Raw genomic sequence first — 72,089 nt, 5'->3', positions numbered from 1 at the left:
TCAAACTGCTGTCACACGCTCAGTTTTCGAGCTAGAGACACCAGAACTCAAACGGGTAGACCCGAGGGTCCAAGGTCCCACCACGTAAAATTATAGGCCGATAGCCCACCCGCTTCATGACCTTTGACCCCGTTTTCCATTCACGGCCTACACAGCTCCATAGAGTCCAATGTAAACTGCTGTGGGACAGTGCTCTCTTAACATCCCACTACCAACAGCTTAGCAGTAAACTCCTTCACCATAAGCGTCGCCTAGTGACCCACGCGGGTTTACCGTATCGAGGACCTCGCTTTAAGCGGTAAAGACGCGGATCGGGGGGCGGGGGTTTAGGCGGCGCAACATCTCGCGTTTCCTCCTGGAAATGCAGACCTCTAGTGTTACGTTTGCTGCCCTTCATTCTGAGGATCGTTCATTCTTGTCCGGTTAACTCCGCCCACAGTTTTCGAGATATCGACTCCGTTCAAAGTTTCATTCGTAGAGCTTCCCTGTGGGATGCGGGCTTGTATACAGCTTTTGGATAAGTTGCATACTTTTCGCACAGTAACCATTTGAAGTTTCATCTTTTGTCCCATAGGAATGAATGGAAAAATGTCCATAAACTTTTGTCAAACTTTCAAACTGCTGTCACACGGTCAGTTTTCGAGCTAGAGACACCAGAACTCAAACGGGCAGACCCGAGGGTCCACGGTCCCACCACGTAAAATTATGGGCCGATAGCCCACCCGCTTCATGACCTTTGACCCCGTTTTCCATTCACGGCCTACACAGCTCCATAGAGTCCAATGTAAACTGCTGTGGGAGAGTGCTCTCTTAACATCCCACTACCGACAGCTTAGCAGTAAACTCCTTCACCATAGCGTCGCCTAGTGACCCACGCGGGTTTACCGTATCGAGAACCTCGCTTTAAGCGGGAAAGACGCGGATCGGGGGACGGGGGTTTAGGCGGCGCAACATCTCGCGTTTCCTCCTGGAAATGCAGACCTCTAGTGTTACGTTTGCTGCCCTTCATTCTGAGGATCGTTCATTCTTGTCCGGTTAACTCCGCCCACAGTTTTCGAGATATCGACTCCATTCAAAGTTTCATTCGTAGAGCTTCCCTGTGGGATGCGGGCTTGTATACAGCTTTTGGAAAACTTGCATAGTTTTTGCACAGGAAGCCTTTGAACTTTCATCTTTACTCCCATAGGAATGAATGGAAAAATGTCCATAAACTTTTGTCAAACTTTCAAACTGCTCTCACACGGTCAGTTTTCGAGCTAGAGACACCAGAACTCAAACGGGCAGACCCGAGGGTCCAAGGTCCCACCACGTGTAATTATAGGCCGATAGCCCACCCGCTTCATGACCTTTGACCCCGTTTTCCATTCACGGCCTACACAGCTCCATAGAGTCCAATGTAAACTGCTGTGGGAGAGTGCTCTCTTAACATCCCACTACCAACAGCTTAGCAGTAAACTCCTTCACCATAAGCGTCGCCTAGTGACCCACGCGGGTTTACCGTATCGAGGACCTCGCTTTAAGCGGTAAAGACGCGGATCGGGGGGCGGGGGTTTAGGCGGCGCAACATCTCGCGTTTCCTCCTGGAAATGCAGACCTCTAGTGTTACGTTTGCTGCCCTTCATTCTGAGGATCGTTCATTCTTGTCCGGTTAACTCCGCCCACAGTTTTCGAGATATCGACTCCGTTCAAAGTTTCATTCGTAGAGCTTCCCTGTGGGATGCGGGCTTGTATACAGCTTTTGGATAAGTTGCATACTTTTCGCACAGTAACCATTTGAAGTTTCATCTTTTGTCCCATAGGAATGAATGGAAAAATGTCCATAAACTTTTGTCAAACTTTCAAACTGCTGTCACACGGTCAGTTTTCGAGCTAGAGACACCAGAACTCAAACGGGCAGACCCGAGGGTCCACGGTCCCACCACGTAAAATTATGGGCCGATAGCCCACCCGCTTCATGACCTTTGACCCCGTTTTCCATTCACGGCCTACACAGCTCCATAGAGTCCAATGTAAACTGCTGTGGGAGAGTGCTCTCTTAACATCCCACTACCGACAGCTTAGCAGTAAACTCCTTCACCATAGCGTCGCCTAGTGACCCACGCGGGTTTACCGTATCGAGAACCTCGCTTTAAGCGGGAAAGACGCGGATCGGGGGACGGGGGTTTAGGCGGCGCAACATCTCGCGTTTCCTCCTGGAAATGCAGACCTCTAGTTATGTTGCGCCTGCTGCTTTAAGCAGCGGCGCAATATATTGTTATCCGTAAGTCATATTATTATTATTATTTTTATTATTATTTTTATTATTCCGCGTTTCCTTGTCCGCTTAACTAGTCCCGCAGCTTTCGAGCTATCGATTCCGTTCCACCTGGAAATCGTGCGTCCTATAGCGACGATGTGGGCTTGTATACAGCTTTCCGATACCCGCACTCGTTCGTCCGCTACACTCGTTTATCGCTCCGTTTTTCCCCAGTCATTTCTATGGAATTAATTTTCAAAGTGCTCTAACTCGGTCATTTTTCAAGCTACGGACACGGGATTTCAGACGGTCGGACCCGGGCGTACCGGCTCCCATCACTTCCGTTTTCAGATTTTTTGCACTCATCCTTCCCTTTCTATTCCTCCTTCAAAATCCCTCCATTCATTTCAATGGGAGGCTCTTACAGTGGGTGACGTCATACACTGTAGATTCCTTCTCAGAAAACGGGTTTTTCACTTTTCAGCCAAACAAATCACCATAACTTCCTCATACTTTCACCTAGAAACTTCATTTAAATTTTAAATGGTAGAGAAACTTGTCCTTTCTAAGACCTCTAAATTTGAACATTATTGAAAATACGGTTTTTGAGTTATGAATTTTTGTTCGGCACTAGGGAGGGTTTCGGCTCCCATAGGGTTCAATGTATTTTTGGAGCAGCTCAGAGTGCGGTTTCTAAAATTTTCTCCTGTTTTTAACTCGTCATAACATGCTCAATTCTCACTTAATCTGCAAATTTTTTATACCATATCGATCCCCAGACTCTCCTTGTCGCAACGGTATATACGGTTAAGTGATGTGGGGAAAACTTTCCGAGCTATAAGCATTTGTTCGGAGGGTGGGTACGCTCCCATAGGAACCCATTGAAATTTTTTTTTTTCTTTTTCAATTTTCTGCCGAACATTTCACCATAACTTCCTTATACTTTCACCTACAGACTTCATTTAAACTTTAAATGGTAGAGAAATTTCCCCTTTCTCACACTTGTAAGTTTCAGACCGTTTGAGAATACCGTTCTTGAGTTATGAATTTTTGTTTGACACATGGGAGGGTTTTCCTCCCATAGAGCTCAATGTATTTTAAGAGCGGGTCTGCACGCAAATTTTCAAAACTTTGCCTGTTTTTAACTCGTAATTACACCATCAAATCTCGCTCAAAGTGCAAAAATTTTTACACCATCTCGAGCACCAGACTCTCCTTGTCGCTACGGTATGCTTCGTTCAATTTTGGTTGGGAAAAGTTTTCGAGCTACGGGTGATTTTTTGGAGGGTGCTCCCCGGTCGAAATTCATTGAATCGTGAGTTTGTCAGTTGTATTCTGTGAGCGTGCGTGTGAGAGAGACACAGAGGGGGGAGGGGGAGGGGCAGAGGCAGACACTGACGGGGAGAGCTGTGAGGGCCACAGAAATACACAGGCAGTCTGTAACACTTTAAAGGTCATTTTTAAGGGGGACGTCTTAATTATCCAGGGTTTCTTAAGGTGGAATTTTTAAAAAAGACCTCATTCACAATATACTGGCTGTCTTTTCAACATTTTAAGACGCGGATCGGGGGACGGGGGTTTCGGCGGCGCAACATCTCGCGTTTCCTCCTGGAAATGCAGACCTCTAGTGTTACGTTTGCTGCCCTTCATTCTGAGGATCGTTCATTTTGTCCGGTTAACTCCGCCCACAGTTTTCGAGATATCGACTCCGTTCAAAGTTTGTTTCGTAGAGCTTCCCTGTGGGATGCGGGCTTGTATACAGCTTTTGGAAAAGTTGCATAGTTTTTGCACAGGAAGCCTTTGAACTTTCATCTTTACTCCCATAGGAATGAATGGAAAAATGTCCATAAACTTTTGTCAAACTTTCAAACTGCTGTCACACGCTCAGTTTTCGAGCTAGAGACACCAGACCTCAAACGGGCAGACCCGAGGGTCCAAGGTCCCACCACGTAAAATTATAGGCCGATAGCCCACCCGCTTCATGACCTTTGACCCCGTTTTCCATTCACGGCCTACACAGCTCCATAGAGTCCAATGTAAACTGCTGTGGGAGAGTGCTCTCTTAACATCCCACTACCAACAGCTTAGCAGTAAACTCCTTCACCATAAGCGTTGCCTAGTGACCCACGCGGGTTTACCGTATCGAGGACCTCGCTTTAAGCGGGAAAGACGCGGATCGGGGGGCGGGGGTTTAGGCGGTGCAACATCTCGCGTTTCCTCCTGGAAATGCAGACCTCTAGTGTTACGTTTGCTGCCCTTCATTCTGAGGATCGTTCGTTCTTGTCCGGTTAACTCCGCCCACAGTTTTCGAGATATCGACTCCGTTCAAAGTTTCATTCGTAGAGCTTCCCTGTGGGATGCGGGCTTGTATACAGCTTTTGGAAAAGTTGCATAGTTTTAGCACAGTAAGCATTTGAAGTTTCATCTTTTGTCCCATAGGAATGAATGGAAATATGTCCATAAACTTTTGTCAAACTTTCAAACTGCTGTCACACGCTCAGTTTTCGAGCTAGAGACACCAGAATTCAAACGGGCAGACCCGAGAGTCCAAGGTCCCACCACGTGAAATTATAGGCCGATACCCCGCCCGCTTCATGACCTTTGACCCCGTTTTCCATTCACGGCCTACAGAGCTCCATAGAGTCCAATGTAAACTGCTGTGGGAGAGTGCTCTCTTAACATCCCACTACCGACAGCTTAGCAGTAAATTCCTTCACCATAAGCGTCGCCTAGTGACCCACGCGGGTTTACCGTATCGAGGACCTCGCTTTAAGCGGGAAAGACGCGGATCGGGGGGCAGGGGTTTAGGCTGCGCAACATCTCGCGTTTCCTCCTGGAAATGCAGACCTCTAGTGTTACGTTTGCTGCCCTTCATTCTGAGGATCGTTCGTTCTTGTCCGGTTAACTCCGCCCACAGTTTTCGAGATATCGACTCCGTTCAAAGTTTCATTCGTAGAGCTTCCCTGTGAGATGCGGGCTTGTATACAGCTTTTGGAAAAGTTGCATAGTTTTAGCACAGTAAGCATTTGAAGTTTCATCTTTTGTCCCATAGGAATGAATGGAAATATGTCCATAAACTTTTGTCAAACTTTCAAACTGCTGTCACACGCTCAGTTTTCGAGCTAGAGACACCAGAATTCAAACGGGCAGACCCGAGAGTCCAAGGTCCCACCACGTGAAATTATAGGCCGATACCCCGCCCGCTTCATGACCTTTGACCCCGTTTTCCATTCACGGCCTACAGAGCTCCATAGAGTCCAATGTAAACTGCTGTGGGAGAGTGCTCTCTTAACATCCCACTACCGACAGCTTAGCAGTAAACTCCTTCACCATAAGCGTCGCCTAGTGACCCACGCGGGTTTACCGTATCGAGGACCTCGCTTTAAGCGGGAAAGACGCGGATCGGGGGGCAGGGGTTTAGGCGGCGCAACATCTCGCGTTTCCTCCTGGAAATGCAGACCTCTAGTGTTACGTTTGCTGCCCTTAATTCTGAGGATCGTTCGTTCTTGTCCGGTTAACTCCGCCCACAGTTTTCGAGATATCGACTCCGTTCAAAGTTTGTTTCGTAGAGCTTCCCTGTGGGATGCGGGCTTGTATACAGCTTTTGGAAAAGTTACATAGTTTTTGCACAGTAAGCATTTGAAGTTTCATCTTTACTCTCATAAGAATGAATGGAAAAATGTCCATAAACTTTTGTCAAACTTTCAAACTGCTGTCACACGCTCAGTTTTCGAGCTACAGACACCAGAATTCAAACGGGCAGACCCGAGAGTCCACGGTCCCGCCACGTGAAATTATAGGCCGATACCCCGCCCGCTTCATGACCTTTGACCCCGTTTTCCATTCACAGCCTACTGAGCTCCATAGAGTCCAATGTAAACTGCTGTGGGAGACTGCTCTCTTAACATCCCACTACCAACAGCTTAGCAGTCAACTCCTTCACCATAGCGTGGCCTAGTGACCCACGAGGGTTTCCGTACCGAGGACCTCGCTTTAAGCGGAAAAGACGCGGATCGGGGGACGGGGGTTTAGGCGGCGCAACATCTCGCGTTTCCTCCTGGAAATGCAGACCTCTAGTGTTACGTTTGCTGCCCTTCATTCTGAGGATCGTTCATTCTTGTCCGGTTAACTCCGCCCACAGTTTTCGAGATATCGACTCCGTTCAAAGTTTGTTTCGTAGAGCTTCCCTGTGGGATGCGGGCTTGTATACAGCTTTTGGAAAAGTTACATAGTTTTCGCACAGTAACCATTTGAAGTTTCATCTTTTGTCCCATAGGAATGAATGGAAAAATGTCCATAAACTTTTGTCAAACTTTCAAACTGCTGTCACACGGTCAGTTTTCGAGCTAGAGACACCAGAACTCAAACGGGCAGACCCAAGGGTCCACGGTCCCACCACGTGAAACTATAGGCTGATAGCCCACCCGCTTCATGACCTTTGACCCCGTTTTCCTTTCATGGCCTACAGAGCTCCATAGAGTCCAATGTAAACTGCTGTGGGAGAGTGCTCTCTTAACATCCCACTACCGACAGCTTAGCAGTAAACTCCTTCACCATAAGCGTCGCCTAGTGACCCACGCGGGTTTACCGTATCGAGGACCTCGCTTTAAGCGGGAAAGACGCGGATCGGGGGGCAGGGGTTTAGGCGGCGCAACATCTCGCGTTTCCTCCTGGAAATGCAGACCTCTAGTGTTACGTTTGCTGCCCTTCATTCTGAGGATCGTTCATTCTTGTCCGGTTAACTCCGCCCACAGTTTTCGAGATATAGACTCCAATCAAAGTTTGTCTCGTAGAGCTGCCCTGTGGGATGCGGGCTTGTATACAGCTTTTGGAAAAGTTACATAGTTTTCGCACAGTAAGCATTTGAAGTTTCATCTTTTCTCCCATAGGAATGAATGGAAAAATGTCCATAAACTTTTGTCAAACTTTAAAACTGCTGTCACACGGTCAGTTTTCGAGCTAGAGACACCAGAATTCAAACGGGCAGACCCGAGAGTCCACGGTCCCACCACGTGAAATTATGGGCCGATAGCCCACCCGCTTCATGACCTTTGACCCCGTTCTCCATTCACGGCCTACACAGCTCCATAGAGTCCAATGTAAACTGCTGTGGGAGAGTGCTCTCTTAACATCCCACTACCGACAGCTTAGCAGTAAACTCCGTCACCATAAGCGTCGCCTAGTGACCCACGCGGGTTTACCGTATCGAGCACCTCGCTTTAAGCGGGAAAGACGCGGATCGGGGGGCGGGGGTTTAGGCGGCGCAACATCTCGCGTTTCCTCCTGGAAATGCAGACCTCTAGTGTTACGTTTGCTGCCCTTCATTCTGAGGATCGTTCATTCTTGTCCGGTTAACTCCGCCCACAGTTTTCGAGATATCGACTCCGTTCAAAGTTTCATTCGTAGGGCTTCCCTGTGGGATGCGGGCTTGTATACAGGTTTTGGAAAAGTTACATAGTTTTTGCACAGTAAGCATTTGAAGTTTCGTGTTTTCTCCCATAGGAATGAATGGAAAAATGTCCATAAACTTTTGTCAAACATTCAAACTGCTGTCAAACGCTCAGTTTTCGAGCTAGAGACACCAGAACTCAAACGGGCAGACCCGAGGGTCCACGGTCCCAGCACGTGAAACTATGGGCCGATAGCCCACCCGCTTCATGACCTTTGACCCCGTTTTCCATTCACGGCCTACACAGCTCCATAGAGTCCAATGTAAACTGCTGTGGGAGAGTGCTCTCTTAACATCCCACTACCGACAGCTTAGCAGTAAACTCCTTCACCATAAGCGTCGCCTAGTGACCCACGCGGGTTTACCGTACCGAGGACCTCGCTTTAAGCGGGAAAGACGCGGATCGGGGGGCAGGGGTTTAGGCGGCGCAACATCTCACGTTTCCTCCTGGAAATGCAGACCTCTAGTGTTACGTTTGCTGCCCTTCATTCTGAGGATCGTTCATTCCTTGTCCGGTTAACTCCGCCCACAGTTTTCGAGATATCGACTCCGTTCAAAGTTTGTTTCGTAGAGCTGCCCTGTGGGATGCGGGCTTGTATACAGCTTTTGGAAAAGTTGCATAGTTTTTGCACAGTAAGCCTTTGAAGTTTCATCTTTTCTCCTATAGGAATGAATGGAAAAATGTCCATAAACTTTTGTCAAACTTTCAAACTGCTTTCACACGCTCAGCTTTCGAGCTACAGACACCAGAATTCAAACGGGCAGACCCGAGAGTCCACGGTCCCGCCACGTGAAATTATGGGCCGATAGCCCACCCGCTTCATGACCTTTGACCCCGTTTTCCATTCACGGCCTACAGAGCGCCATAGAGTCCAATGTAAACTGCTGTGGGAGAGTGCTCTCTTAACATCCCACTACCGACAGCTTAGCAGTAAACTCCTTCACCATAGGCGTCGCCTAGTGACCCACGCGGGTTTACCGTATCGAGGACCTCGCTTTAAGCGAGAAAGACGCGGATCGGGGGGCGGGGTTTAGGCGGCGCAACATCTCGCGTTTCCTCCTGGAAATGCAGACCTCTAGTGTTACGTTTGCTGCCCTTCATTCTGAGGATCGTTCATTCTTGTCCGGTTAACTCCGCCCACAGTTTTCGAGATATCGACTCCGTTCAAAGTTTGTTTCGTAGAGCTTCCCTGTGGGATGCGGCTTGTATACAGCTTTTGGAAAAGTTACATAGTTTTCGCACAGTAAGCATTTGAAGTTTCATCTTAACTCCCATAGGAATGAATGGAAAAATGTCCATAAACTTTTGTCAAACTTTCAAACTGCTGTCACACGGTCAGTTTTCGAGCTAGAGACACCAGAACTCAAACGGGCAGACCCGAGAGTCCACGGTCCCACCACGTGAAATTATAGGCCGATACCCCGCCCGCTTCATGACCTTTGACCCCGTTTTCCATTCACGGCCTACAGAGCTCCATAGAGTCCAATGTAAACTGCTGTGGGAGAGTGCTCTCTTAACATCCCACTACCGACAGCTTAGCAGTAAACTCCTTCACCATAAGCGTCGCCTAGTGACCCACGCGGGTTTACCGTATCGAGGACCTCGCTTTAAGCGGGAAAGACGCGGATCGGGGGACGGGGGTTTCGGCGGCGCAACATCTCGCGTTTCCTCCTGGAAATGCAGACCTCTAGTGTTACGTTTGCTGCCCTTCATTCTGAGGATCGTTCATTCTTGTCCGGTTAACTCCGCCCACAGTTTTCGAGATATCGACTCCGTTCAAAGTTTGTTTCGTAGAGCTTCCCTGTGGGATGCGGGCTTGTATACAGCTTTTAGAAAAGTTACATAGTTTTCGCACAGGAAGCATTTGAAGTTTCATCTTTTCTCACATAGGAATGAATGGAAAAATGTCCATAAACTTTTGTCAAACATTCAAACTGCTGTCACACGGTCAGTTTTCGAGCTAGAGACACCAGAACTCAAACGGGCAGACCCGAGGGTCCACGGTCCCACCACGTAAAATTATGGGCCGATAACCCACCCGCTTCATGACCTTTGACCCCGTTTTCCTTTCACGGCCTACAGAGCTCCATAGAGTCCAATGTAAACTGCTGTGGGAGAGTGCTCTCTTAACATCCCACTACCGACAGCTTAGCAGTAAACTCCTTCACCATAAGCGTCGCCTAGTGACCCACGCGGGTTTACCGTATCGAGGACCTCGCTTTAAGCGGGAAAGACGCGGATCGGGGGACGGGGGTTTAGGCGGCGCAACATCTAGTGTGTTACGTTTGCTGCCCTTCATTCTGAGGATCGTTCATTCTTGTCCGGTTAACTCCGCCCACAGTTTTCGAGATATCGACTCCGTTCAAAGTTTGTTTCGTACAGCTTCCCTGTGGGATGCGGGCTTGTATACAGCTTTTGGAAAAGTTACATAGTTTTCGCACAGTAAGCATTTGAAGTTTCGTGTTTTCTCCCATAGGAATGAATGGAAAAATGTCCATAAACTTTTGTCAAACTTTCAAACTGCTGTCACACGCTCAGTTTTCGAGCTAGAGACACCAGAACTGAAACCGTCAGACCCGAGAGTCCACGGTCCCACCACGTGAAATTATAGGCCGATACCCCGCCCGCTTCATGACCTTTGACCCCATTTTCCATTCACGGCCTACACAGCTCCATAGAGTCCAATGTAAACTGCTGTGGGAGAGTGCTCTCTTAACATCCCACTACCAACAGCTTAGCAGTAAACTCCTTCACCATAAGCGTCGCCTAGTGACCCACGCGGGTTTACCGTACCGAGGACCTCGCTTTAAGCGGTAAAGACGCGGATCGGGGGAAGGGGGTTTAGGCGGCGCAACATCTCGCGTTTCCTCCTGGAAATGCAGACCTCTAGTTATGTTGCGCCTGCTGCTTTAAGCAGCGGCGCAATATATTGTTCTTCTTAAGTCATATTATTATTATTTTTATTCTTATTATTCCGCGTTTCCTTGTCCGCCTAACTAGTCCCGCAGCTTTCGAGCTATCGACTCCGTTCCACCTGGAAATCGTGCGTCCTTTAGCGACGATGTGGGCTTGTATACAGCTTTCCGATACCCGCACTCGTTCGTCCGCTACACTCGTTTATCGCTCCGTTTTTCCCCAGTCATTTCTATGGAATTAATTTTCAAAGTGCTCTAACTCGGTCATTTTTCAAGCTACGGACACGGGATTTCAGACGGTCGGACCCGGGCGTACCGGCTCCCATCACTTCCGTTTTCGGAATTTTTGCACTCATCCTTCCCTTTCTATCACTCCTTCAAAATCCCTCCATTCATTTCAATGGGAGGCTCTTAGAGTGGGTGACATCATACACTGTAGATTCCTTCTCAGAAAACGGGTTTTTCACTTTTCAGCCGAACAAATTGCCATAACTTCCTCATACTTTCACCTAGAAACTTCATTTAAATTTTAAATGGTAGTGAAACTTGTCCTTTCTAAGACCTCTAAATTTGAACATTATTGAAAATACGGTTTTTGAGTTATGAATTTTTGTTCGGCACTAGGGAGGGTTTCGGCTCCCATAGGGTTCAATGTATTTTTGGAGCAGCTCAGAGTGCGGTTTCTAAAATTTTCTCCTGTTTTTAACTCGTCATAACATGCTCAATTCTCACTTAATCTGCAAATTTTTTATACCATATCGATCCCCAGACTCTCCTTGTCGCAACGGTATATACGGTTAAGTGATGTGAGGAAAACTTTCCGAGCTATAAGCATTTGTTCGGAGGGTGGGTACGCTCCCATAGGAACCCATTGAAATTATTTTTTTTCTTTTTCAATTTTCTGCCGAACATTTCACCATAACTTCCTTATACTTTCACCTACAGACTTCATTTAAACTTTAAATGGTAGAGAAATTTCCCCTTTCTCACACTTGTAAGTTTCAGACCGTTTGAGAATACCGTTCTTGAGTTATGAATTTTTGTTCCACACTTGGGAGGGTTTTCCTCCCATAGAGCTCAATGTATTTTAAGAGCGGCTCGGCACGCAGATTTTCAAAACTTTGCCTGTTTTTAACTCGTAATTACACCATCAAATCTCGCTCAAAGTGCAAAAATTTTTACACCATCTCGAGCACCAGACTCTCCTTGTCGCTACGGTATGCTTCGTTCATTTTTGGACCTTGAAAAGTTTTTGAGATATTTGAGGTTTTTTGGAAGGTGCGCCACCGGTCGAAATTCATTGAATCATGAGTCTGTCAGTTGTATTCTGTGAGCGTGCGTGTGAGAGAGACAGAGGGGGGAGGGGGAGGGGCAGAGGCAGAGACTGATGGGAAGAGCTGTGAGGGCCACAGAAATACACAGGCAGTCTGTAACACTTTAAAGGTCATTTTTAAGGGGGACATCTTAATTATCCAGGGTTTCTTAAGGTGGAATTTTTTAAGAATACCTCATTCACAATATACTGCCTGTCTTTTCGACATTTTAAGCTTTATTTAAAGTGGTCATTTTTAAAGGTGGACGTGTCAATACAACTGTGGGTTTCTTAAGGTGGAATTTTTATTAAGGTGGTATTTAAAATGTATTGGCCATCTTTTTTTGCTTTTAAGACTCTTTTGGCCTGTGATGTGGACATTTCAATACAATTCTGGGTTTCTTAAGGTGGAATTGTTTTTAAAGGTGGAATTCAAAATGTATCCTTTTCCATTCACGGCCTACACAGCTCCATAGAGTCCAATGTAAACTGCTGTGGGAGAGTGCTCTCTTAACATCCCACTACCGACAGCTTAGCAGTAAACTCCTTCACCATAAGCGTCGCCTAGTGACCCACGCGGGTTTACCGTATCGAGGACCTCGCTTTAAGCGGGAAAGACGCGGATCGGGGGACGGGGGTTTAGGCGGCGCAACATCTCGCGTTTCCTCCTGGAAATGCAGACCTCTAGTGTTACGTTTGCTGCCCTTCATTCTGAGGATCGTTCATTCTTGTCCGGTTAACTCCGCCCACAGTTTTCGAGATATCGACTCCGTTCAAAGTTTGTTTCGTAGAGCTTCCCTGTGGGATGCGGGCTTGTATACAGCTTTTAGAAAAGTTACATAGTTTTCATACAGGAAGCATTTGAAGTTTCATCTTTTCTCACATAGGAATGAATGGAAAAATGTCCATAAACTTTTGTCAAACATTCAAACTGCTGTCACACGGTCAGTTTTCGAGCTAGAGACACCAGAACTCAAACGGGCAGACCCGAGGGTCCACGGTCCCACCACGTAAAATTATGGGCCGATAACCCACCCGCTTCATGACCTTTGACCCCGTTTTCCTTTCACGGCCTACAGAGCTCCATAGAGTCCAATGTAAACTGCTGTGGGAGAGTGCTCTCTTAACATCCCACTACCGACAGCTTAGCAGTAAACTCCTTCACCATAAGCGTCGCCTAGTGACCCACGCGGGTTTACCGTATCGAGGACCTCGCTTTAAGCGGGAAAGACGCGGATCGGGGGACGGGGGTTTAGGCGGCGCAACATCTCGTGTTTCCTCCTGGAAATGCAGATCTCTAGTGTTACGTTTGCTGCCCTTCATTCTGAGGATCGTTCATTTTTGTCCGGTTAACTCCGCCCACAGTTTTCGAGATATCGACTCCGTTCAAAGTTTGTTTCGTAGAGCTGCCCTGTGGGATGCGGGCTTGTATACAGCTTTTGGAAAAGTTGCATAGTTTTTGCACAGGAAGCCTTTGAACTTTCATCTTTACTCCCATAGGAATGAATGGAAAAATGTCCATAAACTTTTGTCAAACTTTCAAACTGCTGTCACACGCTCAGTTTTCGAGCTAGAGACACCAGAACTAAAACGGGCAGACCCGAGGGTCCAAGGTCCCACCACGTAAAATTATAGGCCGATAGCCCACCCGCTTCATGACCTTTGACCCCGTTTTCCATTCACGGCCTACACAGCTCCATAGAGTCCAATGTAAACTGCTGTGGGACAGTGCTCTCTTAACATCCCACTACCGACAGCTTAGCAGTAAACTCCTTCACCATAAGCGTCGCCTAGTGACCCACGCGGGTTTACCGTATCGAGGACCTCGCTTTAAGCGGGAAAGACGCGGATCGGGGGGCAGGGGTTTAGGCGGCGCAACATCTCGCGTTTCCTCCTGGAAATGCAGACCTCTAGTGTTACGTTTGCTGCCCTTCATTCTGAGGATCGTTCATTCTTGTCCGGTTAACTCCGCCCACAGTTTTCGAGATATCGACTCCGTTCAAAGTTTCATTCGTAGGGCTTCCCTGTGGGATGCGGGCTTGTATACAGCTTTTGGAGAAGTTACATAGTTTTTGCACAGTAAGCATTTGAAGTTTCGTGTTTTCTCCCATAGGAATGAATGAAGAAATGTCCATAAACTTTTGTCAAACTTTCAAACTGCTGTCACACGGTCAGTTTTCGAGCTAGAGACACCAGAACTCAAACGGGCAGACCCAAGGGTCCACGGTCCCGCCACGTGAAATTATAGGCCGATAGCCCACCCGCTTCATGACCTTTGACCCCGTTTTCCTTTCACGGCCTACAGAGCTCCATAGAGTCCAATGTAAACTGCTGTGGGAGAGTGCTCTCTTAACATCCCACTACCAACAGCTTAGCAGTAAACTCCTTCACCATAGGCGTCGCCTAGTGACCCACGTGGGTTTACCGTATCGAGGACCTCGCTTTAAGCAGGAAAGACGCGGATCGGGGGGCAGGGGTTTAGGCGGCGCAACATCTCGCGTTTCCTCCTGGAAATGCAGACCTCTAGTGTTACGTTTGCTGCCCTTCATTCTGAGGATCGTTCAGTCTTTTCCGGTTAACTCCGCCCACAGTTTTCGAGATATCGACTCCGTTCAAAGTTTCATTCGTAGAGCTTCCCTGTGGGATGCGGGCTTGTATACAGCTTTTGGAAAAGTTACATAGTTTTAGCACAGTAAGCATTTGAAGTTTCATCTTTTGTCCCATAGGAATGAATGGAAATATGTCCATAAACTTTTGTCAAACTTTCAAACTGCTGTCACACGCTCAGTTTTCGAGCTAGAGACACCAGAATTCAAACGGGCAGACCCGAGAGTCCAAGGTCCCACCACGTGAAATTATAGGCCGATACCCCGCCCGCTTCATGACCTTTGACCCCGTTTTCCATTCACGGCCTACAGAGCTCCATAGAGTCCAATGTAAACTGCTGTGGGAGAGTGCTCTCTTAACATCCCACTACCGACAGCTTAGCAGTAAACTCCTTCACCATAAGCGTCGCCTAGTGACCCACGCGGGTTTACCGTACCGAGGACCTCGCTTTAAGCGGTAAAGACGCGGATCGGGGGACAGGGGTTTAGGCGGCGCAACATCTCGCGTTTCCTCCTGGAAATGCAGACCTCTAGTGTTACGTTTGCTGCCCTTCATTCTGAGGATCGTTCATTCTTGTCCGGTTAACTCCGCCCACAGTTTTCGAGATATCGACTCCGTTCAAAGTTTGTTTCGTAGAGCCGCCCTGTGGGATGCGGGCTTGTATACAGCTTTTGGAAAAGTTGCATAGTTTTCGCACAGTAAGCATTTGAAGTTTCATCTTTACTCCCATAGGAATGAATGGAAAAATGTCCATAAACTTTTGTCAAACTTTAAAACTGCTGTCACACGGTCAGTTTTCGAGCTAGAGACACCAGAACTCAAACGGGCAGACCCGAGGGTCCACGGTCCCAGCACGTGAAACTATGGGCCGATAGCCCACCCGCTTCATGACCTTTGACCCCGTTTTCCTTTCACGGCCTACAGAGCTCCATAGAGTCCAATGTAAACTGCTGTGGGAGAGTGCTCTCTTAACATCCCACTACCGACAGCTTAGCAGTAAACTCCTTCACCATAAGCGTCGCCTAGTGACCCACGCGGGTTTACCGTATCGAGGACCTCGCTTTAAGCGGGAAAGACGCGGATCGGGGGGCAGGGATTTAGGCGGCGCAACATCTCGCGTTTCCTCCTGGAAATGCAGACCTCTAGTGTTACGTTTGCTGCCCTTCATTCTGAGGATCGTTCATTCTTGTCCGGTTAACTCCGCCCACAGTTTTCGAGATATCGACTCCATTCAAAGTTTCATTCGTAGAGCTTCCCTGTGGGATGCGGGCTTGTATACAGCTTTTGGAAAACTTGCATAGTTTTTGCACAGGAAGCCTTTGAACTTTCATCTTTACTCCCATAGGAATGAATGGAAAAATGTCCATAAACTTTTGTCAAACTTTCAAACTGCTCTCACACGGTCAGTTTTCGAGCTAGAGACACCAGAACTCAAACGGGCAGACCCGAGGGTCCAAGGTCCCACCACGTGTAATTATAGGCCGATAGCCCACCCGCTTCATGACCTTTGACCCCGTTTTCCATTCACGGCCTACACAGCTCCATAGAGTCCAATGTAAACTGCTGTGGGAGAGTGCTCTCTTAACATCCCACTACCAACAGCTTAGCAGTAAACTCCTTCACCATAAGCGTCGCCTAGTGACCCACGCGGGTTTACCGTATCGAGGACCTCGCTTTAAGCGGGAAAGACGCGGATCGGGGGGCAGGGGTTTAGGCGGCGCAACATCTCGCGTTTCCTGCTGGAAATGCAGACCTCTAGTGTTACGTTTGCTGCCCTTCATTCTGAGGATCGTTCGTTCTTGTCCGGTTAACTCCGCCCACAGTTTTCGAGATATCGACTCCGTTCAAAGTTTCATTCGTAGAGCTTCCCTGTGGGATGCGGGCTTGTATACAGCTTTTGGAAAAGTTGCATAGTTTTAGCACAGTAAGCATTTGAAGTTTCATCTTTTCTCCCATAGGAATGAATGGAAATATGTCCATAAACTTTTGTCAAACTTTCAAACTGCTGTCACACGCTCAGTTTTCGAGCTAGAGACACCAGAACTCAAACGGGCAGACCCGAGAGTCCACGGTCCCCCCACGTGAAATTATGGGCCGATAGCCCACCCGCTTCATGACCTTTGACCCCGTTTTCCATTCACGGCCTACAGAGCTCCATAGAGTCCAATGTAAACTGCTGTGGGAGAGTGCTCTCTTAACATCCCACTACCGACAGCTTAGCAGTAAACTCCTTCACCATAAGCGTCGCCTAGTGACCCACGCGGGTTTACCGTATCGAGGACCTCGCTTTAAGCGGGAAAGACGCGGATCGGGGGACGGGGGTTTCGGCGGCGCAACATCTCGCGTTTCCTCCTGGAAATGCAGACCTCTAGTGTTACGTTTGCTGCCCTTCATTCTGAGGATCGTTCATTCTTGTCCGGTTAACTCCGCCCACAGTTTTCGAGATATCGACTCCGTTCAAAGTTTGTCTCGTAGAGCTGCCCTGTGGGATGCGGGCTTGTATACAGCTTTTGGAAAAGTTACATAGGTTTCGCACAGTAAGCCTTTGAAGTTTCATATTTACTCCCATAGGAATGAATGGAAAAATGTCCATAAACTTTTGTCAAACTTTCAAACTGCTGTCACACGCTCAGTTTTCGAGCTAGAGACACCAGAACTCAAACGGGTAGACCCGAGGGTCCAAGGTCCCACCACGTAAAATTATAGGCCGATAGCCCACCCGCTTCATGACCTTTGACCCCGTTTTCCATTCACGGCCTACACAGCTCCATAGAGTCCAATGTAAACTGCTGTGGGACAGTGCTCTCTTAACATCCCACTACCAACAGCTTAGCAGTAAACTCCTTCACCATAAGCGTCGCCTAGTGACCCACGCGGGTTTACCGTATCGAGGACCTCGCTTTAAGCGGTAAAGACGCGGATCGGGGGGCGGGGGTTTAGGCGGCGCAACATCTCGCGTTTCCTCCTGGAAATGCAGACCTCTAGTGTTACGTTTGCTGCCCTTCATTCTGAGGATCGTTCGTTCTTGTCCGGTTAACTCCGCCCACAGTTTTCGAGATATCGACTCCGTTCAAAGTTTGTTTCGTAGAGCTGCCCTGTGGGATGTGGGCTTGTATACAGCTTTTGGAAAAGTTACATAGTTTTTGCACAGGAAGCCTTTGAACTTTCATCTTTACTCCCATAGGAATGAATGGAAAAATGTCCATAAACTTTTGTCAAACTTTCAAACTGCTGTCACACGGTCAGTTTTCGAGCTAGAGACACCAGAACTCAAACGGGCAGACCCGAGGGTCCACGGTCCCACCACGTGAAACTATAGGCCGATAGCCCACCCGCTTCATGACCTTTGACCCCGTTTTCCATTCACGGCCTACTGAGCTCCATAGAGTCCAATGTAAACTGCTGTGGGAGAGAGCTCTCTTAACATCCCACTACCGACAGCTTAGCAGTAAACTCCTTCACCATAAGCGTCGCCTAGTGACCCACGCGGGTTTACCGTATCGAGGACCTCGCTTTAAGCGGAAAAGACGCGGATCGGGGGACGGGGGTTTAGGCGGCGCAACATCTCGCGTTTCCTCCTGGAAATGCAGACCTCTAGTGTTACGTTTGCTGCCCTTCATTCTGAGGATCGTTCGTTCTTGTCCGGTTAACTCCGCCCACAGTTTTCGAGATATCGACTCCGTTCAAAGTTTGTTTCGTAGAGCTGCCCTGTGGGATGCGGGCTTGTATACAGCTTTTGGAAAAGTTACATAGTTTTTGCACAGGAAGCCTTTGAACTTTCATCTTTACTCCCATAGGAATGAATGGAAAAATGTCCATAAACTTTTGTCAAACTTTCAAACTGCTGTCACACGGTCAGTTTTCGAGCTAGAGACACCAGAACTCAAACGGGCAGACCCGAGGGTCCACGGTCCCACCACGTGAAACTATAGGCCGATAGCCCACCCGCTTCATGACCTTTGACCCCGTTTTCCATTCACGGCCTACTGAGCTCCATAGAGTCCAATGTAAACTGCTGTGGGAGAGTGCTCTCTTAACATCCCACTACCGACAGCTTAGCAGTAAACTCCTTCACCATAAGCGTCGCCTAGTGACCCACGCGGGTTCACCGTATCGAGGACCTCGCTTTAAGCGGGAAAGATGCGGATCGGGGGACGGGGGTTTAGGCGGCGCAACATCTCGCGTTTCCTCCTGGAAATGCAGACCTCTAGTGTTACGTTTGCTGCCCTTCATTCTGAGGATCGTTCATTCTTGTCCGGTTAACTCCGCCCACAGTTTTCGAGATATCGACTCCGTTCAAAGTTTGTTTCGTAGAGCTTCCCTGTGGGATGCGGGCTTGTATACAGCTTTTAGAAAAGTTACATAGTTTTCGCACAGGAAGCATTTGAAGTTTCATCTTTTCTCACATAGGAATGAATGGAAAAATGTCCATAAACTTTTGCCAAACATTCAAACTGCTGTCACACGGTCAGTTTTCGAGCTAGAGACACCAGAACTCAAACGGGCAGACCCGAGGGTCCACGGTCCCACCACGTAAAATTATGGGCCGATAACCCACCCGCTTCATGACCTTTGACCCCGTTTTCCTTTCACGGCCTACAGAGCTCCATAGAGTCCAATGTAAACTGCTGTGGGAGAGTGCTCTCTTAACATCCCACTACCGACAGCTTAGCAGTAAACTCCTTCACCATAAGCGTCGCCTAGTGACCCACGCGGGTTTACCGTATCGAGGACCTCGCTTTAAGCGGGAAAGACGTGGATCGGGGGACGGGGGTTTAGGCGGCGCAACATCTAGTGTGTTACGTTTGCTGCCCTTCATTCTGAGGATCGTTCATTCTTGTCCGGTTAACTCCGCCCACAGTTTTCGAGATATCGACTCCGTTCAAAGTTTGTTTCGTACAGCTTCCCTGTGGGATGCGGGCTTGTATACAGCTTTTGGAAAAGTTACATAGTTTTCGCACAGTAAGCATTTGAAGTTTCGTGTTTTCTCCCATAGGAATGAATGGAAAAATGTCCATAAACTTTTGTCAAACTTTCAAACTGCTGTCACACGCTCAGTTTTCGAGCTAGAGACACCAGAACTGAAACCGTCAGACCCGAGAGTCCACGGTCCCACCACGTGAAATTATAGGCCGATACCCCGCCCGCTTCATGACCTTTGACCCCATTTTCCATTCACGGCCTACTGAGCTCCATAGAGTCCAATGTAAACTGCTGTGGGAGAGAGCTCTCTTAACATCCCACTACCGACAGCTTAGCAGTAAACTCCTTCACCATAAGCGTCGCCTAGTGACCCACGCGGGTTTACCGTATCGAGGACCTCGCTTTAAGCGGAAAAGACGCGGATCGGGGGACGGGGGTTTAGGCGGCGCAACATCTCGCGTTTCCTCCTGGAAATGCAGACCTCTAGTGTTACGTTTGCTGCCCTTCATTCTGAGGATCGTTCGTTCTTGTCCGGTTAACTCCGCCCACAGTTTTCGAGATATCGACTCCGTTCAAAGTTTGTTTCGTAGAGCTGCCCTGTGGGATGCGGGCTTGTATACAGCTTTTGGAAAAGTTACATAGTTTTTGCACAGGAAGCCTTTGAACTTTCATCTTTACTCCCATAGGAATGAATGGAAAAATGTCCATAAACTTTTGTCAAACTTTCAAACTGCTGTCACACGGTCAGTTTTCGAGCTAGAGACACCAGAACTCAAACGGGCAGACCCGAGGGTCCACGGTCCCACCACGTGAAACTATAGGCCGATAGCCCACCCGCTTCATGACCTTTGACCCCGTTTTCCATTCACGGCCTACTGAGCTCCATAGAGTCCAATGTAAACTGCTGTGGGAGAGTGCTCTCTTAACATCCCACTACCGACAGCTTAGCAGTAAACTCCTTCACCATAAGCGTCGCCTAGTGACCCACGCGGGTTCACCGTATCGAGGACCTCGCTTTAAGCGGGAAAGATGCGGATCGGGGGACGGGGGTTTAGGCGGCGCAACATCTCGCGTTTCCTCCTGGAAATGCAGACCTCTAGTGTTACGTTTGCTGCCCTTCATTCTGAGGATCGTTCATTCTTGTCCGGTTAACTCCGCCCACAGTTTTCGAGATATCGACTCCGTTCAAAGTTTGTTTCGTAGAGCTTCCCTGTGGGATGCGGGCTTGTATACAGCTTTTAGAAAAGTTACATAGTTTTCGCACAGGAAGCATTTGAAGTTTCATCTTTTCTCACATAGGAATGAATGGAAAAATGTCCATAAACTTTTGCCAAACATTCAAACTGCTGTCACACGGTCAGTTTTCGAGCTAGAGACACCAGAACTCAAACGGGCAGACCCGAGGGTCCACGGTCCCACCACGTAAAATTATGGGCCGATAACCCACCCGCTTCATGACCTTTGACCCCGTTTTCCTTTCACGGCCTACAGAGCTCCATAGAGTCCAATGTAAACTGCTGTGGGAGAGTGCTCTCTTAACATCCCACTACCGACAGCTTAGCAGTAAACTCCTTCACCATAAGCGTCGCCTAGTGACCCACGCGGGTTTACCGTATCGAGGACCTCGCTTTAAGCGGGAAAGACGTGGATCGGGGGACGGGGGTTTAGGCGGCGCAACATCTAGTGTGTTACGTTTGCTGCCCTTCATTCTGAGGATCGTTCATTCTTGTCCGGTTAACTCCGCCCACAGTTTTCGAGATATCGACTCCGTTCAAAGTTTGTTTCGTACAGCTTCCCTGTGGGATGCGGGCTTGTATACAGCTTTTGGAAAAGTTACATAGTTTTCGCACAGTAAGCATTTGAAGTTTCGTGTTTTCTCCCATAGGAATGAATGGAAAAATGTCCATAAACTTTTGTCAAACTTTCAAACTGCTGTCACACGCTCAGTTTTCGAGCTAGAGACACCAGAACTGAAACCGTCAGACCCGAGAGTCCACGGTCCCACCACGTGAAATTATAGGCCGATACCCCGCCCGCTTCATGACCTTTGACCCCATTTTCCATTCACGGCCTACACAGCTCCATAGAGTCCAATGTAAACTGCTGTGGGAGAGTGCTCTCTTAACATCCCACTACCAACAGCTTAGCAGTAAACTCCTTCACCATAAGCGTCGCCTAGTGACCCACGCGGGTTTACCGTACCGAGGACCTCGCTTTAAGCGGTAAAGACGCGGATCGGGGGAAGGGGGTTTAGGCGGCGCAACATCTCGCGTTTCCTCCTGGAAATGCAGACCTCTAGTGTTACGTTTGCTGCCCTTCATTCTGAGGATCTTCATTCCTTGTCCGGTTAACTCCGCCCACAGTTTTCGAGATATCGACCCCGTTCAAAGGTTGTTTCGTAGAGCTTCCTTGTGGGATGCGGGCTTGTATACAGCTTTTGGAAAAGTTACATAGTTTTCGCACAGTAAGCATTTGAAGTTTCAACTTTTCTCCCATAGGAATGAATGGAAAAATGTCCATAAACTTTTGTCAAACTTTCAAAGTGCTGTCACACGGTCAGTTTTCGAGCTAGAGACACCAGAACTCAAACGGGCAGACCCGAGGGTCCACGGTCCCACCACGTAAAACTATGGGCCGATAGCCCACCCGCTTCATGACCTTTGACCCCTTTTCCATTCACGGCCTACAGAGCTCCTTAGAGTCCAATGTAAACTGCTGTGGGACAGTGCTCTATTAACATCCCACTACCAACAGCTTAGCAGTAAACTCCTTCACCATAAGCGTCGCCTAGTGACCCACACGGGTTTACCGTATCGAGGACCTCGCTTTAAGCGGGAAAGACGCGGATCGGGGGGCGGGGGTTTAGCGGCGCAACATCTCGCGTTTCCTCCTGGAAATGCAGACCTCTAGTTATGTTGCGCCTGCTGCTTTAAGCAGCAGCGCGCAATATATTGTTCTTCTTAAGTCATATTATTATTATTATTATTATTATTATTATTATTATTCCGCGTTTCCTTGTCCGCCTAACTAGTCCCGCAGCTTTCGAGCTATCGACTCCGTTCCACCTGGAAATCGTGCATCCTATAGCGACGATGTGGGCTTGTATACAGCTTTCCGATACCCGCACTCGTTCGTCCGCTACACTCGTTTTTCGCTCCGTTTTTCCCCAGTCATTTCTATGGAATTAATTTTCAAAGTGCTCTAACTCGGTCATTTTTCAAGCTACGGACACGGGATTTCAGACGGTCGGACCCGGGCGTACCGGCTCCCATCACTTCCGTTTTCGGAATTTTTGCACTCATCCTTCCCTTTCTTTTCCTCCTTCAAAATCCCTCCATTCATTTCAATGGGAGGCTCTTAGAGTGGGGGTGATGTCATCCACTGTAGTTTCAGTGGCAAAAAGCCGTTTTTTCACTTTTCAGCCGAACAAATCCCCATAACTTCCTTATAGTTTCACCTAGAAACTTCATTTAAATTTTAAATGGTAGAGAAACTTGTCCTTTCTAACACCTCTAAATTTGAACATTATTGAAAATACGGTTTTTGAGTTATGAATTTTTGTTCGGCACTAGGGACGGTTTCGGCTCCCATAGGGTTCAATGTATTTTTGGAGCAGCTCAGAGTGCGGTTTCTAAAAATTTCTCCTGTTTTTAACTCGTCATAACATGCTCAATTCTCACTTAATCTGCATATTTTTTATACCATATCGATCCCCAGACTCTCCTTGTCGCAACGGTATATACGGTTAAGTGATGTGGGGAAAACTTTCCGAGCTATAAGCATTTGTTCGGAGGGTGGGTACGCTCCCATAGGAACCCATTGAAATTATTTTTTTTCTTTTTCAATTTTCTGCCGAACATTTCACCATAACTTCCTTATACTTTCACCTACAGAATTCATTTAAATTTTAAATGGTAGAGAAATGTCCCCTTTCTCAAACTTGTAAGTTTCAGACCGTTTGATAATACCGTTCTTGAGTTATGAATTTTTGTTTGACACTTGGGAGGGTTTTCCTCTCATAGAGCTCAATGTATTTTAAGAGCGGGTCGGCACGCAGATTTTCAAAACTTTGCCTGTTTTTAACTCGTAATTACATCATCAAATCTCGCTCAAAGTGCAAAAATTTTTACACCATCTCGAGCACCAGACTCTCCTTGTCGCTACGGTATGCTTCGTTCATTTTTGGACCTTGAAAAGTTTTGGAGATATTTGAGGTTTTTTGGAGGGTGCCCCACCGGTCGAAATTCATTGAATCATGAGTCTGTCAGTTGTATTCTGTGAGCGTGCGTGTGAGAGAGAGAGAGGGGGGAGGGGGAGGGGCAGAGGCAGAGACTGACGGGGAGAGCTGTGAGGGCCACAGAAATACACAGGCAGTCTGTAACACTTTAAAGGTCATTTTTAAGGGGGACATCTTAATTATCCAGGGTTTCTTAAGGTGGAATTTTTTAAGAATACCTCATTCACAATATACTGCCTGTCTTTTCAACATTTTAAGACGCGGATCGGGGGACGGGGGTTTCGGCGGCGCAACATCTCGCGTTTCCTCCTGGAAATGCAGACCTCTAGTTATGTTGCGCCTGCTGCTTTAAGCAGCGGCGCAATATATTGTTCTTCTTAAGTCATATTATTATTATTTTTATTCTTATTATTCCGCGTTTCCTTGTCCGCCTAACTAGTCCCGCAGCTTTCGAGCTATCGACTCCGTTCCACCTGGAAATCGTGCGTCCTATAGCGACGATGTGGGCTTGTATACAGCTTTCCGATACCCGCACTCGTTCGTCCGCTACACTCGTTTATCGCTCCGTTTTTCCCCAGTCATTTCTATGGAATTAATTTTCAAAGTCCTCTAACTCGGTCATTTTTCAAGCTACGGACACGGGATTTCAGACGGTCGGACCCGGGCGTACCGGCTCCCATCACTTCCGTTTTCGGAATTTTTGCACTCATCCTTCCCTTTCTTTTCCTCCTTCAAAATCTCTCCATTCATTTCAATGGGAGGCTCTTAGAGTGGGGGTGATGTCATCCACTGTAGTTTCAGTGGCCAAAAGCCGTTTTTTCACTTTTCAGCCGAACAAATCGCCATAACTTCCTTATAGTTTCACCTAGAAACTTCATTTAAATTTTAAAAGGTAGAGAAACTTGTCCTTTCTAAGACCTCTAAATTTGAACATTATTGAAAATACGGTTTTTGAGTTATGAATTTTTGTTCGGCACTAGGGAGGGTTTCGGCTCCCATAGGGTTCAATGTATTTTTGGAGCAGCTCAGAGTGCGGTTTCTAAAATTTTCTCCTGTTTTTAACTCGTCATAACATGCTCAATTCTCACTTAATCTGCAAATTTTTTATACCATATCGATTCCCAGACTCTCCTTGTCGCAACGGTATATACGGTTAAGTGATGTGGGGAAAACTTTCCGAGCTATAAGCATTTGTTCGGAGGGTGGGTACGCTCCCATAGGAACCCATTGAAATTATTTTTTGTCTTTTTCAATTTTCTGCCGAACATTTCACCATAACTTCCTTATACTTTCACCTACAGACTTCATTTAAACTTTAAATGGTAGAGAAATTTCCCCTTTCTCACACTTGTAAGTTTCAGACCGTTTGAGAATACCGTTCTTGAGTTATGAATTTTTGTTTGACACTTGGGAGGGTTTTCCTCCCATAGAGCTCAATGTATTTTAAGAGCGGGTCGGCACGCAGATTTTCAAAACTTTGCCTGTTTTTAACTCGTAATTACACCATCAAATCTCGCTCAAAGTGCAAAAATTTTTACACCATCTCGAGCACCAGACTCTCCTTGTCGCTACGGTATGCTTCGTTCATTTTTGGACCTGGAAAAGTTTTTGAGATATTTGAGGTTTTTTGGAAGGTGCGCCACCGGTCGAAATTCATTGAATCATGAGTCTGTCAGTTGTATTCTGTGAGCGTGCGTGTGAGAGAGAGAGAGGGGGGAGGGGGAGGGGCAGAGTCAGAGACCGAGGGGGAGAGGTATGAAGGACATAGGCAGTGTCTAACACTTTAAAGGTCATTTTTAAGGGGGGCGTCTTAATTATCCAGGGTTTCTTAAGGTGGAATTTTTAAAGAATACCTCATTCACAATATACTGGCTGTCTTTTCGACATTTTAAGCTTTATTTAAAGTGGTCATTTTTAAAGGTGGACGTGTCAATACAACTGTGGGTTTCTTAAGGTGGAATTTTTATTAAGGTGGTATTTAAAATGTATTGGCCATCTTTTTTTGCTTTTAAGACTCTTTTGGCCTGTGATGTGGACATTTCAATACAATTCTGGGTTTCTTAAGGTGGAATTGTTTTTAAAGGTGGAATTCAAAATGTATCGTTTTCCATTCACGGCCTACAGAGCTCCATAGAGTCCAATGTAAACTGCTGTGGGAGAATGCTCTCTTAACATCCCACTACCAACAGCTTAGCAGTAAACTCCTTCACCATAAGCGTCGCCTAGTGACCCACGCGGGTTTACCGTATCGAGGACCTCGCTTTAAGCGGGAAAGACGCGGATCGGGGGGCAGGGGTTTAGGCGGCGCAACATCTCGCGTTTCCTCCTGGTGTTACGTTTGCTGCCCTTCATTCTGAGGATCGTTCATTCTTGTCCGGTTAACTCCGCCCACAGTTTTCGAGATATAGACTCCGTTCAAAGTTTGTTTCGTAGAGCTTCCCTGTGGGATGCGGGCTTGTATACAGCTTTTGGAAAAGTTGCATAGTTTTTGCACAGTAAGCATTTGAAGTTTCATCTTTACTCCCATAGGAATGAATGGAAAAATGTCCATAAACTTTTGTCAAACTTTAAAACTGCTGTCACACGCTCAGTTTTCGAGCTAGAGACACCAGAACTCAAACGGGCAGACCCGAGGGTCCACGGTCCCACCACGTAAAATTATGAGCCAATAGCCCACCCGCTTCATGACCTTTGACCCCGTTTTCCTTTCACGGCCTACAGAGCTCCATAGAGTCCAATGTAAACTGCTGTGGGAGAGTGCTCTCTTAACATCCCACTACCGACAGCTTAGCAGTAAACTCCTTCACCATAAGCGTCGCCTAGTGACCCACGCGGGTTTACCGTATCGAGGACCTCGCTTTAAGCGGGAAAGACGCGGATCGGGGGGCAGGGGTTTAGGCGGCGCAACATCTCGCGTTTCCTCCTGGAAATGCAGACCTCTAGTGTTACGTTTGCTGCCCTTCATTCTGAGGATCGTTCATTCTTGTCCGGTTAACTCCGCCCACAGTTTTCGAGATATCGACTCCGTTCAAAGTTTGTTTCGTACACCTTCCCTGTGGGATGCGGGCTTGTATACAGCTTTTGGAAAAGTTGCATAGTTTTCGCACAGTAAGCATTTGAAGTTTCATCTTTTCTCCCATAGGAATGAATGGAAAAATGTCCATAAACTTTTGTCAAACTTTCAAACTGCTGTCACACGCTCAGTTTTCGAGCTAGAGACACCAGAACTCAAACGGGCAGACCCGAGAGTCCAAGGTCCCACCACGTGAAATTATGGGCCGATAGCCCACCCGCTTCATGACCTTTGACCCCGTTTTCCATTCACGGCCTACACAGCTCCACATAGTCCAATGTAAACTGCTGTGGGACAGTGCTCTCTTAACATCCCACTACCGACAGCTTAGCAGTAAACTCCTTCACCATAAGCGTGGCCTAGTGACCCACGCGGGTTTACCGTATCGAGGACCTCGCTTTAAGCGGGAAAGACGCGGATCGGGGGGCAGGGGTTTAGGCGGCGCAACATCTCGCGTTTCCTCCTGGAAATGCAGACCTCTAGTGTTACGTTTGCTGCCCTTCATTCTGAGGATCGTTCATTCTTGTCCGGTTAACTCCGCCCACAGTTTTCGAGATATCGACTGCGTTCAAAGTTTGTCTCGTAGAGCTGCCCTATGGGATGCGGGCTTGTATACAGCTTTTGGAAAAGTTGCATAGTTTTCGCACAGTAAGCATTTAAAGTTTCATCTTTACTCCCATAGGAATGAATGGAAAAATGTCCATAAACTTTTGTCAAATATTAAAACTGCTGTCACACGGTCAGTTTTCGAGCTACAGACACCAGAATTCAAATGGGCACACCCGAGAGTCCACGGTCCCACCACGTGAATTTATGGGCCGATAGCCCACCCGCTTCATGACCTTTGACCCCGTTTTCCTTTCACGGCCTACAGAGCTCCATAGAGTCCAATGTAAACTGCTGTGGGAGAGTGCTCTCTTAACATCCCACTACCGACAGCTTAGCAGTAAACTCCTTCACCATAAGCGTCGCCTAGTGACCCACGCGGGTTTACCGTATCGAGGACCTCGCTTTAAGCGGGAAAGACGCGGATCGGGGGATGGGGGTTTAGGCGGCGCAACATCTCGCGTTTCCTCCTGGAAATGCAGACCTCTAGTGTTACGTTTGCTGCCCTTCATTCTGAGGATCGTTCGTTCTTGTCCGGTTAACTCCGCCCACAGTTTTCGAGATATCGACTCCGTTCAAAGTTTCATTCGTAGAGCTTCCCTGTGGGATGCGGGCTTGTATACAGCTTTTGGAAAAGTTGCATAGTTTTAGCACAGTAAGCATTTGAAGTTTCATCTTTTGTCCCATAGGAATGAATGGAAAAATGTCCATAAACTTTTGTCAAACTTTCAAACTGCTGTCACACGGTCAGTTTTCGAGCTACAGACACCAGAATTCAAACGGGTAGACCCGAGGGTCCACGGTCCCACCACGTAAAATTATGGGCCGATAGCCCGCCCGCTTCATGACCTTTGACCCCGTTTTCCTTTCACGGCCTACAGAGCTCCATAGAGTCCAATGTAAACTGCTGTGGGAGAGTGCTCTCTTAACATCCCACTACCGACAGCTTAGCAGTAAACTCCTTCACCATAAGCGTCGCCTAGTGACCCACGCGGGTTTACCGTGTCGAGGACCTCACTTTAAGCGGGAAAGACGCGGATCGGGGGGCAGGGGTTTAGGCGGCGCAACATCTCGCGTTTCCTCCTGGAAATGCAGACCTCTAGTGTTACGTTTGCTGCCCTTCATTCTGAGGATCGTTCATTATTGTCCGGTTAACTCCGCCCACAGTTTTCGAGATATCGACTCCGTTCAAAGTTTCATTCGTAGAGCTTCCCTGTGGGATGCGGGCTTGTATACAGCTTTTGGAAAAGTTGCATAGTTTTCGCACAGTAAGCATTTGAAGTTTCATCTTTTCTCCCATAGGAATGAATGGAAAAATGTCCATAAACTTTTGTCAAACTTTCAAACTGCTGTCACACGCTCAGTTTTCGAGCTAGAGACACCAGAACTCAAACGGGCAGACCCGAGAGTCCAAGGTCCCACCACGTGAAATTATGGGCCGATAGCCCACCCGCTTCATGACCTTTGACCCCGTTTTCCATTCACGGCCTACACAGCTCCACATAGTCCAATGTAAACTGCTGTGGGACAGTGCTCTCTTAACATCCCACTACCAACAGCTTAGCAGTAAACTCCTTCACCATAAGCGTGGCCTAGTGACCCACGCGGGTTTACCGTATCGAGGACCTCGCTTTAAGCGGGAAAGACGCGGATCGGGGGGCAGGGGTTTAGGCGGCGCAACATCTCGCGTTTCCTCCTGGAAATGCAGACCTCTAGTGTTACGTTTGCTGCCCTTCATTCTGAGGATCGTTCATTCTTGTCCGGTTAACTCCGCCCACAGTTTTCGAGATATCGACTCCGTTCAAAGTTTGTTTCGTAGAGCTTCCCTGTGGGATGCGGGCTTGTATACAGCTTTTGGAAAACTTGCATAGTTTTTGCACAGGAAGCCTTTGAACTTTCATCTTTACTCCCATAGGAATGAATGGAAAAATGTCCATAAACTTTTGTCAAACTTTAAAACTGCTGTCACACGGTCAGTTTTCGAGCTAGAGACACCAGAATTCAAACGGGCACACCAGAGAGTCCAAGGTCCCACCACGTGAAACTATAGGCCGATAGCCCACCCGCTTCATGACCTTTGACCCCGTTTTCCTTTCACGGCCTACAGAGCTCCATAGAGTCCAATGTAAACTGCTGTGGGAGAGTGCTCTCTTAACATCCCACTACCGACAGCTTAGCAGTAAACTCCTTCACCATAAGCGTCGCCTAGTGACCCACGCGGGTTTACCGTGTCGAGGACCTCGCTTTAAGCGGGAAAGACGCGGATCGGGGGACAGGGGTTTAGGCGGCGCAACATCTCGCGTTTCCTCCTGGAAATGCAGACCTCTAGTGTTACGTTTGCTGCCCTTCATTCTGAGGATCGTTCGTTCTTGTCCGGTTAACTCCGCCCACAGTTTTCGAGATATCGACTCCGTTCAAAGTTTCATTCGTAGAGCTTCCCTGTGGGATGCGGGCTTGTATACAGCTTTTGGAAAAGTTACATAGTTTTAGCACAGTAAGCATTTGAAGTTTCATCTTTTGTCCCATAGGAATGAATGGAAATATGTCCATAAACTTTTGTCAAACTTTCAAACTGCTGTCACACGCTCAGTTTTCGAGCTAGAGACACCAGAATTCAAACGGGCAGACCCGAGAGTCCAAGGTCCCACCACGTGAAATTATAGGCCGATACCCCGCCCGCTTCATGACCTTTGACCCCGTTTTCCATTCACGGCCTACAGAGCTCCATAGAGTCCAATGTAAACTGCTGTGGGAGAGAGCTCTCTTAACATCCCACTACCGACAGCTTAGCAGTAAACTCCTTCACCATAAGCGTCGCCTAGTGACCCACGCGGGTTTACCGTATCGAGGACCTCGCTTTAAGCGGAAAAGACGCGGATCGGGGGACGGGGGTTTAGGCGGCGCAACATCTCGCGTTTCCTCCTGGAAATGCAGACCTCTAGTTATGTTGCGCCTGCTGCTTTAAGCAGCGGCGCAATATATTGTTATCCGTAAGTCATATTATTATTATTTTTATTATTATTTTTATTATTCCGCGTTTCCTTGTCCGCTTAACTAGTCCCGCAGCTTTCGAGCTATCGACTCCGTTCCACCTGGAAATCGTGCGTCCTATAGCGACGATGTGGGCTTGTATACAGCTTTCCGATACCCGCACTCGTTCGTCCGCTACACTCGTTTTTCGCTCTGTTTTTCCCCAGTCATTTCTATGGAATTAATTTTCAAAGTGCTCTAACTCGGTCATTTTTCAAGCTACGGACACGGGATTTCAGACGGTCGGACCCGGGCGTACCGGCTCCCATCACTTCCGTTTTCGGAATTTTTGCACTCATCCTTCCCTTTCTTTTCCTCCTTCAAAATCCCTCCATTCATTTCAATGGGAGGCTCTTAGAGTGGGGGTGATGTCATCCACTGTAGTTTCAGTGGCAAAAAGCCGTTTTTTCACTTTTCAGCCGAACAAATCGCCATAACTTCCTCATAATTTCACCTAGAAACTTCATTTAAATTTTAAATGGTAGAGAAACTTGTCCTTTCTGAGACCTCTAAATTTGAACATTATTGAAAATACGGTTTTTGAGTTATGAATTTTTGTTCGGCACTAGGGACGGTTTCGGCTCCCATAGGGTTCAATGTATTTTTGGAGCAGCTCAGAGTGCGGTTTCTAAAATTTTCTCCTGTTTTTAACTCGTCATAACATGCTCAATTCTCACTTAATCTGCAAATTTTTTATACCATATCGATCCCCAGACTCTCCTTGTCGCAACGGTATATACGGTTAAGTGATGTGAGGAAAACTTTCCGAGCTATAAGCATTTGTTCGGAGGGTGGGTACGCTCCCATAGGAACCCATTGAAATTATTTTTTTTCTTTTTCAATTTTCTGCCGAACATTTCACGATAACTTCCTTATACTTTCACCTACAGACTTCATTTAAATTTTAAATGGTAGAGAAATTTCCCCTTTCTCAAACTTGTAAGTTTCAGACCGTTTGAGAATACCGTTCTTGAGTTATGAATTTTTGTTTGACACTTGGGAGGGTTTTCCTCCCATAGAGCTCAATGTATTTTAAGAGCGGGTCGGCACGCAGATTTTCAAAACTTTGCCTGTTTTTAACTCGTAATTACACCATCAAATCTCGCTCAAAGTGCAAAAATTTTTACACCATCTCGAGCACAAGACTCTCCTTGTCGCTACGGTATGCTTTGTTCATTTTTGGTTGGGAAAAGTTTTCGAGCTACGGGTGATTTTTTGGAGGGTGCTCCCCGGTCGAAATTCATTGAATCATGAGTCTGTCAGTTGTATTCTGTGAGCATGCGTGTGAGAGAGACAGAGGGGGGAGGGGGAGGGGCAGAGGCAGAGACTGAGGGGAAGAGCTGTGAGGGCCACAGAAATACACAGGCAGTCTGTAACACTTTAAAGGTCATTTTTAAGGGGGACGTCTTAATTATCCAGGGTTTCTTAAGGTGGAATTTTTTAAGAATACCTCATTCACAATATACTGCCTGTCTTTTCGACATTTTAAGCTTTATTTAAAGTGGTCATTTTTAAAGGTGGACGTGTCAATACAACTGTGGGTTTCTTAAGGTGGAATTTTTATTAAGGTGATATTTAAAATGTATTGGCCATCTTTTTTTGCTTTTAAGACTCTTTTGGCCTGTGATGTGGACATTTCAATACAATTCTGGGTTTCTTAAGGTGGAATTGTTTTTAAAGGTGGAATTCAAAATGTATCGTTTTCCATTCACGGCCTACAGAGCTCCATAGAGTCCAATGTAAACTGCTGTGGGAGAGTGCTCTCTTAACATCCACCTACCAACAGCTTAGCAGTAAACTCCTTCACCATAAGCGTCGCCTAGTGACCCACGCGGGTTTACCGTATCGAGGACCTCGCTTTAAGCGGGAAAGACGCGGATCGGGGGACGGGGGTTTAGGCGGCGCAACATCTCGCGTTTCCTCCTGGAAATGCAGACCTCTAGTGTTACGTTTGCTGCCCTTAATTCTGAGGATCGTTCGTTCTTGTCCGGTTAACTCCGCCCACAGTTTTCGAGATATCGACTCCGTTCAAAGTTTGTTTCGTAGAGCTTCCCTGTGGGATGCGGGCTTGTATACAGCTTTTGGAAAAGTTGCATAGTTTTCGCACAGTAAGCATTTGAAGTTTCATCCTTACTCCCATAGGAATGAATGGAAAAATGTCCATAAACTTTTGTCAAACTTTCAAACTGCCGTCACACGGTCAGTTTTCGAGCTAGAGACACCAGAACTCAAACGGGCAGACCCGAGAGTCCACGGTCCCACCACGTGAAATTATAGGCCGATACCCCGCCCGCTTCATGACCTTTGACCCCGTTTTCCATTCACGGCCTACAGAGCTCCATAGAGTCCAATGTAAACTGGTGTGGGAGAGTGCTCTCTTAACATCCCACTACCGACAGCTTAGCAGTAAACTCCTTCACCATAAGCGTCGCCTAGTGACCCACGCGGGTTTACCGTATCGAGGACCTCGCTTTAAGCGGGAAAGACGCGGATCGGGGGGCAGGGGTTTAGGCGGCGCAACATCTCGCGTTTCCTCCTGGAAATGCAGACCTCTAGTGTTACGTTTGCTGCCCTTCATTCTGAGGATCGTTCATTCTTGTCCGGTTAACTCCGCCCACAGTTTTCGAGATATCGACTCCGTTCAAAGTTTGTTTCGTAGAGCTGCCCTGTGGGATGCGGGCTTGTATACAGCTTTTGGAAAAGTTGCATAGTTTTTGCACAGGAAGCCTTTGAACTTTCATCTTTACTCCCATAGGAATGAATGGAAAAATGTCCATAAACTTTTGTCAAACTTTCAAACTGCTGTCACACGCTCAGTTTTCGAGCTAGAGACACCAGAACTCAAACGGGCAGACCCGAGGGTCCAAGGTCCCACCACGTAAAATTGTAGGCCGATAGCCCACCCGCTTCATGACCTTTGACCCCGTTTTCCATTCACGGCCTACACAGCTCCATAGAGTCCAATGTAAACTGCTGTGGGACAGTGCTCTCTTAACATCCCACTACCGACAGCTTAGTAGTAAACTCCTTCACCATAAGCGTCGCCTAGTGACCCACGCGGGTTTACCGTATCGAGGACCTCGCTTTAAGCGGTAAAGACGCGGATCGGGGGACGGGGGTTTAGGCGGCGCAACATCTCGCGTTTCCTCCTGGAAATGCAGACCTCTAGTGTTACGTTTGCTGCCCTTCATTCTGAGGATCGTTCGTTCTTGTCCGGTTAACTCCGCCCACAGTTTTCGAGATATCGACTCCGTTCAAAGTTTCATTCGTAGAGCTTCCCTGTGGGATGCGGGCTTGTATACAGCTTTTGGAAAAGTTGCATAGTTTTAGCACAGTAAGCATTTGAAGTTTCATCTTTTGTCCCATAGGAATGAATGGAAATATGTCCATAAACTTTTGTCAAACATTCAAACTGCTGTCACACGCTCAGTTTTCGAGCTAGAGACACCAGAATTCAAACGGGCAGACCCGAGAGTCCAAGGTCCCACCACGTGAAATTATAGGCCGATACCCCGCCCGCTTCATGACCTTTGACCCCGTTTTCCATTCACGGCCTACAGAGCTCCATAGAGTCCAATGTAAACTGCTGTGGGAGAGTGCTCTCTTAACATCCCACTACCGACAGCTTAGCAGTAAACTCCTTCACCATAAGCGTCGCCTAGTGACCCACGCGGGTTTACCGTATCGAGGACCTCGCTTTAAGCGGGAAAGACGCGGATCGGGGGGCAGGGGTTTAGGCGGCGCAACATCTCGCGTTTCCTCCTGGAAATGCAGACCTCTAGTGTTACGTTTGCTGCCCTTCATTCTGAGGATCGTTCATTCTTGTCCGGTTAACTCCGCCCACAGTTTTCGAGATATCGACTCCGTTCAAAGTTTGTTTCGTACAGCTTCCCTGTGGGATGCGGGCTTGTATACAGGTTTTGGAAAAGTTACATAGTTTTTGCACAGTAAGCATTTGAAGTTTCGTGTTTTCTCCCATAGGGATGAATGGAAAAATGTCCATAAACTTTTGTCAAACTTTCAAAGTGCTGTCACACGGTCAGTTTTCGAGCTAGAGACACCAGAACTCAAACGGGCAGACCCGAGGGTCCACGGTCCCACCACGTGAAAATATGGGCCGATACCCCGCCCGCTTCATGACCTTTGACCCCGTTTTCCATTCACGGCCTACAGAGCTCCATAGAGTCCAATGTAAACTGCTGTGGGACAGTGCTCTATTAACATCCCACTACCAACAGCTTAGCAGTAAACTCCTTCACCATAAGCGTCGCCTAGTGACCCACGCGGGTTTACCGTATCGAGGACCTCGCTTTAAGCGGGAAAGACGCGGATCGGGGGACGGGGGTTTCGGCGGCGCAACATCTCGTGTTACGTTTGCTGCCCTTCATTCTGAGGATCGTTCATTCTTGTCCGGTTAACTCCGCCCACAGTTTTCAAGATATCGACTCCGTTCAAAGTTTGTTTCGTAGAGCTTCCCTGTGGGATGCGGGCTTTTATACAGCTTTTGGAAAAGTTGCGTAGTTTTCGCACAGTAAGCATTTGAAGTTTCATCTTTTGTCCCATAGGAATGAATGGAATTATGTCCATAAACTTTTGTCATAATTTCAAACTGCTGTCACACGCTCAGTTTTCGAGCTAGAGACACCAGAACTCAAACGGGCAGACCCGAGGGTCCACGGTCCCACCACGTGAAATTATAGGCCGATAGCCCACACGCTTCGTGACCTTTGACCCCGTTTTCCTTTCACGGCCTACACAGCTCCATAGAGTCCAATGTAAACTGCTGTGGGAGAGTGCTCTCTTAACATCCCACTACCGACAGCTTAGCAGTAAACTCCTTCACCATAAGCGTCGCCTAGTGACCCACGCGGGTTTACCGTGTCGAGGACCTCGCTTTAAGCGTGAAAGACGCGGATCGGGGGACGGGGGTTTCGGCGGCGCAACATCTCGCGTTTCCTCCTGGAAATGCAGACCTCTAGTGTTACGTTTGCTGCCCTTCATTCTGAGGATCGTTCATTCTTGTCCGGTTAACTCCGCCCACAGTTTTCGAGATATCGACTCCGTTCAAAGTTTCATTCGTAGAGCTTCCCTGTGGGATGCGGGCTTGTATACAGATTTTGGAAAATTTGCATAGTTTTCGCACAGTAAGCATTTGAAGTTTCATCTTTTCTCCCATAGGAATGAATGGAAAAATGTCCATAAACTTTTGTCAAACTTTCAAACTGCTGTCACACGCTCAGTTTTCGAGCTAGAGACACCAGAACTCAAACGGGCAGACCCGAGAGTCCAAGGTCCCACCACGTGAAATTATGGGCCGATAGCCCACCCGCTTCATGACCTTTGACCCCGTTTTCCATTCACGGCCTACACAGCTCCATAGAGTCCAATGTAAACTGCTGTGGGAGAGTGCTCTCTTAACATCCCACTACCGACAGCTTAGCAGAAAACTCCTTCACCATAAGCGTCGCCTAGTGACCCACGAGGGTTTACCGTATCGAGGACCTCGCTTTAAGAGGGAAAGACGCGGATCGGGGGGCAGGGGTTTAGGCGGCGCAACATCTCGCGTTTCCTCCTGGAAATGCAGACCTCTAGTGTTACGTTTGCTGCCCTTCATTCTGAGGATCGTTCATTCTTGTCCGGTTAACTCCGCCCACAGTTTTCGAGATATCGACTCCCTTCAAAGTTTCATTCGTAGAGCTTCCCTGTGGGATGTGGGCTTGTATACAGCTTTTGGAAAAGTTACATAGTTTTTGCACAGTAAGCATTTGAAGTTTCATCTTTACTCTCATAGGAATGAATGGAAAAATGTCCATAAACTTTTGTCAAACATTCAAACTGCTGTCACACGCTCAGTTTTCGAGCTACAGACACCAGAATTCAAACGGGCAGACCCGAGAGTCCACGGTCCCGCCACGTGAAATTATAGGCCGATACCCCGCCCGCTTCATGACCTTTGACCCCGTTTTCCATTCACGGCCTACACAGCTCCATAGAGTCCAATGTAAACTGCTGTGGGACAGTGCTCTCTTAACATCCCACTACCAACAGCTTAGCAGTAAACTCCTTCACCATAAGCGTCGCCTAGTGACCCACGCGGGTTTACCGTATCGAGGACCTCGCTTTAAGCGGTAAAGACGCGGATCGGGGGGCGGGGGTTTAGGCGGCGCAACATCTCGCGTTTCCTCCTGGAAATGCAGACCTCTAGTTATGTTGCGCCTGCTGCTTTAAGCAGCGGCGCAATATATTGTTCTTCTTAAGTCATATTATTTTTTTTATTATTCTTATTATTCCACGTTTCCTTGTCCGCCTAACTAGTCCCGCAGCTTTCGAGCTATCGACTCCGTTCCACCTGGAAATCGTGCGTCCTATAGCGACGATGTGGGCTTGTATACAGCTTTCCGATACCCGCACTCGTTCGTCCGCTACACTCATTATCGCTCCGTTTTTCCCCAGTCATTTCTATGGAATTAATTTTCAAAGTGCTCTAACTCGGTCATTTTTCAAGCTATGGACACGGGATTTCAGACGGTCGGACCCGGGCGTACCGGCTCCCATCACTTCCGTTTTCGGAATTTTTGCACTCATCCTTCCCTTTCTATCACTCCTTCAAAATCCCTCCATTCATTTCAATGGGAGGCTCCTAGAGTGGGTGACATCATACACTGTAGATTCCTTATCTGAAAACGTGTTTTTCACTTTTTAGCCGAACAAATTGCCATAACTTCCTCATACTTTTACCTAGAAACTTCATTTAAATTTTAAATGGTAGAGAAACTTGTCCTTTCTAAGACCTCTAAATTTGAACATTATTGAAAATACGGTCTTTGAGTTATTAATTTTTGTTCGGCACTAGGGAGGGTTTCGGCTCCCATAGGGTTCAATGTATTTTTGGAGCAGCTCAGAGTGCGGTTTCTAAAATTTTCTCCTGTTTTTAACTCGTCATAACATGCTCAATTCTCACTTAATTTGCAAATTTTTTATACCATATCGATCCCCAGACTCTCCTTGTCGCAACGGTATATACGGTTAAGTGATGTGAGGAAAACTTTCCGAGCTATAAGCATTTGTTCGGAGGGTGGGTACGCTCCCATAGGAACCCATTGAAATTATTTTTTTTCTTTTTCAATTTTCTGCCGAACATTTCACCATAACTTCCTTATACTTTCACCTACAGACTTCATTTAAACTTTAAATGGTAGAGAACTTTCCCCTTTCTCACACTTGTAAGTTTCAGACCGTTTGAGAATACCGTTCTTGAGTTATGAATTTTTGTTTGACACTTGGGAGGGTTTTCCTCCCATAGAGCTCAATGTATTTTAAGAGCGGCTCGGCACGCAGATTTTCAAAACTTTGCCTGTTTTTAACTCGTAATTACACCATCAAATCTCGCTCAAAGTGCAAAAATTTTTACACCATCTCGAGCACCAGACTCTCCTTGTCGCTACGGTATGCTTCGTTCATTTTTGGACCTGGAAAAGTTTTTGAGATATTTGAGGTTTTTTGGAAGGTGCGCCACCGGTCGAAATTCATTGAATCATGAGTCTGTCAGTTGTATTCTGTGAGCGTGCGTGTGAGAGACAGACAGAGGGGGGAGGGGCAGAGGCAGAGTCAGAGAATGAGGTGGAGAGCTGTGAGGGCCACAGAAATACACAGGCAGTCTGTAACACTTTAAAGGTCATTTTTAAGGGGGACATCTTAATTATCCAGGGTTTCTTAAGGTGGAATTATTTAAGAATACCTCATTCACAATATACTGCCTGTCTTTTCGACATTTTAAGCTTTATTTAAAGTGGTCATTTTTAAAGGTGGACGTGTCAATACAACTGTGGGTTTCTTAAGGTGGAATTTTTATTAAGGTGGTATTTAAAATGTATTGGCCATCTTTTTTTGCTTTTAAGACTCTTTTGGCCTGTGATGTGGACATTTCAATACAATTCTGGGTTTCTTAAGGTGGAATTGTTTTTAAAGGTGGAATTCAAAATGTATCGTTTTCTATTCACGCCCTACTGAGCTCCATAGAGTCCAATGTAAACTGCTGTGGGAGAGTGCTCTCTTAACATCCCACTACCGACAGCTTAGCAGTAAACTCCTTCACCATAAGCGTCGCCTAGTGACCCACGCGGGTTTACCGTATCGAGGACCTCGCTTTAAGCGGGAAAGACGCGGATCGGGGGACGGGGGTTTAGGCGGCGCAACATCTCGCGTTTCCTCCTGGAAATGCAGACCTCTAGTGTTACGTTTGCTGCCCTTCATTCTGAGGATCGTTCATTCTTGTCCGGTTAACTCCGCCCACAGTTTTCGAGATATCGACTCCGTTCAAAGTTTGTTTCGTAGAGCTTCCCTGTGGGATGCGGGCTTGTATACAGCTTTTAGAAAAGTTACATAGTTTTCGCACAGGAAGCATTTGAAGTTTCATCTTTTCTCACATAGGAATGAATGGAAAAATGTCCATAAACTTTTGTCAAACATTCAAACTGCTGTCACACGGTCAGTTTTCGAGCTAGAGACACCAGAACTCAAACGGGCAGACCCGAGGGTCCACGGTCCCACCACGTAAAATTATGGGCCGATAACCCACCCGCTTCATGACCTTTGACCCCGTTTTCCTTTCACGGCCTACAGAGCTCCATAGAGTCCAATGTAAACTGCTGTGGGAGAGTGCTCTCTTAACATCCCACTACCGACAGCTTAGCAGTAAACTCCTTCACCATAAGCGTCGCCTAGTGACCCACGCGGGTTTACCGTATCGAGGACCTCGCTTTAAGCGGGAAAGACGCGGATCGGGGGACGGGGGTTTAGGCGGCGCAACATCTAGTGTGTTACGTTTGCTGCCCTTCATTCTGAGGATCGTTCATTCTTGTCCGGTTAACTCCGCCCACAGTTTTCGAGATATCGACTCCGTTCAAAGTTTGTTTCGTACAGCTTCCCTGTGGGATGCGGGCTTGTATACAGCTTTTGGAAAAGTTACATAGTTTTCACACAGTAAGCATTTGAAGTTTCGTGTTTTCTCCCATAGGAATGAATGGAAAAATGTCCATAAACTTTTGTCAAACTTTCAAACTGCTGTCACACGCTCAGTTTTCGAGCTAGAGACACCAGAACTGAAACCGTCAGACCCGAGAGTCCACGGTCCCACCACGTGAAATTATAGGCCGATACCCCGCCCGCTTCATGACCTTTGACCCCATTTTCCATTCACGGCCTACACAGCTCCATAGAGTCCAATGTAAACTGCTGTGGGAGAGTGCTCTCTTAACATCCCACTACCAACAGCTTAGCAGTAAACTCCTTCACCATAAGCGTCGCCTAGTGACCCACGCGGGTTTACCGTACCGAGGACCTCGCTTTAAGCGGTAAAGACGCGGATCGGGGGAAGGGGGTTTAGGCGGCGCAACATCTCGCGTTTCCTCCTGGAAATGCAGACCTCTAGTGTTACGTTTGCTGCCCTTCATTCTGAGGATCGTTCATTCTTGTCCGGTTAACTCCGCCCACAGTTTTCGAGATATCGACTCCGTTCAAAGTTTGTCTCGTAGAGCTTCCCTGTGGGATGCGGGCTTGTATACAGCTTTTGGAAAAGTTGCATAGTTTTCGCACAGTAAGCATTTGAAGTTTCGTGTTTTCTCCCGTAGGAATGAATGGAAAAATGTCCATAAACTTTTGTCAAACTTTCAAACTGCTGTCACACGCTCAGTTTTCGAGCTAGAGACACCAGAATTCAAACGGGCAGACCCGAGAGTCCACGGTCCCGCCACATGAAATTATGGGCCGATAGCCCACCCGCTTCATGACCTTTGACCCCGTTTTCCATTCACGGCCTACAGAGCTCTATAGAGTCCAATGTAAACTGCTGTGGGAGAGTGCTCTCTTAACATCCCACTACCAACAGCTTAGCAGTAAACTCCTTCACCATAAGCGTTGCCTAGTGACCCACGTGGGTTTACCGTATCGAGGACCTCGCTTTAAGCGGGAAAGACGCGGATCGGGGGGCAGGGGTTTAGGCGGCGCAACATCTCGCGTTTCCTCCTGGAAATGCAGACCTCTAGTGTTATGTTTGCTGCCCTTCATTCTGAGGATCGTTCATTCTTGTCCGGTTAACTCCGCCCACAGTTTTCGAGATATCGACTCCGTTCAAAGTTTCATTCGTAGAGCTTCCCTGTGGGATGCGGGCTTGTATACAGCTTTTGGAAAAGTTGCATAGTTTTCGCACAGTAAGCATTTGAAGTTTCGTGTTTTCTCCCATAGGAATGAATGGAAAAATGTCCATACACTTTTGTCAAACTTTCAAACTGCTGTCACACGCTCAGTTTTCGAGCTAGAGACACCAGAACTCAAACGGGCAGACCCGAGGGTCCACGGTCCCACCACGTAAAATTATGGGCCGATAGCCCACCCGCTTCATGACCTTTGACCCCGTTTTCCTTTCACGGCCTACAGAGCTCCATAGAGTCCAATGTAAACTGCTGTGGGAGAGTGCTCTCTTAACATCCCACTACCGACAGCTTAGCAGTAAACTCCTTCACCATAAGCGTCGCCTAGTGACCCACGCGGGTTTACCGTATCGAGGACCTCGCTTTAAGCGGGAAAGACGCGGATCGGGGGACGGGGGTTTAGGCGGCGCAACATCTCGCGTTTCCTCCTGGAAATGCAGACCTCTAGTGTTACGTTTGCTGCCCTTCATTCTGAGGATCGTTCATTCTTGTCCGGTTAAATCCGCCCACAGTTTTCGAGATATCGACTCCGTTCAAAGTTTGTCTCGTAGAGCTGCCCTATGGGATGCGGGCTTGTATACAGCTTTTGGAAAAGTTGCATAGTTTTCGCAAAGTAAGCATTTAAAGTTTCATCTTTACTCCCATAGGAATGAATGGAAAAATGTCCATAAACTTTTGTCAAACTTTCAAACTGCTGTCACAGGGTCAGTTTTCGAGCTAGAGACACCAGAACTCAAACGGGCAGACCCGAGGGTCCACGGTCCCACCACGTGAAACTATGGGCCGATAGCCCACCCGCTTCATGACCTTTGACCCCGTTTTCCATTCACGGCCTACAGAGCTCCATAGAGTCCAATGTAAACTGCTGTGGGAGAGTGCTCTCTTAACATCCCACTACCGACAGCTTAGCAGTAAACTCCTTCACCATAAGCGTCGCCTAGTGACCCACGCGGGTTTACCGTATCGAGGGCCTCGCTTTAAGCGGAAAAGACGCGGATCGGGGGGCGGGGGTTTAGGCGGCGCAACATCTCGCGTTTCCTCCTGGAAATGCAGACCTCTAGTTATGTTGCGCAAGCTGCTTCAGCAGCGCGCAATATACTGTTCTTCTTAAGTCATATTATTATTATTATTATTATTCTCATTATTCCGCGTTTCCTTGTCCGCCTAACTAGTCCCGCAGCTTTCGAGCTATCGACTCCGTTCCACCTGGAAATCGTGCGTCCTATAGCGACGATGTGGGCTTGTATACAGCTTTCCGATACCCGCACTCGTTCGTCCGCTACACTCGTTTATCGCTCCGTTTTTCCCCAGTCATTTCTATGGAATTAATTTTCAAAGTGCTCTAACTCGGTCATTTTTCAAGCTACGGACACGGGATTTTAGACGGTCGGACCCGGGTGTACCGGCTCCCATCACTTCCGTTTTCAGAATTTTTGCACTCATCCTTCCCTTTCTATACCTCCTTCAAAATCCCTCCATTCATTTCAATGGGAGGCCCTTAGAGTGGGGGTGATGTCATCCACTGTAGTTTCAGTGGCAAAAAGCCGTTTTTTCACTTTTCAGCCGAACAAATCGCCATAACTTCCTTATAGTTTCACCTAGAAACTTCATTTAAATTTTAAATGGTAGAGAAACTTGTCCTTTCTAAGACCTCTAAATTTGAACATTATTGAAAATACGGTTTTTGAGTTATGAATTTTTGTTCGGCACTAGGGACGGTTTCGGCTCCCATAGGGTTCAATGTATTTTTGGAGCAGCTCAGAGTGCGGTTTCTAAAATTTTCTCCTGTTTTTAACTCGTCATAACATGCTCAATTCTCACTTAATCTGCAAATTTTTTATACCATATCGATCCCCAGACTCTCCTTGTCGCAACGGTATATACGGTTAAGTGATGTGAGGAAAACTTTCCGAGCTATAAGCATTTGTTCGGAGTGTGGGTACGCTCCCATAGGAACCCATTGAAATTATTTTTTTTCTTTTTCAATTTTCTGCCGAACATTTCACCATAACTTCCTTATACTTTCACCTACAGACTTCATTTAAATTTTAAATGGTAGAGAAATTTCCCCTTTCTCACACTTGTAAGTTTCAGACCGTTTGATAATACCGTTCTTGAGTTATGAATTTTTGTTCCACACTTGGGAGGGTTTTCCTCCCATAGAGCTCAATGTATTTTAAGAGCGGGTCGTCACGCAGATTTTCAAAACTTTGCCTGTTTTTAACTCGCAATTACACCATCAAATCTCGCTCAAAGTGCAAAAATTTTTACACCATCTCGAGCACCAGACTCTCCTTGTCGCTACGGTATGCTTCGTTCATTTTTGGACCTGGAAAAGTTTTGGAGATATTTGAGGTTTTTTGGAGGGTGCCCCACCGGTCGAAATTCATTGAATCATGAGTCTGTCAGTTGTATTCTGTGAGCGTGCGTGTGAGAGAGACAGAGGGGGGAGGGGGAGGGGCAGAGGCAGAGACTGACAGGGAGAGCTGTGAGGGCCACAGAAATACACAGGCAGCCTGTAACACTTTAAAGGTCATTTTTAAGGGGGACGTCTTAATTATCCAGGGTTTCTTAAGGTGGAATTTTTAAAAAACACCTCATTCACAATATACTGGCTGTCTTTTCAACATTTTAAGACGCGGATCGGGGGACGGGGGTTTAGGCGGCGCAACATCTCGCGTTTCCTCCTGGAAATGCAGACCTCTAGTGTTACGTTTGCTGCCCTTCATTCTGAGGATCGTTCATTCTTGTCCGGTTAACTCCGCCCACAGTTTTCGAGATATCGACTCCGTTCAAAGTTTGTTTCGTAGAGCTGCCCTGTGGGATGCGGGCTTGTATACAGCTTTTGGAAAAGTTGCATAGTTTTTGCACAGTAAGCCTTTGAAGTTTCATCTTTTCTCCTATAGGAATGAATGGAAAAATGTCCATAAACTTTTGTCAAACTTTCAAACTGCTTTCACACGCTCAGTTTTCGAGCTACAGACACCAGAATTCAAACGGGCAGACCCGAGAGTCCACGGTCCCGCCACGTGAAATTATGGGCCGATAGCCCACCCGCTTCATGACCTTTGACCCCGTTTTCCATTCACGGCCTACAGAGCGCCATAGAGTCCAATGTAAACTGCTGTGGGAGAGTGCTCTCTTAACATCCCACTACCGACAGCTTAGCAGTAAACTCCTTCACCATAGGCGTCGCCTAGTGACCCACGCGGGTTTACCGTATCGAGGACCTCGCTTTAAGCGAGAAAGACGCGGATCGGGGGGCGGGGGTTTAGGCGGCGCAACATCTCGCGTTTCCTCCTGGAAATGCAGACCTCTAGTTATGTTGCGCCTGCTGCTGTAAGCAGCGGCGCGATATATTGTTATCCGTAAGTCATATTATTATTATTATTATTATTCTTATTATTCCGCGTTTCCTTGTCCGCCTAACTAGTCCCGCAGCTTTCGAGCTATCGACTCCGTTCCACCTGGAAATCGTGCGTCCTATAGCGACGATGTGGGCTTGTATACAGCTTTCCGATACCCGCACTCGTTCGTCCGCTACACTCGTTTATCGCTCCGTTTTTCCCCAGTCATTTCTATGGAATTAATTTTCGAACTGCTCTAACTCGGTCAATTTTCAAGCTACGGACACGAGATTTCAGACGGTCGGACCCGGGCGCACCGTGACCCGTCACTTCCGTTTTCGGACCTCTCGCACTCATCCCTCTCTTTCTATTCCTCCTTGAATATCCCTCCATTCACTTGTATGGAAGACATTTAGAGTGGGTGACATCATAGACACTCTGGGTTCACTGGCCAAAACCGTTTTTTCACTTTTCAGCCGAACAATTCACCATAACGTTCTCATACTTTCACCTAAAAACTTCATTTAAATTTTAAATGATAGAGAAACTTGTCCTTTCTAGCATCTGTAAATTTGAACGTAATCGATAATACGGTTTTTGAGTTATGAATTTTTGTTCGGCACTAGGGAGGGTTTTGGCTCCCATAGAGTTCAATGTATTTTTGGAGCGGCTCAGAGTGCGGTTTCTAAATTTTTCTCCTGTTTTTAACTCGTCATAACATGGTCAATTCTCGCTCAAACTGCTAATTTTTTATACCAGCTTCTTCCTTGGACTCTCCTTGTCGCAACGGTATATGCAGTTTAGCCATTTGGGATATCTTTTCTGAGCTATAAGCATTTGTTCGGAGGGTGGGTACGCTCCCATAGGAATACATTGAAATGAATATGCCTGTCCTTTTTCGATATTCAACTTTTAGCCGAACATTTTGCCATAACTTCCTTATACTTTCACCTACAGACTTCATTTTACTTTCAAATGGTAGAGAAACTTCCCCTTTCTAAAATATGTAGATTTGAAATCATTTGAAGATACGGTTCTGGAGTTATGAAGATTTGTTTGGCAGTAGGACGTTTCGGCTCCCATAGAGTTCAATGTATTTTCAGAAAGCCAAATTTTCTCAAATTTGCCCTTTTTTAACTCATCTTTACACCATCAATTCTCGCTCAAACTGAAAATTTTTTTACACCATCTCGAGTGCCAGACTCTCCTTGTCGCTACGGTATGCTTCGTTCAATTTTGGTTGGGAAAAGTTTTCGAGCTACGGGTCATTTTTTGAAGGGTGCTCCCCGGTCGAAATTCATTGAATCATGAGTCTGTCAGTTGTGTTCTGTGAGCGTGCGTGTGAGAGAGACAGAGGGGGGAGGGGGAGGGGCAGAGGCAGAGACTGAGGGGAAGAGCTGTGAGGGCCACAGAAATACACAGGCAGTCTGTAACACTTTAAAGGTCATTTTTAAGGGGGACGTCTTAATTATCCAGGGTTTCTTAAGGTGGAATTTTTTAAGAATACCTCATTCACAATACACTGGCTGTCTTTTCGACATTTTAAGCTTTATTTCAACTGGTCATTTTTAAAGGTGGACGTGTCAATACAACTGTGTGTTTCTTAAGGTGGTATTTAAAATGTATTGGCCATCTTTTTTTGCTTTTAAGACTCTTTTGGCCTGTGATGTGGACATTTCAATACAATTCTGGGTTTCTTAAGGTGGAATTGTTTTTAAAGGTGGAATTCAAAATGTATCGTTTTCTATTCACGCCCTACTGAGCTCCATAGAGTCCAATGTAAACTGCTGTGGGAGACTGCTCTCTTAACATCCCACTACCGACAGCTTAGCAGTAAACTCCTTCACCATAAGCGTCGCCTAGTGACCCACGCGGGTTTACCGTATCGAGGACCTCGCTTTAAGCGGGAAAGACGCGGATCGGGGGACGGGGGTTTAGGCGGCGCAACATCTCGCGTTTCCTCCTGGAAATGCAGACCTCTAGTGTTACGTTTGCTGCCCTTCATTCTGAGGATCGTTCGTTCTTGTCCGGTTAACTCCGCCCACAGTTTTCGAGATATCGACTCCGTTCAAAGTTTCATTCGTAGAGCTTCCCTGTGGGATGCGGGCTTGTATACAGCTTTTGGAAAAGTTGCATAGTTTTAGCACAGTAAGCATTTGAAGTTTCATCTTTTGTCCCATAGGAATGAATGGAAATATGTCCATAAACTTTTGTCAAACTTTCAAACTGCTGTCACACGCTCAGTTTTCGAGCTAGAGACACCAGAATTCAAACGGGCAGACCCGAGCGTCCAAGGTCCCACCACGTGAAATTATAGGCCGATACCCCGCCCGCTTCATGACCTTTGACCCCGTTTTCCATTCACGGCCTACAGAGCTCCATAGAGTCCAATGTAAACTGCTGTGGGAGAGTGCTCTCTTAACATCCCACTACCGACAGCTTAGCAGTAAACTCCTTCACCATAAGCGTCGCCTAGTGACCCACGCGGGTTTACCGTATCGAGGACCTCGCTTTAAGCGGGAAAGACGCGGATCGGGGGGCAGGGGTTTAGGCGGCGCAACATCTCGCGTTTCCTCCTGGAAATGCAGACCTCTAGTGTTACGTTTGCTGCCCTTCATTCTGAGGATCGTTCATTCTTGTCCGGTTAACTCCGCCCACAGTTTTCGAGATATCGACTCCGTTCAAAGTTTGTTTCGTACAGCTTCCCTGTGGGATGCGGGCTTGTATACAGGTTTTGGAAAAGTTACATAGTTTTTGCACAGTAAGCATTTGAAGTTTCGTGTTTTCTCCCATAGGAATGAATGGAAAAATGTCCATAAACTTTTGTCAAACTTTCAAACTGCTGTCACACGGTCAGTTTTCGAGCTAGAGACACCAGAACTCAAACGGGCAGACCCGAGGGTCCACGGTCCCACCACGTGAAATTATAGGCACTTCATTTAAATTTTAAAAGGTAGAGAAACTTGTCCTTTCTAAGACCTCTAAATTTGAACATTATTGAAAATACGGTTTTTGAGTTATGAATTTTTGTTCGGCACTAGGGAGGGTTTCGGCTCCCATAGGGTTCAATGTATTTTTGGAGCAGCTCAGAGTGCGGTTTCTAAAATTTTCTCCTGTTTTTAACTCGTCATAACATGCTCAATTCTCACTTAATCTGCAAATTTTTTATACCATATCGATCCCCAGACTCTCCTTGTCGCAACGGTATATACGGTTAAGTGATGTGGGGAAAACTTTCCGAGCTATAAGCATTTGTTCGGAGGGTGGGTACGCTCCCATAGGAACCCATTGAAATTATTTTTTGTCTTTTTCAATTTTCTGCCGAACATTTCACCATAACTTCCTTATACTTTCACCTACAGACTTCATTTAAACTTTAAATGGTAGAGAAATTTCCCCTTTCTCACACTTGTAAGTTTCAGACCGTTTGAGAATACCGTTCTTGAGTTATGAATTTTTGTTTGACACTTGGGAGGGTTTTCCTCCCATAGAGCTCAATGTATTTTAAGAGCGGGTCGGCACGCAGATTTTCAAAACTTTGCCTGTTTTTAACTCGTAATTACACCATCAAATCTCGCTCAAAGTGCAAAAATTTTTACACCATCTCGAGCACCAGACTCTCCTTGTCGCTACGGTATGCTTCGTTCATTTTTGGACCTGGAAAAGTTTTTGAGATATTTGAGGTTTTTTGGAAGGTGCGCCACCGGTCGAAATTCATTGAATCATGAGTCTGTCAGTTGTATTCTGTGAGCGTGCGTGTGAGAGAAACAGAGAGGGGAGGGGGAGGGGCAGAGTCAGAGACCGAGGGGGAGAGGTATGAAGGACATAGGCAGTGTCTAACACTTTAAAGGTCATTTTTAAGGGGGACGTCTTAATTAGCCAGGGTTTCTTAAGGTGGAATTTTTAAAGAATACCTCATTCACAATATACTGGCTGTCTTTTCGACATTTTAAGCTTTATTTAAAGTGGTCATTTTTAAAGGTGGACGTGTCAATACAACTGTGGGTTTCTTAAGGTGGAATTTTTATTAAGGTGGTATTTAAAATGTATTGGCCATCTTTTTTTGCTTTTAAGACTCTTTTGGCCTGTGATGTGGACATTTCAATACAATTCTGGGTTTCTTAAGGTGGAATTGTTTTTAAAGGTGGAATTCAAAATGTATCGTTTTCCATTCACGGCCTACAGAGCTCCATAGAGTCCAATGTAAACTGCTGTGGGAGAATGCTCTCTTAACATCCCACTACCAACAGCTTAGCAGTAAACTCCTTCACCATAAGCGTCGCCTAGTGACCCACGCGGGTTTACCGTATCGAGGACCTCGCTTTAAGCGGGAAAGACGCGGATCGGGGGGCAGGGGTTTAGGCGGCGCAACATCTCGCGTTTCCTCCTGGTGTTACGTTTGCTGCCCTTCATTCTGAGGATCGTTCATTCTTGTCCGGTTAACTCCGCCCACAGTTTTCGAGATATAGACTCCGTTCAAAGTTTGTTTCATAGAGCTTCCCTGTGGGATGCGGGCTTGTATACAGCTTTTGGAAAAGTTGCATAGTTTTTGCACAGTAAGCATTTGAAGTTTCATCTTTACTCCCATAGGAATGAATGGAAAAATGTCCATAAACTTTTGTCAAACTTTAAAACTGCTGTCACACGCTCAGTTTTCGAGCTAGAGACACCAGAACTCAAACGGGCAGACCCGAGGGTCCACGGTCCCACCACGTAAAATTATGAGCCAATAGCCCACCCGCTTCATGACCTTTGACCCTGTTTTCCTTTCACGGCCTACAGAGCTCCATAGAGTCCAATGTAAACTGCTGTGGGAGAGTGCTCTCTTAACATCCCACTACCAACAGCTTAGCAGTAAACTCCTTCACCATAAGCGTCGCCTAGTGACCCACGCGGGTTTACCGTATCGAGGACCTCGCTTTAAGCGGGAAAGACGCGGATCGGGGGGCAGGGGTTTAGGCGGCGCAACATCTCGCGTTTCCTCCTGGAAATGCAGACCTCTAGTGTTACGTTTGCTGCCCTTCATTCTGAGGATCGTTCATTCTTGTCCGGTTAACTCCGCCCACAGTTTTCGAGATATCGACTCCGTTCAAAGTTTGTTTCGTAGAGCTTCCCTGTGGGATGCGGGCTTGTATACAGCTTTTGGAAAACTTGCATAGTTTTTGCACAGGAAGCCTTTGAAGTTTCATCTTTACTCCCATAGGAATGAATGGAAAAATGTCCATAAACTTTTGTCAAACTTTCAAACTGCTGTCACACGCTCAGTTTTCGAGCTAGAGACACCAGAACTCAAACGGGCAGACCCGAGGGTCCAAGGTCCCACCACGTGAAATTATAGGCCGATAGCCCACCCGCTTCATGACCTTTGACCCCGTTTTCCATTCACGGCCTACACAGCTCCATAGAGTCCAATGTAAACTGCTGTGGGAGAGTGCTCTCTTAACATCCCACTACCGACAGCTTAGCAGTAAACTCCTTCACCATAAGCGTCGCCTAGTGACCCACGCAGGTTTACCGTATCGAGGACCTCGCTTTAAGCGGTAAAGACGCGGATCGGGGGACGGGGGTTTAGGCGGCGCAACATCTCGCGTTTCCTCCTGGAAATGCAGACCTCTAGTGTTACGTTTGCTGCCCTTCATTCTGAGGATCTTCATTCCTTGTCCGGTTAACTCCGCCCACAGTTGTCGAGATATCGACTCCGTTCAAAGTTTCATTCGTAGGGCTTCCCTGTGGGATGCGGGCTTGTATACAGCTTTTGGAGAAGTTACATAGTTTTTGCACAGTAAGCATTTGAAGTTTCGTGTTTTCTCCCATAGGAATGAATGAAGAAATGTCCATAAACTTTTGTCAAACTTTCAAACTGCTGTCACACGGTCAGTTTTCGAGCTAGAGACACCAGAACTCAAACGGGCAGACCCAAGGGTCCACGGTCCCGCCACGTGAAATTATAGGCCGATAGCCCACCCGCTTCATGACCTTTGACCCCGTTTTCCTTTCACGGCCTACAGAGCTCCATAGAGTCCAATGTAAACTGCTGTGGGAGAGTGCTCTTTTAACATCCCACTACCAACAGCTTAGCAGTAAACTCCTTCACCATAGGCGTCGCCTAGTGACCCACGTGGGTTTACCGTATCGAGGACCTCGCTTTAAGCAGGAAAGACGCGGATCGGGGGGCAGGGGTTTAGGCGGCGCAACATCTCGCGTTTCCTCCTGGAAATGCAGACCTCTAGTTATGTTGCGCCTGCTGCTTTAAGCAGCGGCGCAATATATTGTTATCCGTAAGTCATATTATTATTATTTTTATTATTATTTTTATTATTCCGCGTTTCCTTGTCCGCTTAACTAGTCCCGCAGCTTTCGAGCTATCGACTCCGTTCCACCTGGAAATCGTGCGTCCTATAGCGACGATGTGGGCTTGTATACAGCTTTCCGATACCCGCACTCGTTCGTCCGCTACACTCGTTTTTCGCTCTGTTTTTCCCCAGTCATTTCTATGGAATTAATTTTCAAAGTGCTCTAACTCGGTCATTTTTCAAGCTACGGACACGGGATTTCAGACGGTCGGACCCGGGCGTACCGGCTCCCATCACTTCCGTTTTCGGAATTTTTGCACTCATCCTTCCCTTTCTTTTCCTCCTTCAAAATCCCTCCATTCATTTCAATGGGAGGCTCTTAGAGTGGGGGTGATGTCATCCACTGTAGTTTCAGTGGCAAAAAGCCGTTTTTTCACTTTTCAGCCGAACAAATCGCCATAACTTCCTCATAGTTTCACCTAGAAACTTCATTTAAATTTTAAATGGTAGAGAAACTTGTCCTTTCTAAGACCTCTAAATTTGAACATTATTGAAAATACGGTTTTTGAGTTATGAATTTTTGTTCGGCACTAGGGACGGTTTCGGCTCCCATAGGGTTCAATGTATTTTTGGAGCAGCTCAGAGTGCGGTTTCTAAAATTTTCTCCTGTTTTTAACTCGTCATAACATGCTCAATTCTCACTTAATCTGCAAATTTTTTATACCATATCGATCCCCAGACTCTCCTTGTCGCAACGGTATATACGGTTAAGTGATGTGAGGAAAACTTTCCGAGCTATAAGCATTTGTTCGGAGGGTGGGTACGCTCCCATAGGAACCCATTGAAATTATTTTTTTTCTTTTTCAATTTTCTGCCGAACATTTCACCATAACTTCCTTATACTTTCACCTACAGACTTCATTTAAATTTTAAATGGTAGAGAAATTTCCCCTTTCTCAAACTTGTAAGTTTCAGACCGTTTGAGAATACCGTTCTTGAGTTATGAATTTTTGTTTGACACTTGGGAGGGTTTTCCTCCCATAGAGCTCAATGTATTTTAAGAGCGGGTCGGCACGCAGATTTTCAAAACTTTGCCTGTTTTTAACTCGTAATTACACCATCAAATCTCGCTCAAAGTGCAAAAATTTTTACACCATCTCGAGCACAAGACTCTCCTTGTCGCTACGGTATGCTTTGTTCATTTTTGGTTGGGAAAAGTTTTCGAGCTACGGGTGATTTTTTGGAGGGTGCTCCCCGGTCGAAATTCATTGAATCATGAGTCTGTCAGTTGTATTCTGTGAGCATGCGTGTGAGAGAGACAGAGGGGGGAGGGGGAGGGGCAGAGGCAGAGACTGAGGGGAAGAGCTGTGAGGGCCACAGAAATACACAGGCAGTCTGTAACACTTTAAAGGTCATTTTTAAGGGGGACGTCTTAATTATCCAGGGTTTCTTAAGGTGGAATTTTTAAAGAAGACCTCATTCACAATATACTGGCTGTCTTTTCGACATTTTAAGCTTTATTTAAAGTGGTCATTTTTAAAGGTGGACGTGTCAATACAACTGTGGGTTTATTAAGGTGGAATTTTTATTAAGGTGGTATTTAAAATGTATTGGCCATCTTTTTTTGCTTTTAAGACTCTTTTGGCCTGTGATGTGGACATTTCAATACAATTCTGGGTTTCTTAAGGTGGAATTGTTTTTAAAGGTGGAATTCAAAATGTATCGTTTTCCATTCACGGCCTACTGAGCTCCATAGAGTCCAATGTAAACTGCTGTGGGAGAGTGCTCTCTTAACATCCCACTACCGACAGCTTAGCAGTAAACTCCTTCACCATAAGCGTCGCCTAGTGACCCACGCGGGTTTACCGTACCGAGGACCTCGCTTTAAGCGGTAAAGACGCGGATCGGGGGACGGGGGTTTAGGCGGCGCAACATCTCGCGTTTCCTCCTGGAAATGCAGACCTCTAGTGTTACGTTTGCTGCCCTTCATTCTGAGGATCGTTCATTCTTGTCCGGTTAACTCCGCCCACAGTTTTCGAGATATCGACTCCGTTCAAAGTTTGTTTCGTAGAGCCGCCCTGTGGGATGCGGGCTTGTATACAGCTTTTGGAAAAGTTGCATAGTTTTCGCACAGTAAGCATTTGAAGTTTCATCTTTACTCCCATAGGAATGAATGGAAAAATGTCCATAAACTTTTGTCAAACTTTAAAACTGCTGTCACACGGTCAGTTTTCGAGCTAGAGACACCAGAACTCAAACGGGCAGACCCGAGGGTCCACGGTCCCAGCACGTGAAACTATGGGCCGATAGCCCACCCGCTTCATGACCTTTGACCCCGTTTTCCTTTCACGGTCTACAGAGCTCCATAGAGTCCAATGTAAACTGCTGTGGGAGAGTGCTCTCTTAACATCCCACTACCGACAGCTTAGCAGTAAACTCCTTCACCATAAGCGTCGCCTAGTGACCCACGCGGGTTTACCGTATCGAGGACCTCGCTTTAAGCGGGAAAGACGCGGATCGGGGGGCAGGGATTTAGGCGGCGCAACATCTCGCGTTTCCTCCTGGAAATGCAGACCTCTAGTTATTTTTATTATTATTTTTATTATTCCGCGTTTCCTTGTCCGCTTAACTAGTCCCGCAGCTTTCGAGCTATCGACTCCGTTCCACCTGGAAATCGTGCGTCCTATAGCGACGATGTGGGCTTGTATACAGCTTTCCGATACCCGCACTCGTTCGTCCGCTACACTCGTTTTTCGCTCTGTTTTTCCCCAGTCATTTCTATGGAATTAATTTTCAAAGTGCTCTAACTCGGTCATTTTTCAAGCTACGGACACGGGATTTCAGACGGTCGGACCCGGGCGTACCGGCTCCCATCACTTCCGTTTTCGGAATTTTTGCACTCATCCTTCCCTTTCTTTTCCTCCTTCAAAATCCCTCCATTCATTTCAATGGGAGGCTCTTAGAGTGGGGGTGATGTCATCCACTGTAGTTTCAGTGGCAAAAAGCCGTTTTTTCACTTTTCAGCCGAACAAATCGCCATAACTTCCTCATAGTTTCACCTAGAAACTTCATTTAAATTTTAAATGGTAGAGAAACTTGTCCTTTCTGAGACCTCTAAATTTGAACATTATTGAAAATACGGTTTTTGAGTTATGAATTTTTGTTCGGCACTAGGGACGGTTTCGGCTCCCATAGGGTTCAATGTATTTTTGGAGCAGCTCAGAGTGCGGTTTCTAAAATTTTCTCCTGTTTTTAACTCGTCATAACATGCTCAATTCTCACTTAATCTGCAAATTTTTTATACCATATCGATCCCCAGACTCTCCTTGTCGCAACGGTATATACGGTTAAGTGATGTGAGGAAAACTTTCCGAGCTATAAGCATTTGTTCGGAGGGTGGGTACGCTCCCATAGGAACCCATTGAAATTATTTTTTTTCTTTTTCAATTTTCTGCCGAACATTTCACCATAACTTCCTTATACTTTCACCTACAGACTTCATTTAAATTTTAAATGGTAGAGAAATTTCCCCTTTCTCAAACTTGTAAGTTTCAGACCATTTGAGAATACCGTTCTTGAGTTATGAATTTTTGTTTGACACTTGGGAGGGTTTTCCTCCCATAGAGCTCAATGTATTTTAAGAGCGGGTCGGCACGCAGATTTTCAAAACTTTGCCTGTTTTTAACTCGTAATTACACCATCAAATCTCGCTCAAAGTGCAAAAATTTTTACACCATCTCGAGCACAAGACTCTCCTTGTCGCTACGGTATGCTTTGTTCATTTTTGGTTGGGAAAAGTTTTCGAGCTACGGGTGATTTTTTGGAGGGTGCTCCCCGGTCGAAATTCATTGAATCATGAGTCTGTCAGTTGTATTCTGTGAGCATGCGTGTGAGAGAGACAGAGGGGGGAGGGGGAGGGGCAGAGGCAGAGACTGAGGGGAAGAGCTGTGAGGGCCACAGAAATACACAGGCAGTCTGTAACACTTTAAAGGTCATTTTTAAGGGGGACGTCTTAATTATCCAGGGTTTCTTAAGGTGGAATTTTTAAAGAATACCTCATTCACAATATACTGGCTGTCTTTTCGACATTTTAAGCTTTATTTAAAGTGGTCATTTTTAAAGGTGGACGTGTCAATACAACTGTGGGTTTCTTAAGGTGGAATTTTTATTAAGGTGGTATTTAAAATGTATTGGCCATCTTTTTTTGCTTTTAAGACTCTTTTGGCCTGTGATGTGGACATTTCAATACAATTCTGGGTTTCTTAAGGTGGAATTGTTTTTAAAGGTGGAATTCAAAATGTATCGTTTTCCATTCACGGCCTACAGAGCTCCATAGAGTCCAATGTAAACTGCTGTGGGAGAGTGCTCTCTTAACATCCCACTACCGACAGCTTAGCAGTAAACTCCTTCACCATAAGCGTCGCCTAGTGACCCACGCGGGTTTACCGTATCGAGGACCTTGCTTTAAGCGGGAAAGACGCGGATCGGGGGGCAGGGGTTTAGGCGGCGCAACATCTCGCGTTTCCTCCTGGAAATGCAGACCTCCAGTGTTACGTTTGCTGCCCTTCATTCTGAGGATCGTTCATTCTTGTCCGGTTAACTCCGCCCACAGTTTTCCAGATATCGACTCCGTTCAAAGTTTGTTTCGTAGAGCTTCCCTGTGGGATGCGGGCTTGTATACAGCTTTTGGATAAGTTGCATAGTTTTCGCACAGTAACCATTTGAAGTTTCATCTTTTGTCCCATAGGAATTAATGGAAAAATGTCCATAAACTTTTGTCAAACATTCAAACTGCTGTCACACGGTCAGTTTTCGAGCTACAGACACCAGAACTCAAACGGGCAGACCCAAGGGTCCACGGTCCCACCACGTGAAATTATGGGCCGATAGCCCACCCGCTTCATGACCTTTGACCCCGTTTTCCATTCACGGCCTACAGAGCTCCATAGAGTCCAATGTAAACTGCTGTGGGAGAGTGCTCTCTTAACATCCCACTACCTACAGCTTAGCAGTAAACTCCTTCACCATAAGCGTCGCCTAGTGACCCACGCGGGTTTACCGTATCGAGGGCCTCGCTTTAAGCGGGAAAGACGCGGATCGGGGGGCAGGGGTTTAGGCGGCGCAATATCTCGCGTTTCCTCCTGGAAATGCAGACCTCTAGTGTTACGTTTGCTGCCCTTCATTCTGAGGATCGTTCATTCTTGTCCGGTTAACTCCGCCCACAGTTTTCGAGATATCGACTCCATTCAAATTTTCATTCGTAGAGCTTCCCTGTGGGATGCGGGCTTGTATACAGCTTTTGGAAAAGTTACATAGTTTTAGCACAGTAAGCATTTGAAGTTTCAACTTTTCTCCCATAGGAATGAATGGAAAAATGTCCATAAACTTTTGTCAAACTTTAAAACTGCTCTCACACGCTCAGTTTTGGAGCTAGAGACACCAGAATTCAAACGGGCAGACCCGAGAGTCCACGGTCCCACCACGTGAAATTAAGGGCCGATAGCCCACCCGCTTCATGACCTTTGACCCCGTTTTCCATTCACGGCCTACAGAGCTCCATAGAGTCCAATGTAAACTGCTGTGGGAGAGTGCTCTCTTAACATCCCACTACCGACAGCTTAGCAGTAAACTCCTTCACCATAAGCGTCGCCTAGTGACCCACGCGGGTTTACCGTATCGAGGACCTCGCTTTAAGCGGGAAAGACGCGGATCGGGGGGCAGGGGTTTAGGCGGCGCAACATCTCACGTTTCCTCCTGGAAATGCAGACCTCTAGTGTTACGTTTGCTGCCCTTCATTCTGAGGATCGTTCATTCTTGTCCGGTTAACTCCGCCCACAGTTTTCGAGATATCGACTCCGTTCAAAATTTGTTTCGTACAGCTTCCCTGTGGGATGCGGGCTTGTATACAGCTTTTGGAAAAGTTACATAGTTTTACCACAGTAAGCATTTGAAGTTTCAACTTTTCTCCCATAGGAATGAATGAAAAAATGTCCATAAACTTTTGTCAAGCTTTCAAACTGCTGTCACAGGGTTAGTTTTCGAGCTAGAGACACCAGAACTCAAACGGGCAGACCCGAGGGTCCACGGTCCCACCACGTGAAACTATGGGCCGATAGCCCACCCGCTTCATGACCTTTGACCCCGTTTTCCATTCACGGCCTACACAGCTCCATAGAGTCCAATGTAAACTGCTCTGGGAGAGTGCTCTCTTAACATCCCACTACCAACAGCTTAGCAGTAAACTCCTTCACCATAAGCGTCGCCTAGTGACCCACGCGGGTTTACCGTATCGAGGACCTCGCTTTAAGCGGGAAAGACGCGGATCGGGGGGCGGGGCTTTAGGCGGCGCAACATCTCGCGTTTCCTCCTGGAAATGCAGACCTCTAGTTATGTTGCGCCTGCTGCTGTAAGCAGCGGCGCGATATATTGTTATCCGTAAGTCATATTATTATTATTATTATTATTCTTATTATTCCGCGTTTCCTTGTCCGCCTAACTAGTCCCGCAGCTTTCGAGCTATCGACTCCGTTCCACCTGGAAATCGTGCGTCCTATAGCGACGATGTGGGCTTGTATACAGCTTTCCGATACCCGCACTCGTTCGTCCGCTACACTCGTTTATCGCTCCGTTTTTCCCCAGTCATTTCTATGGAATTAATTTTCGAACTGCTCTAACTCGGTCAATTTTCAAGCTACGGACACGAGATTTCAGACGGTCGGACCCGGGCGCACCGTGACCCGTCACTTCCGTTTTCGGACCTCTCGCACTCATCCCTCTCTTTCTATTCCTCCTTGAATATCCCTCCATTCACTTGTATGGAAGACATTTAGAGTGGGTGACATCATAGACACTCTGGGTTCACTGGCCAAAACCGTTTTTTCACTTTTCAGCCGAACAATTCACCATAACGTTCTCATACTTTCACCTAAAAACTTCATTTAAATTTTAAATGATAGAGAAACTTGTCCTTTCTAGCATCTGTAAATTTGAACGTAATCGATAATACGGTTTTTGAGTTATGAATTTTTGTTCGGCACTAGGGAGGGTTTTGGCTCCCATAGAGTTCAATGTATTTTTGGAGCGGCTCAGAGTGCGGTTTCTAAATTTTTCTCCTGTTTTTAACTCGTCATAACATGGTCAATTCTCGCTCAAACTGCTAATTTTTTATACCAGCTTCTTCCTTGGACTCTCCTTGTCGCAACGGTATATGCAGTTTAGCCATTTGGGATATCTTTTCTGAGCTATAAGCATTTGTTCGGAGGGTGGGTACGTCCCATAGGAATACATTGAAATGAATATGCCTGTCCTTTTTCGATATTCAACTTTTAGCCGAACATTTTGCCATAACTTCCTTATACTTTCACCTACAGACTTCATTTTACTTTCAAATGGTAGAGAAACGTCCCCTTTCTAAAATATGTAGATTTGAAATCATTTGAAGATACGGTTCTGGAGTTATGAAGATTTGTTTGGCAGTAGGACGTTTCGGCTCCCATAGAGTTCAATGTATTTTCAGAAAGCCAAATTTTCTCAAATTTGCCCTTTTTTAACTCATCTTTACACCATCAATTCTCGCTCAAACTGAAAAAATTTTTACACCATCTCGAGCGCCAGACTCTCCTTGTCGCTACGGTATGCTTCGTTCAATTTTGGTTGGGAAAAGTTTTCGAGCTACGGGTCATTTTTTGAAGGGTGCTCCCCGGTCGAAATTCATTGAATCATGAGTCTGTCAGTTGTATTCTGTGAGCGTGCGTGTGAGAGAGACAGAGGGGGGAGGGGGAGGGGCAGAGGCAGAGACTGAGGGGAAGAGCTGTGAGGGCCACAGAAATACACAGGCAGTCTGTAACACTTTAAAGGTCATTTTTAAGGGGGACGTCTTAATTATCCAGGGTTTCTTAAGGTGGAATTTTTTAAGAATACCTCATTCACAATACACTGGCTGTCTTTTTTAAAGGTGGACGTGTCAATACAACTGTGTGTTTCTTAAGGTGGTATTTAAAATGTATTGGCCATCTTTTTTTGCTTTTAAGACTCTTTTGGCCTGTGATGTGGACATTTCAATACAATTCTGGGTTTCTTAAGGTGGAATTGTTTTTAAAGGTGGAATTCAAAATGTATCGTTTTCTATTCACGCCCTACTGAGCTCCATAGAGTCCAATGTAAACTGCTGTGGGAGACTGCTCTCTTAACATCCCACTACCGACAGCTTAGCAGTAAACCCCTTCACCATAAGCGTCGCCTAGTGACCCACGCGGGTTTACCGTATCGAGGACCTCGCTTTAAGCGGGAAAGACGCGGATCGGGGGACGGGGGTTTAGGCGGCGCAACATCTCGCGTTTCCTCCTGGAAATGCAGACCTCTAGTGTTACGTTTGCTGCCCTTCATTCTGAGGATCGTTCATTCTTGTCCGGTTAACTCCGCCCACAGTTTTCGAGATATCGACTCCGTTCAAAGTTTGTTTCGTAGAGCTGCCCTGTGGGGTGCGGGCTTGTATACAGCTTTTGGAAAAGTTGCATAGTTTTTGCACAGTAAGCATTTGAAGTTTCATCTTTTCTCCCATAGGAATGAATGGAAAAATGTCCATAAACTTTTGTCAAACTTTCAAACTGCTGTCACACGGTCAGTTTTCGAGCTAGAGACACCAGAACTCAAACGGGCAGACCCGAGAGTCCACGGTCCCACCACGTGAAACTATAGGCCGATAGCCCACCCGCTTCATGACCTTTGACCCCGTTTTCCATTCACGGCCTACACAGCTCCATAGAGTCCAATGTAAACTGCTGTGGGACAGTGCTCTCTTAACATCCCACTACCAACAGCTTAGCAGTAAACTCCTTCACCATAAGCGTCGCCTAGTGACCCACGCGGGTTTACCGTATCGAGGACCTCGCTTTAAGCGGGAAAGACGCGGATCGGGGGACGGGGGTTTAGGCGGCGCAACATCTCGCGTTTCCTCCTGGAAATGCAGACCTCTAGTTATGTTGCGCCTGCTGCTTTAAGCAGCAGCGCGCAATATATTGTTCTTCTTAAGTCATATTATTATTATTATTATTATTATTCTTATTATTCCGCGTTTCCTTGTCCGCCTAACTAGTCCCGCAGCTTTCGAGCTATCGACTCCGTTCCACCTGGAAATCGTGCATCCTATAGCGACGATGTGGGCTTGTATACAGCTTTCCGATACCCGCACTCGTTCGTCCGCTACACTCGTTTTTCGCTCCGTTTTTCCCCAGTCATTTCTATGGAATTAATTTTCAAAGTGCTCTAACTCTGTCATTTTTCAAGCTACGGACACGGGATTTCAGACGGTCGGACCCGGGCGTACCGGCTCCCATCACTTCCGTTTTCGGAATTTTTGCACTCATCCTTCCCTTTCTTTTCCTCCTTCAAAATCCCTCCATTCATTTCAATGGGAGGCTCTTAGAGTGGGGGTGATGTCATCCACTGTAGTTTCAGTGGCCAAAAGCCGTTTTTTCACTTTTCAGCCGAACAAATCGCCATAACTTCCTTATAGTTTCACCTAGAAACTTCATTTAAATTTTAAATGGTAGAGAAACTTGTCCTTTCTAAGACCTCTAAATTTGAACATTATTGAAAATACGGTTTTTGAGTTATGAATTTTTGTTCGGCACTAGGGACGGTTTCGGCTCCCATAGGGTTCAATGTATTTTTGGAGCAGCTCAGAGTGCGGTTTCTAAAATTTTCTCCTGTTTTTAACTCGTCATAACATGCTCAATTCTCACTTAATCTGCAAATTTTTTATACCATATCGATCCCCAGACTCTCCTTGTCGCAACGGTATATATGGTTAAGTGATGTGAGGAAAACTTTCCGAGCTATAAGCATTTGTTCGGAGGGTGGGTACGCTCCCATAGGAACCCATTGAAATTATTTTTTTTCTTTTTCAATTTTCTGCCGAACATTTCACCATAACTTCCTTATACTTTCACCTACAGACTTCATTTAAATTTTAAATGGTAGAGAAATGTCCCCTTTCTCAAACTTGTAAGTTTCAGACCGTTTGATAATACCGTTCTTGAGTTATGAATTTTTGTTTGACACTTGGGAGGGTTTTCCTCCCATAGAGCTCAATGTATTTTAAGAGCGGCTCGGCACGCAGATTTTCAAAACTTTGCCTGTTTTTAACTCGTAATTACACCATCAAATCTCGCTCAAAGTGCAAAAATTTTTACACCATCTCGAGCACCAGACTCTCCTTGTCGCTACGGTATGCTTTGTTCATTTTTGGACCTGGAAAAGTTTTGGAGATATTTGAGGTTTTTTGGAGGGTGCTCCCCGGTCGAAATTCATTGAATCATGAGTCTGTGAGTTGTGTTCTGTGAGCGTGCGTGTGAGCGAGAGAGAGGGGGGAGGGGGAGGGGCAGAGGCAGAGACTGACGGGGAGAGCTATGAGGGCCACAGAAATACACAGGCAGCCTGTAACACTTTAAAGGTCATTTTTAAGGGGGACGTCTTAATTATCCAGGGTTTCTTAAGGTGGAATTTTTAAAAAAGACCTCATTCACAATATACTGGCTGTCTTTTCAACATTTTAAGACGTGGATCGGGGGACGGGGGTTTAGGCGGCGCAACATCTCGCGTTTCCTCCTGGAAATGCAGACCTCTAGTTATGTTGCGCCTGCTGCTTTAAGCAGCGGCGCAATATATTGTTATCCGTAAGTCATATTATTATTATTATTTTTATTATTATTTTTATTATTCCGCGTTTCCTTGTCCGCTTAACTAGTCCCGCAGCTTTCGAGCTATCGACTCCGTTCCACCTGGAAATCGTGCGTCCTATAGCGACGATGTGGGCTTGTATACAGCTTTCCGATACCCGCACTCGTTCGTCCGCTACACTCGTTTATCGCTCCGTTTTTCCCCAGTCATTTCTATGGAATTAATTTTCAAAGTGCTCTAACTCGGTCATTTTTCAAGCTACGGACACGGGATTTCAGACGGTCGGACCCGGGCGTACCGGCTCCCATCACTTCCGTTTTCAGATTTTTTGCACTCATCCTTCCCTTTCTATTCCTCCTTCAAAATCCCTCCATTCATTTCAATGGGAGGCCCTTAGAGTGGGGGTGATGTCATCCACTGTAGTTTCAGTGGCCAAAGCCGTTTTTTCACTTTTCAGCCGAACAAATCGCCATAACTTCCTCATACTTTCACCTAGAAACTTCATTTAAATTTTAAATGGTAGAGAAACTTGTCCTTTCTAAGACCTCTAAATTTGAACATTATTGAAAATACGGTTTTTGAGTTATGAATTTTTGTTCGGCACTAGGGAGGGTTTCGGCTCCCATAGGGTTCAATGTATTTTTGGAGCAGCTCAGAGTGCCGTTTCTAAAAATTTCTCCTGTTTTTAACTCGTCATAACATGCTCAATTCTCACTTAATCTGCAATTTTTTTATACCACATCGATCCCCAGACTCTCCTTGTCGCAACGGTATATACAGTTAAGTGATGTGGGGAAAACTTTCCGAGCTATAAGCATTTGTTCGGAGGGTGGGTACGCTCCCATAGGAACCCATTGAAATTTTTTTTTTTCTTTTTCAATTTTCTGCCGAACATTTCACCATAACTTCCTTATACTTTCACCTACAGACTTCATTTAAACTTTAAATGGTAGAGAAATTTCCCCTTTCTCACACTTGTAAGTTTCAGACCGTTTGAGAATACCGTTCTTGAGTTATGAATTTTTGTTTGACACTTGGGAGGGTTTTCCTCCCATAGAGCTCAATGTATTTTAAGAGCGGGTCTGCACGCAGATTTTCAAAACTTTGCCTGTTTTTAACTCGTAATTACACCATCAAATCTCGCTCAAAGTGCAAAAATTTTTACACCATCTCGAGCACAAGACTCTCCTTGTCGCTACGGTATGCTTCGTTCAATTTTGGTTGGGAAAAGTTTTCGAGCTACGGGTGATTTTTTGGAGGGTGCTCCCCGGTCGAAATTCATTGAATCGTGAGTCTGTCAGTTGTATTCTGTGAGCGTGCGTGTGAGAGAGACAGAGGGGGGAGGGGGAGGGGCAGAGGCAGACACTGACGGGGAGAGCTGTGAGGGCCACAGAAATACACAGGCAGTCTGTAACACTTTAAAGGTCATTTTTAAGGGGGACGTCTTAATTATCCAGGGTTTCTTAAGGTGGAATTTTTTAAGAATACCTCATTCACAATATACTGGCTGTCTTTTCAACATTTTAAGACGCGGATCGGGGGGCGGGGGTTTAGGCGGCGCAACATCTCGCGTTTCCTCCTGGAAATGCAGACCTCTAGTGTTACGTTTGCTGCCCTTCATTCTGAGGATCGTTCGTTCTTGTCCGGTTAACTCCGCCCACAGTTTTCGAGATATTGACTCCGTTCAAAGTTTGTTTCGTAGAGCTGCCCTGTGGGATGCGGGCTTGTATACAGCTTTTGGAAAAGTTGCATAGTTTTCGCACAGTAACCATTTGAAGTTTCATCTTTACTCCCATAGGAATGAATGGAAAAATGTCCATAAACTTTTGTCAAACTTTCAAAGTGCTGTCACACGGTCAGTTTTCGAGCTACAGACACCAGAATTCAAATGGGTAGACCCGAGGGTCCACGGTCCCACCACGTAAAATTATGGGCCGATAGCCCGCCCGCTTCATGACCTTTGACCCCGTTTTCCTTTCACGGCCTACACAGCTCCATAGAGTCCAATGTAAACTGCTGTGGGAGAGTGCTCTCTTAACATCCCACTACCGACAGCTTAGCAGTAAACTCCTTCACCATAAGCATCGCCTAGTGACCCACTCGGGTTTACCGTATCGAGGACCTCGCTTTAAGCGGGAAAGACGCGGATCGGGGGGCGGGGGTTTAGGCGGCGCAACATCTCGCGTTTCCTCCTGGAAATGCAGACCTCTAGTGTTACGTTTGCTGCCCTTCATTCTGAGGATCTTCATTCCTTGTCCGGTTAACTCCGCCCACAGTTTTCGAGATATCGACCCCGTTCAAAGTTTGTTTCGTAGAGCTTCCTTGTGGGATGCGGGCTTGTATACAGCTTTTGGAAAAGTTACATAGTTTTCGCACAGTAAGCATTTGAAGTTTCAACTTTTCTCCCATAGGAATGAATGGAAAAATGTCCATAAACTTTTGTCAAACTTTCAAAGTGCTGTCACACGGTCAGTTTTCGAGCTAGAGACACCAGAACTCAAACGGGCAGACCCGAGGGTCCACGGTCCCACCACGTAAAACTATGGGCCGATAGCCCACCCGCTTTATGACCTTTGACCCCTTTTCCATTCACGGCCTACAGAGCTCCATAGAGTCCAATGTAAACTGCTGTGGGACAGTGCTCTATTAACATCCCACTACCAACAGCTTAGCAGTAAACTCCTTCACCATAAGCGTCGCCTAGTGACCCACACGGGTTTACCGTATCGAGGACCTCGCTTTAAGCGGGAAAGACGCGGATCGGGGGGCGGGGGTTTAGGCGGCGCAACATCTCGCGTTTCCTCCTGGAAATGCAGACCTCTAGTTATGTTGCGCCTGCTGCTGTAAGCAGCGGCGCGATATATTGTTATCCGTAAGTCATATTATTATTATTATTATTATTCTTATTATTCCGCGTTTCCTTGTCCGCCTAACTAGTCCCGCAGCTTTCGAGCTATCGACTCCGTTCCACCTGGAAATCGTGCGTCCTATAGCGACGATGTGGGCTTGTATACCCGCACTCGTTCGTCCGCTACACTCGTTTATCGCTCCGTTTTTCCCCAGTCATTTCTATGGAATTAATTTTCGAACTGCTCTAACTCGGTCAATTTTCAAGCTACGGACACGAGATTTCAGACGGCCGGACCCGGGCGCACCGTGACCCGTCACTTCCGTTTTCGGACCTCTCGCACTCATCCCTCTCTTTCTATTCCTCCTTGAATATCCCTCCATTCACTTGTATGGAAGACATTTAGAGTGGGTGACATCATAGACACTCTGGGTTCACTGGCCAAAACCGTTTTTTCACTTTTCAGCCGAACAATTCACCATAACGTTCTCATACTTTCACCTAAAAACTTCATTTAAATTTTAAATGATAGAGAAACTTGTCCTTTCTAGCATCTGTAAATTTGAACGTAATCGATAATACGGTTTTTGAGTTATGAATTTTTGTTCGGCACTAGGGAGGGTTTTGGCTCCCATAGAGTTCAATGTATTTTTGGAGCGGCTCAGAGTGCGGTTTCTAAATTTTTCTCCTGTATTTAACTCGTCATAACATGGTCAATTCTCGCTCAAACTGCTAATTTTTTATACCAGCTTCTTCCTTGGACTCTCCTTGTCGCAACGGTATATGCAGTTTAGCCATTTGGGATATCTTTTCTGAGCTATAAGCATTTGTTCGGAGGGTGGGTACGCTCCCATAGGAATACATTGAAATGAATATGCCTGTCCTTTTTCGATATTCAACTTTTAGCCGAACATTTTGCCATAACTTCCTTATACTTTCACCTACAGACTTCATTTTACTTTCAAATGGTAGAGAAACTTCCCCTTTCTAAAATATGTAGATTTGAAATCATTTGAAGATACGGTTCTGGAGTTATGAAGATTTGTTTGGCAGTAGGACGTTTCGGCTCCCATAGAGTTCAATGTATTTTCAGAAAGCCAAATTTTCTCAAATTTGCCCTTTTTTAACTCATCTTTACACCATCAATTCTCGCTCAAACTGAAAAAATTTTTACACCATCTCGAGCGCCAGACTCTCCTTGTCGCTACGGTATGCTTCGTTCAATTTTGGTTGGGAAAAGTTTTCGAGCTACGGGTCATTTTTTGAAGGGTGCTCCCCGGTCGAAATTCATTGAATCATGAGTCTGTCAGTTGTATTCTGTGAGCGTGCGTGTGAGAGAGACAGAGGGGGGAGGGGGAGGGGCAGAGGCAGAGACTGAGGGGAAGAGCTGTGAGGGCCACAGAAATACACAGGCAGTCTGTAACACTTTAAAGGTCATTTTTAAGGGGGACGTCTTAATTATCCAGGGTTTCTTAAGGTGGAATTTTTTAAGAATACCTCATTCACAATACACTGGCTGTCTTTTCGACATTTTAAGCTTTATTTCAACTGGTCATTTTTAAAGGTGGACGTGTCAATACAACTGTGTGTTTCTTAAGGTGGTATTTAAAATGTATTGGCCATCTTTTTTTGCTTTTAAGACTCTTTTGGCCTGTGATGTGGACATTTCAATACAATTCTGGGTTTCTTAAGGTGGAATTGTTTTTAAAGGTGGAATTCAAAATGTATCGTTTTCTATTCACGCCCTACTGAGCTCCATAGAGTCCAATGTAAACTGCTGTGGGAGAGTGCTCTCTTAACATCCCACTACCGACAGCTTAGCAGTAAACTCCTTCACCATAAGCGTCGCCTAGTGACCCACGCGGGTTTACCGTATCGAGGACCTCGCTTTAAGCGGGAAAGACGCGGATCGGGGGACGGGGGTTTAGGCGGCGCAACATCTCGCGTTTCCTCCTGGAAATGCAGACCTCTAGTGTTACGTTTGCTGCCCTTCATTCTGAGGATCTTCATTCCTTGTCCGGTTAACTCCGCCCACAGTTTTCGAGATATCGACCCCGTTCAAAGTTTGTTTCGTAGAGCTTCCTTGTGGGATGCGGGCTTGTATACAGCTTTTGGAAAAGTTACATAGATTTCGCACAGTAAGCATTTGAAGTTTCATCTTTACTCCCATAGGAATGAATGGAAAAATGTCCATAAACTTTTGTCAAACTTTCAAACTGCTGTCACACGGTCAGTTTTCGAGCTAGAGACACCAGAACTCAAACGGGCAGACCCGAGGGTCCACGGTCCCAGCACGTGAAACTATGGGCCGATAGCCCACCCGCTTCATGACCTTTGACCCCGTTTTCCATTCACGGCCTACAGAGCTCCATAGAGTCCAATGTAAACTGCTGTGGGAGACTGCTCTCTTAACATCCCACTACCGACAGCTTAGCAGTAAACTCCTTCACCATAAGCGTGGCCTAGTGACCCACGCGGGTTTACCGTATCGAGGACCTCGCTTTAAGCGGGAAAGACGCGGATCGGGGGACGGGGGTTTAGGCGGCGCAACATCTCGCGTTTCCTCCTGGAAATGCAGACCTCTAGTGTTACGTTTGCTGCCCTTCATTCTGAGGATCGTTCATTCTTGTCCGGTTAACTCCGCCCACAGTTTTCGAGATATCGACTCCGTTCAAAGTTTGTTTCGTAGAGCTTCCCTGTGGGATGCGGGCTTGTATACAGCTTTTGGAAAAGTTGCATAGTTTTCGCACAGTAAGCCTTTGAAGTTTCATCTTTTCTCCCATGGGAATGAATGGGAAAATGTCCATAAACTTTTGTCAAACTTTAAAACTGCTGTCACACGGTCAGTTTTCGACCTAGAGACACCAGAATTCAAACGGGCACACCCGAGAGTCCACGGTCCCACCACGTGAATTTATGGGCCGATAGCCCACCCGCTTCATGACCTTTGACCCCGTTTTCCTTTCACGGCCTACACAGCTCCATAGAGTCCAATGTAAACTGCTGTGGGACAGTGCTCTATTAACATCCCACTACCGACAGCTTAGCAGTAAACTCTTTCACCATAAGCGTCGCCTAGTGACCCACGCGGGTTTACCGTATCGAGGACCTCGCTTTAAGCGGGAAAGACGCGGATCGGGGGACGGGGGTTTCGGCGGCGCAACATCTCGCGTTTCCTCCTGGAAATGCAGACCTCTAGTGTTACGTTTGCTGCCCTTCATTCTGAGGATCGTTCATTCTTGTCCGGTTAACTCCGCCCACAGTTTTCGAGATATCGACTCCGTTCAAAGTTTCATTCGTAGAGCGTCCCTGTGGGATGCGGGCTTGTATACAGCTTTTGGAAAAGTTGCATAGTTTTCGCACAGTAAGCATTTGAAGTTTCATCTTTTCTCCCATAGGAATGAATGGAAAAATGTCCATAAACTTTTGTCAAACTTTCAAACTGCTGTCACACGCTCAGTTTTCGAGCTAGAGACACCAGAACTCAAACGGGCAGACCCGAGAGTCCAAGGTCCCACCACGTGAAATTATGGGCCGATAGCCCACCCGCTTCATGACCTTTGACCCCGTTTTCCATTCACGGCCTACACAGCTCCACATAGTCCAATGTAAACTGCTGTGGGACAGTGCTCTCTTAACATCCCACTACCAACAGCTTAGCAGTAAACTCCTTCACCATAAGCGTCGCCTAGTGACCCACGCGGGTTTACCGTGTCGAGGACCTCGCTTTAAGCGGGAAAGACGCGGATCGGGGGGCAGGGGTTTAGGCGGCGCAACATCTCGCGTTTCCTCCTGGTGTTACGTTTGCTGCCCTTCATTCTGAGGATCTTCATTCCTTGTCCGGTTAACTCCGCCCACAGTTTTCGAGATATCGACTCCGTTCAAAGTTTGTTTCGTAGAGCTTCCCTGTGGGATGCGGGCTTGTATACAGCTTTTGGAGAAGTTACATAGTTTTTGCACAGTAAGCATTTGAAGTTTCGTGTTTTCTCCCATAGGAATGAATGAAGAAATGTCCATAAACTTTTGTCAAACTTTCAAACTGCTGTCACACGGTCAGTTTTCGAGCTAGAGACACCAGAACTCAAACGGGCAGACCCGAGAGTCCACGGTCTCGCCACGTGAAATTATAGGCCGATAGCCCACCCGCTTCATGACCTTTGACCTCGTTTTACATTCACGGCCTACAGAGCTCCATAGAGTCCAATGTAAACTGCTGTGGGAGAGTGCTCCCTTAACATCCCACTACCAACAGCTTAGCAGTAAACTCCTTCACCATAAGCGTCGCCTAGTGACCCACGCGGGTTTACCGTATCGAGGACCTCGCTTTAAGCGGGAAAGACGCGGATCGGGGGGCAGGGATTTAGGCGGCGCAACATCTCGCGTTTCCTCCTGGAAATGCAGACCTCTAGTGTTACGTTTGCTGCCCTTCATTCTGAGGATCGTTCATTCTTGTCCGGTTAACTCCGCCCACAGTTTTCGAGATATAGACTCCGTTCAAAGTTTCATTCGTAGAGCTTCCCTGTGGGATGCGGGCTTGTATACAGCTTTTGGAAAAGTTGCATAGTTTTCGCACAGTAAGCCTTTGAATTTCATCTTTTCTCCCATAGGAATGAATGGGAAAATGTCCATAAACTTTTGTCAAACTTTAAAACTGCTGTCACACGGTCAGTTTTCGAGCTAGAGACACCAGAATTCAAACGGGCACACCCGAGAGTCCACGGTCCCACCACGTGAATTTATGGGCCGATAGCCCACCCGCTTCATGACCTTTGACCCCGTTTTCCTTTCACGGCCTACACAGCTCCATAGAGTCCAATGTAAACTGCTGTGGGAGAGTGCTCTCTTAACATCCCACTACCGACAGCTTAGCAGTAAACTCCTTCACCATAAGCGTCGCCTAGTGACCCACGCGGGTTTACCGTATCGAGGACCTCGCTTTAAGCGGGAAAGACGCGGATCGGGGGACGGGGGTTTAGGCGGCGCAACATCTCGCGTTTCCTCCTGGAAATGCAGACCTCTAGTGTTACGTTTGCTGCCCTTCATTCTGAGGATCTTCATTCCTTGTCCGGTTAACTCCGCCCACAGTTTTCGAGATATCGACTCCGTTCAAAGTTTATTTCGTAGAGCTTACCTGTGGGATGCGGGCTTGTATACAGCTTTTGGAAAAGTTGCATAGTTTTTGCACAGTAAGCATTTGAAGTTTCATCTTTACTCCCATAGGAATGAATGGGAAAATGTCCATAAACTTTTGTCAAACTTTCAAACTGCTGTCACACGCTCAGTTTTCGAGCTAGAGACACCAGAATTCAAACGGGCAGACCCGAGAGTCCAAGGTCCCACCACGTGAAACTATAGGCCGATAGCCCACCCGCTTCATGACCTTTGACCCCGTTTTCCATTCACGGCCTACACAGCTCCATAGAGTCCAATGTAAACTGCTGTGGGAGAGTGCTCTCTTAACATCCCACTACCGACAGCTTAGCAGTAAACTCCTTCACCATAAGCGTCGCCTAGTGACCCACGCGGGTTTACTGTATCGAGGACCTCGCTTTAAGCGGGAAAGACGCGGATCGGGGGGCGGGGGTTTAGGCGGCGCAACATCTCGCGTTTCCTCCTGGAAATGCAGACCTCTAGTGTTACGTTTGCTGCCCTTCATTCTGAGGATCTTCATTCCTTGTCCGGTTAACTCCGCCCACAGTTTTCGAGATATCGACCCCGTTCAAAGTTTGTTTCGTAGAGCTTCCTTGTGGGATGCGGGCTTGTATACAGCTTTTGGAAAAGTTACATAGTTTTCGCACAGTAAGCATTTGAAGTTTCAACTTTTCTCCCATAGGAATGAATGGAAAAATGTCCATAAACTTTTGTCAAACTTTCAAAGTGCTGTCACACGGTCAGTTTTCGAGCTAGAGACACCAGAACTCAAACGGGCAGACCCGAGGGTCCACGGTCCCACCACGTAAAACTATGGGCCGATAGCCCACCCGCTTCATGACCTTTGACCCCGTTTTCCATTCACGGCCTACACAGCTCCATAGAGTCCAATGTAAACTGCTGTGGGAGAGTGCTCTCTTAACATCCCACTACCGACAGCTTAGCAGTAAACTCCTTCACCATAAGCGTCGCCTAGTGACCCACGCGGGTTTACCGTATCGAGGACCTCGCTTTAAGCGGGAAAGACGCGGATCGGGGGGCAGGGGTTTAGGCAGCGCAACATCTCGCGTTTCCTCCTGGAAATGCAGACCTCTAGTGTTACGTTTGCTGCCCTTCATTCTGAGGATCGTTCATTCTTGTCCGGTTAACTCCGCCCACAGTTTTCGAGATATCGACTCCGTTCAAAGTTTGTCTCGTAGAGCTGCCCTATGGGATGCGGGCTTGTATACAGCTTTTGGAAAAGTTGCATAGTTTTCGCACAGTAAGCATTTAAAGTTTCATCTTTACTCCCATAGGAATGAATGGAAAAATGTCCATAAACTTTTGTCAAATATTAAAACTGCTGTCACACGGTCAGTTTTCGAGCTACAGACACCAGAATTCAAATGGGCAGACCCGAGAGTCCAAGGTCCCACCACGTGAAACTATAGGCCGATAGCCCACCCGCTTCATGACCTTTGACCCCGTTTTCCATTCACGGCCTACACAGCTCCATAGAGTCCAATGTAAACTGCTGTGGGAGAGTGCTCTCTTAACATCCCACTACCGACAGCTTAGCAGTAAACTCCTTCACCATAAGCGTCGCCTAGTGACCCACGCGGGTTTACCGTATCGAGGACCTCGCTTTAAGCGGGAAAGACGCGGATCGGGGGGCGGGGGTTTAGGCGGCGCAACATCTCGCGTTTCCTCCTGGAAATGCAGACCTCTAGTGTTACGTTTGCTGCCCTTCATTCTGAGGATCGTTCATTCTTGTCCGGTTAACTCCGCCCACAGTTTTCGAGATATCGACTCCGTTCAAAGTTTGTTTCGTAGAGCTGCCCTGTGGGATGCGGGCTTGTATACAGCTTTTGGAAAAGTTGCATAGTTTTTGCACAGTAAGCCTTTGAAGTTTCATCTTTTCTCCTATAGGAATGAATGGAAAAATGTCCATAAACTTTTGTCAAACTTTCAAACTGCTTTCACACGCTCAGTTTTCGAGCTACAGACACCAGAATTCAAACGGGCAGACCCGAGAGTCCACGGTCCCGCCACGTGAAATTATGGGCCGATAGCCCACCCGCTTCATGACCTTTGACCCCGTTTTCCATTCACGGCCTACAGAGCTCCATAGAGTCCAATGTAAACTGCTGTGGGAGAGTGCTCTCTTAACATCCCACTACCGACAGCTTAGCAGTAAACTCCTTCACCATAAGCGTCGCCTAGTGACCCACGCGGGTTTACCGTATCGAGGACCTCGCTTTAAGCGGGAAAGACGCGGATCGGGGGGCAGGGGTTTAGGCGGCGCAACATCTCGCGTTTCCTCCTGGAAATGCAGACCTCTAGTGTTACGTTTGCTGCCCTTCATTCTGAGGATTGTTCGTTCTTGTCCGGTTAACTCCGCCCACAGTTTTCGAGATATCGACTCCGTTCAAAGTTTCATTTGTAGAGCTTCCCTGTGGGATGCGGGCTTGTATACAGCTTTTGGAAAAGTTACATAGTTTTAGCACAGTAAGCATTTGAAGTTTCAACTTTTCTCCCATAGGAATGAATGGAAAAATGTCCATAAACTTTTGTCAAACTTTCAAAGTGCTGTCACACGGTCAGTTTTCGAGCTAGAGACACCAGAACTCAAACGGGCAGACCCGAGTGTCCACGGTCCCACCACGTAAAATTATGGGCCGATAGCCCGCCCGCTTCATGACCTTTGACCCCGTTTTCCATTCACGGCCTACACAGCTCCATAGAGTCCAATGTAAACTGCTGTGGGACAGTGCTCTATTAACATCCCACTACCGACAGCTTAGCAGTAAACTCCTTCACCATAAGCGTCGCCTAGTGACCCACGCGGGTTTACCGTATCGAGGACCTCGCTTTAAGCGGGAAAGACGCGGATCGGGGGGCGGGGGCTTAGGCGGCGCAACATCTCGCGTTTCCTCCTGGAAATGCAGACCTCTAGTGTTACGTTTGCTGCCCTTCATTCTGAGGATCGTTCATTCTTGTCCGGTTAACTCCGCCCACAGTTTTCGAGATATCGACTCCGTTCAAAGTTTGTCTCGTAGAGCTGCCCTGTGGGATGCGGGCTTGTATACAGCTTTTGGAAAAGTTACATAGTTTTCGCACAGTAAGCATTTGAAGTTTCATCTTTTCTCCCATAGGAATGAATGGAAAAATGTCCATAAACTTTTGTCAAACTT

The sequence above is a fragment of the Hoplias malabaricus genome, chromosome 1 (genome assembly GCF_029633855.1).
Source record: "Hoplias malabaricus isolate fHopMal1 chromosome 1, fHopMal1.hap1, whole genome shotgun sequence".
NCBI lineage: Eukaryota > Metazoa > Chordata > Actinopteri > Characiformes > Erythrinidae > Hoplias > Hoplias malabaricus.
Note: the sequence above shows the minus strand (reverse complement) of the source record.